Here is a 72,089-nt window from a genome sequence, read left to right as displayed (position 1 = left end):
TACTCCATGTCCCCAGTATCTCTCCTTCGAATTGTCACCCTCCATTCTCTTCCCCCACTGCCCCTCCCTCCACTCACTCACCCTTAATTCCCAATGGGGGGGTGCTCGGAGAGTCTGGTTAGTTAGTGCTGAGGGCGATTAAATCCTGGGTCCAGTGAGTGATAGAGAATATCTCACACTGTCTCATTTTATATTTGATATAACTTCTCACATTCTGTTTTTATTTTCTCAGCTTCTGATATCTCTGGTGCAGCTTCTTCATGATTCAGTAAGTGACATGTCAACTTTTCTCTGACTGAAATTTATTCAGATTTATATTCTCTAGATTTATTTGTAGCATTTTCACATCCCTCCTGACCCTGTCCCACCCTCCCAGACACTGTTAAATCCTGTCAGACTAATTCCCCTCCCCTCCTGACGCTGTCCCACCCTCCCAGACACTGGTAAACCCTATCAGACTAATTTCCCACCCCTTCTGACCCTGTCCCACCCTCCCAGTCGCTGTTAAACCCTGTCAGACTAATTCCCCTCCCCTCCTGACCCTGTCCCACCCTCCCAGACACTGGTAAACCCTATCAGACTAATTTCCCACCCCTTCTGACCCTGTCCCACCCTCCCAGTCACTGTTAAACCCTGTCAGACTAATTCCCCTCCCCTCCTGACCCTGTCCCACCCTCTCAGACACTGTTAAACCCTGTCAGACTGATTTCCCTCCCCTTCTGGCCCTGTCCCACCCTCCCAGACACTGTTAAACCCTCTCAGACTAATTCCCCTCTCGTCCTGACCCTGTCACACCCTCCCAGACACTGTTAAACCCTGTCAGACTAATTCCCCTCCCCTCCTGACCCTGTCCCACCCTCCCAGTCACTGTTAAACCCTGTCAGACGAATTCCCCTCCCCTCCTGACCCTGTCCCACCCTCCCAGACACTGTTAAACCCTGTCAGACTAATTCTCCACCCCTCCTGACCCTGTCCCACCCTTCCAGTCGCTGTTCAACCCTGTCAGACTAATCCCCCTCCCCTCCTGACCCTGTCCCACCCTCCCAGTCACTGTTAAACCCTGTCAGACTAATTCCCCTCCCCTCCTGACCCTGTCCCGCCCTCCCAGACACTGTTAAACCCTGTCAGACTAATTCTCCTCCCCTCCTGACCCTGTCCCACCCTCCCAGTCACTGTTAAACCCTGTCAGACTAATTCTCCACCCCTCCTGACCCTGTCCCACCCTCCCAGTCACTGTTCAACCCTGTCAGACTAATTCCCGTCCCCTCCTGACCCTGTCCCACCCTCCCAGACACTGTTAAACCCTGTCAGACTAATTCTCCTCCCCTCCTGCCCCTGTCCCACCCTCCCAGACACTGTTAAACCCTGTCAGACTAATTCTCCTCCCCTCCTGACCCTGTCCCACCCTTCCAGTCGCTGTTAAACCCTGTCAGACTAATCCCCCTCCCCTCCTGACCCTGTCCCACCCTCCCAGTCACTGTTAAACCCTGTCAGACTAATTCCCCTCCCCTCCTGCCCCTGTCCCACCCTCCCAGACACTGTTAAACCCTGTCAGACTAATTCCCCTCCCCTCCTGACCCTGTCCCACCCTTCCAGTCGCTGTTAAACCCTGTCAGACTAATCCCCCTCCCCTCCTGACCCTGTCTCACCCTCCCAGTCACTGTTAAACCCTGTCAGACGAATTCCCCTCCCCTCCTGACCCTGTCCCACCCTCCCAGACACTGTTAAACCCTGTCAGACTAATTCCCCACCCCTCCTGACCCTGTCCCACCCTTCCAGTCACTGTTAAACCCTGTCAGACTAATTCCCCTCCCCTCCTGACCCTGTCCCACCCTCCCAGTCACTGTTAAACCCTGTCAGACTAATTCCACTCCCGTCCTGACCCTGTCCCACCCTCCCAGACACTGTTAAACCCTGTCAGACTAATTCCCCTCCCCTCCTGACCCTGTCCCACCCTCCCAGTCACTGTTAAACCCTGTCAGACTAATTCTCCACCCCTCCTGACCCTGTCCCACCCTCCCAGTCACTGTTCAACCCTGTCAGACTAATTCCCCTCCCCTCCTGACCCTGTCCCACCCTCCCAGTCACTGTTCAACCCTGTCAGACTAATTCCCCTCCCCTCCTGACCCTGTCCCACCCTCCCAGACACTGTTAAACCCTGTCAGACTAATTCCCCTCCCCTCCTGACCCTGTCCCACCCTCCCAGTCACTGTTAAACCCTGTCAGACTAATTCTCCACCCCTCCTGACCCTGTCCCACCCTCCCAGTCACTGTTAAACCCTGTCAGACTAATTCTCCACCCCTCCTGACCCTGTCCCACCCTCCCAGTCACTGTTAAACCATGTCAGACTAATTCCCCTCCCCTCCTGACCCTGTCCCACCCTCCCAGTCACTGTTCAACCCTGTCAGACTAATTCTCCACCCCTCCTGACCCTGTCCCACCCTCCCAGTCACTGTTAAACCCTGTCAGACTAATTCCCCTCCCCTCCTGACCCTGTCCCACCCTCCCAGTCACTGTTCAACCCTGTCAGACTAATTCTCCATCCCTCCTGACCCTGTCCCACCCTTCCAGTCGCTGTTAAACCCTGTCAGACTAATTCCCCTCCCCTCCTGACCCTGTCCCACCCTCCCAGTCACTGTTAAACCCTGTCAGACTAATTCCCCTCCCCTCCTGACCCTGTCCCACCCTCCCAGTCACTGTTCAACCCTGTCAGACTAATTCTCCACCCCTCCTGACCCTGTCCCACCCTCCCAGTCACTGTTAAACCCTGTCAGACTAATTCCCCTCCCCTCCTCACCCTGTCCCACCCTCCCAGTCACTGTTCAACCCTGTCAGACTAATTCTCCACCCCTCCTGACCCTGTCCCACCCTTCCAGTCGCTGTTAAACCCTGTCAGACTAATTCCACTCCCGTCCTGACCCTGTCCCACCCTCCCAGACACTGTTAAACCCTGTCAGACTAATTCCCCTCCCCTCCTGACCCTGTCCCACCCTCCCAGTCACTGTTAAACCCTGTCAGACTAATTCTCCACCCCTCCTGACCCTGTCCCACCCTCCCAGTCACTGTTCAACCCTGTCAGACTAATTCTCCACCCCTCCTGACCCTGTCCCACCCTCCCAGTCACTATTAAACCCTGTCAGACTAACTCCCCTCCCCTCCTGACCCTGTCCCACCCTCCCAGTCACTGTTCAACCCTGTCAGACTAATTCTCCACCCCTCCTGACCCTGTCCCACCCTCCCAGTCACTGTTAAACCCTGTCAGACTAATTCCCCTCCCCTCCTGACCCTGTCCCACCCTCCCAGTCACTGTTCAACCCTGTCAGACTAATTCTCCACCCCTCCTGACCCTGTCCCACCCTCCCAGTCACTGTTAAACCCTGTCAGACTAATTCCCCTCCCCTCCCCACCCTGAAGTGATTGCCTTGTATCTGTCCATTCCTGACCTTGTGGGTTTCCTGGGCCCCACTGCAGGACATTCCCGGAGCCTCACTGCAGAATAACGGGATTCTCCTGTTCCAGTGTGAACATGGACACCATTATCTATCCTTCCATATCACAGCAGACACACAGAATTACAGCTCATTGTTCACACTCAATTCCTTCAGGACTGAGATCAATTTTTCTGGGAATGTGTTTCCACAGATTGAGCAGTGAATCCCAGATCCCCAGGTTTGGATCCTGATTCTTCAAGTGGGACATTCTCAAGTTGTGTTTCCATCCCGTCTCAGAAATGTGAGCAGTGTCACCGTCAGAGGGATCTTCACAGATGGTTCCTCCCTCACACTTTCTCATCCTCACTGTCTTCAGTGGGTCACTGATTTACCTGAAATGAAGCAACGTCCCGAGGCAAGTCAGAGGCAATTTTTATGTTGAAGGAATTGATTTTGCATCTGACGTTAATAAATTTCAAATGTTATGTAAATCTCTGTACTTAAATATCAGTTTTACATATTCTAATTCTTAAATAAATATATAAATAGTATAAATCTGAGTTATTGGTGAATACTAAAATCTATCACTACTTATCACCATTGTTTAACTACAATCACCAATATGTGTCATTTGTAATCATTAAAAGTTATTTATTGACTTACTAATTTTGATATTTTTATTAATATTTCACAAGAACGATTCTATTCATTTACACAGCAGCAGCTTGTGGCTCTTGGAACCAGCAGATGCTGAGCTTCAATTCAATGTGAACTGGGGGAGTTAAGACCATATCCATCTGCCTCTATTGTAAAATCCAAATCCCAGATGATAACTCCATACCCGTCAACACAATCAGGGAAAGTCCATTCCCAGAGAGTGGGAACACACAAGTGTGAGGGAATGGAGATTGTGTCAGAACCTGATGGAGATTCTGGACATCGCTTCCATTCCATCGATATTCCCTGAGGATGTGAGTGTGTGTGGTGGGTTTGACCAACATCAGACTTGTACTAAAGGACATAGCTGCTAGACTGGGTCTGCAGCAGGTGGTGAGGGAACCAACAAGAGGGAAAAACATACTTGATTCCATCTTTCCAATCTACCAGCTGCAGGTCCAAATGTCCATGACAGTCTCAGTGAGAGTGACCATCGCACTGTCCTTGTGGAGGCAAAGTCCCACTGTCACATTGGGAATAACCTCCATCGTATTGTGTGGTACTATCACTGTGTTAAATGGAACAGACTTGGATCAGATCTAGCAGCTCAAGCCTGGGTATCCATGAGGCACTGTGGGCCACCAACAGCAGCAGAACCATACTCCAGCACAATCTAACCTCATGGCCTGGCATAACCCCCACTGAACCATTAACACCAAGCTAGGGGATCAACCCTGGTTCAATGGGGAGTGTAGGAGGGCATGCCAGGAGCAGTACCAGGCATACCTGAAGATGAGGTGCCAACCTGGTGAAGCCACCAAACAGGACGGGTTGCATGTCACATAACATAAGCAGCAAGTGATAGACAGAGCTAAGCGATCCCACAATCAACCAATTCGATCTCAGCTCTGTAGTCCTGCCACATCCAGCCAACCCACTGGAGGCTCCACAAATATTCCCACTCTCACTGATGAAACAGCTCATTACATCAGTGTGAAAGATAGGCCTGAAGGTTTCACAGCAATCTTCAGTCAGAAGTGTCATCTCAGCCTCCTCCAGTGGTCCCCAGCATTACAGATACCAGTCTTCAGCCAATTCAATTCACTCCACGTGATATCAAGAAACAGTTGAAGACACTGGGTACTACAAAGGCTTCAGGCCCTGACAACATTCAGGCAATAGTACTGAAGGCTTGTGCTCGAGAACTTGCCACTCCCCTATCCAAACTGTTCCAGTCCAGTTACAACACTGGCATCTACCCAACAATGTAGAAAATTGCCCAGGTATATCTTAGACACAAAAAGCAGGACAAACCCAATCTGCCCCATCAGTCTCCTCTCGATCATCAGTAAAGTGATGGAAGGTGTCATTAACAGTGCTATCAAGCAGCACCTGCTCAGCAATAACCTGCTCAGTGACGCCCAGTTTGGGCTCTGCCAGGGTCACTCAGCTCCTGACCTCAATACAGCCTTGGTTCGAACATGGACAAAAGAGCTGAATTCCAGAGGGGAGGTGGGAGTGACAGCCCCTGACATCAAGGCTACATTCGACTGAGTGTGGCATCATGGAACTCGAGCAGAACTGGAACCAATGGGTATTGGGGGAAACTCTCCAGGATAGAGTCATACCTGACACATAGGAAGGTGGTCTTGGTTGTTGGAGGTCAGTCACCTCAGCTCCAGGAAAGCTCTGCAGGTGTCCCTCAGCGTGGTGTCCTAGGCCCAACCGTCTTCAGCTGCTTCATCAATGACCTTCCCTCCATCATAAGGTCAGAAATGGGGATGTTTGCCAGTGATTGCACAATGTTCAGCACTATTTGCAACTCCTCAGACACTGAAGCAGTCCATGTTCAAATGCAACAAGATCTGGACACTATTTAGGCTTGGGCTGACAAGTGGCAAGTAACATTTCCGCCACACAAATGCCAAGTTGTAACCATCACCAACAAGAGACAATCTCACCACCACCCCCGGCATTCAATGGTGTTACCATCACTGAATCCCCCCACTGTCAACAGCCTGAGAGTTATCATTGATCAGGAACTCAACTGGCCTCACCACATAAATGTAGTGTCTACAAGAGCAGGTCAGAGGCTAGAGATACTGCAGCAAGTAACTCGTCTCCTGATTTCCCAAAGCCTGTCCACCAACTACAAGACACAGGTCAGGAGTGTGATGGAATACTCCCTGCTTGCCTGGATGAGTACAGCCATCTCAACACTGAAGAAGCTTGATACCATCCAGGACTTAGCAACCCAACTGATTGGCACTGTATCCACCAACATCCAGTCCCTCCACCACTGACGCTCAGTTACAGCAGTGTTTGCTATCTACAGAAATTCATCAAAGATGAATTAAACAGTGCCTTCCAAACCCACAACCACCTCCATCTGGAAGGTCAAGGTCAGCAGATATATGGGAACACCACCACCTTCATGTTCCCCTCCAAGCCACTCACCATCCTGACTCGGAAATATATCACCATCCCTTCACTGTTGCTGGCCAAAATCCTGGATTTCCCTCCCTAATGGCATTGTGGCTCAACCCACAGGAGGTAGACTGCAGCAGTTCAAGAAGGCAGATCACCACCACCTTCTCAAGGGCAACTAGGGACGGGTAATAAATGCTGGGCAGTCAGAGACCCCCACATCTCACACAAACAGAATCAATACAAAAACTGGGGGAGGTGTGATACATGGTTATTGTCTCTGGAGGAGGAATCCCGTGACCAAAGTATCATTCCAGAATGAGAAACTTCTTTCTCCTCCAGGGAGTTGTTCAATGTTCACACCTGGATGTGACAGGACAGCAGAGCTTCGATCTTATCTATCGGTTGTGGAATCACTAAGTTCTGATTCTACTCCCTCTTCTGTTTACTGTACAATCAGTCCTGATCTGTCACTTCACTGACCAACACCATCACTTACAAGTTCCCCTCCAAGCCATTCACCATCCTGACTTGGAAGTATATTGCACTTCCTTCACTGTCACTGGGTCAAAATCCTGGAATTCCCTCCCACCACCACATGAGCTGCTGCTGTTCAGGAAGGTACCTCATCCCCACCTTCTCAAGGACCGTTAGGGACGGGAAATAAATTCCAGCAGCCAGTGATTTCCACGTCTCTCCAGTGAATAAAAAATACATCATTTTTCAGCTCTGCCTGGTCCTGCTCCTGTGATCCCTCCCACATTCCTCATTGAACCGGGGTTGGTCCCCTGGCTTGGTGGTAATGAGAGACTGGGGGGTTGGGTTGAGCCATGAGGTTACAGTTTGTATTGGATGGCAGTTCTGCTGGTGTTGATGACCCACAGTACCTCATGGACACACAGTCTTCATCTGCTCGATCTGTTCACATCCCACAGGAGGGGAGGGAGGGGGTGTGCCATGAGGTTTAATGGGGAAATGTGTTCCCATATGAATGTTATTGGTACGAGCAGGGTGCAGTGAACGTGCTGTAAACCACTCCCCTCCCCCCACACTGGGTTGTCTATACCTGACTCTCACCATCAATCCCCACTCCCCCCCACACTGGGTTCTCTGTACCTGACTCTCACCATCAATCCCCACTCCCCCCACACTGAGTTCTCTGTAACTGACTCTCACCATCAATCCCCCCCCACCCCTCACACCCACAGTTTGCTCTCTCTAGCCGACTCTTCCCACCAAACCCCATCCCGGATTCTCTGTGATTATATGACGCAAATAACTCTGTTATAACTCCTTTTCACAATAGCCCACAGGCCAACCTGACTCTCTGTAATTAATCCACTCCATGTTCCCTCACATTAAACTATCTGTCAGGTTTAGCTCATTGATCACTGACTGGGTGAAGAATCTCTCTCACTGTAACTGTGTCCTCCTGTTCTGAATCTCTCGGTTTAGTTTAAAACCAATCTCAGATTTCCCTTTCCCAGACTGTTTAATGTTTTATAAATCCCATCAGGTGCTTCCTTTCCTGGTAGAATAGCCCAATTCTCCTTGACACATGACCCAGAACCTTGACCCTGGGGGTGAGCCTGGGTGTTTCTCTCTCTGCACTCCCCCTTCCCCACTCCCCTCCCCCAGGGTCTGAGTGTCTCCCCTGTGACTGTGTCCTGAATTAGACTCAGTACCAGGAAGAACACTAGGGTCCATGGGATGTCCAGCCAGCAGAGGGTTAGCAGTGACTGATACTGACCTGTGACCCATGACCCAGAGTGGCACCATGCCTCAGTGGTAAGCACTTCTGCCTCACAGCACCAGGGACCTGAGTTTGATTCCAGCCTTGGGTGACTATCTGTATGTAGTTTCCCTGAGTCTGCAGGGGGTTCCTCCGGGTGCTCCAGTTTCCTGTCACAGTCGAACAGGTGCACCTTGGGTGGATTGGCCATGCTCAATTGCCCAGTGTCCAGGGATGTGCATGTGGATTAGCTGTGGAAAATGCAGGGTTATGGGATGGAATAGAGTGGTGGGTCTGGATGGGAAAGTCTTGAGAGGGTCGGTGTTAACTCAATGGGCCGAATAGCCTGTTTCCACACTGTAGGGATTCTATAATTCATGAATGGCCTTTAATCTCCCAGTTCTCAGAGAGAGAATGGGAAGCTGAATTTTGTACTCATCGGGAGAGACTCAGGGAAAACACAGGGAGGGAAAGGAAAGGATCACAACATTCTGGGAATGCACTGTCCCTATTCCAATCAGGGACTGGGAATTAAACACTCTGAGGGGAAACAGCTTCTGTTTACAAACTGGAAAAACCAGTAACACAACAATCTTTGGAGACTGCACCCTATTTGTTGAGAAATTTGATCCATTGTTTGATGTGAAGCTGCAGAAGCAGAAAAATGGAACAAGTGCTAAGTGATGACCCGGTCCCAGTGACGGGGAAGCTCCAGCACAGCCAGGCTGAGGTTCAGGCTCTGAGCCAGTAAGGCTGGGGCTGAGAAGAGGCCTCCCCCACCAGCTCAGGAACATCTGGACAGCACTAGGACCCTGGGATCCCCCTCTCACAGTAAACATATGGCTCACTCCTTCCAACTGGGGGAGGTGACGATACATCGGGATTGTCCCTGGAGCTGGAATCCAGCAACCCAAGTGGAGCCTCCTCCTCCTACATTGAGTTGTTGAATGATCATGACTGGATGTGGTAGGACAGCAGATCTGATCTGTTGGTTGTGGAATCACTGAGCTCTGTCTCTGCTGCTCCTGTTGTTTCTGCACACCTCGTCCTGTTCTGTAGCTTCACCGAGGAACACCATCATCTGCAAGTTCCCTCAAAGCCACTCACCAACCTGACCATCCATTCCTTCACTGTCACTGGCTCCAAATCTTGGAATTCCGTTCCTCCCTAATGACATTGTGGGTCTGCCTCCAGCACATGGAATGCTCCATGAGGATCACTGGGGAGATGGGCTCTCCCATGACTGCAGGGAACCAGCTGAATCTCCATGTTGGATTCTCTGTACCAGACTCTCACCATCAACTCCCATACTGGATCCTCTGGAACTAAACGTCCCACACCACTCTCTGTCATTAATCCACTCCATGAAGCCCCCACACCACATTCTTCGTTTCTCTCTCTGCACTCCCCTCCCTCCCCCAGGGTCTGAGTGTCTCCCCTGTGACTGTGTCCTGAATTAGACTCAGTACCAGGAAGAACACCAGGGTCCATGGGATTTCCAGCCAGCCGAGGGTTAGCAGTGACTGATACTGACCTGTGACCCATGAATGGCCTTAACTCTCCCAGGTCGCATTGAACTGAATCTCAACAACTGCTGATACGAGGACCCACAAGCTGCTGAGTGAAAATCTCGTGAAATTATTAGCAATGAATTCAATCAACAACGAACAATTATTTATTGATGACTAACCACAATTATCAGCATTTATAGTCAGCTTAGTGATATAATAGGAAAATATTGTTTTCCAATTTGCATATTTACTTTCTAAAACTTGTGAATAAAATTCCACATTGGATCCAATTTGCATGACACAAAGTGCAAAGGCGGTCACATCCTTTCAGTGCAGTCTGTGGCTCTCTGAGCTGCCTCACTATATTTATAATTGTCGGTTATATTTTACAATATACACATCACGTTAATCAGACAACTCCCTCAAGGGGTTTTATAAGGTCATCAATCTCTTCCTGTCGTGTGGTGGGAGGGCTGCAGACAAAGACCTTGCCTCATTCAGCATCTATGGGACTCTCAGTCCTGATCGGTTTTGTGTGTGATTTCCTTCTGTATCCCTAAAGAGTTTCTGTGGAACTCTGACTCCCACAATCTCTCAAAAAGTTTGGAACTTGAAATCCCCTTACACGAAATGCCCCATTCTGGGTCTCACATATTATTACTGGATGGGGTTCGGTGCTGAATGGGTTAATGATGAGGAGTATATGAAGCACTGCCCAATATGATGATGTCACATGGACTTGGGTGAAGAGATCAGATTTAGATGTTGAAGTGATGGGACCCAGCATCGTCTTTAAAACAATGTCCCCTCCACCCCCCACGCCAGTGTATCCTGGACCGAACTGTTACCATGAAGTAAACTCAGTCCTGTTTAAAACAAGAGTCTGTTCACATTAGCTTCTCATGTGGTTTCCCTCAACGAACCACTTGACCAACCAGGTCCTGGAGATTCCAGCCAGGAAAGAGGATGGTCATATTTAATCTGCCAGATGGAACTAGAGGAGCTGTGGGGAGTATCATACCATACCTGTCTGAAAGGTCAATGGTTCATGGTGTCAATCCCTTCAAACAGCCGTGGAAGTGTTCTTGAAGAGCTCATGGTAAATGAGGTCTGGGTACCACTCTGTGGTAGACTGGAATTTTACCTTCCTAACATCTCCATCATTGCACAATGAAGGACCAATGCCATCCAGATAATGAACCATCACTGGGTATCTTTATCTAACACTGTATCTATATCTGTGTGTGTATGTCTCTCTCTGTCCATCTGTATGTTGTGTGTGGGTACAAACGGATATATGTTGTGGGCGGCACGGTGGCACGGTGGTTAGCATTGCTGCCTCGCAGCGCCAGAGACCCAGGTTCATTTCCCGCCTCAGGCGACTCTCTATGTGGAGTTTGCACATTCTCCCTGTGTCTGCGTGTGTTTCCTCTGGGTGCTCCGGTTTCCTCCCACAATCCAAAAATGTGCAGGTTAGGTGAATTGGCCACGCTAAATTGCCTGTAGTGTTAGGTGAAGGGGTAAATGTAGGAGAATGGGTCTGGGTGGGTTATGCTTCGGCGGGTCGGCGTGGACTTGTTGGGCCGAAGGGCCTGTTTCCACACTGTAGGGAATCTAATCTAATCTAATATCTCTCAATGTATCTATACCCGTATGTATACATCTCCCTACACTCCTGAGTGAGCTCTGTATGAGTGCACACTGACATATGTAACGCCGTATCTATATCTGTCCATCTCCCTTTCATTATCTGCCTTTTCTCTCTCACTCTGTGCAATCCAGCTACTGACAGGATCCTGCTCCATGTCTGTGAAATGTGGATCATGTATTCAAACTACATTATGATCTGGAATCACTTTCCCCTGAGCTACCTGACACTGCCATTGGAGATCAGGCGAATAAACAAGATCCTGACACTAAAATCCAATTAAAAGCTGAGCTGCCAGCTGTCGATGCTCTGACCATGAATCACGGTGACAATGTTCAGCTCATGTAGTTCCAGTGTCTGAGGATCCAATCCTGAAGATGGTCTTTTCTGGGTAATTTCAGAGTGAACAGTAAGATTATAATGTCTGTTTAAAAGTGACTCTGACACAAAGCAACACAGATGTTTGTCATTGGGAACAAGTTGTTGAAGATGAGAAAGGATGAGGGAAACCAGCCCTGAAGATCCCTTCGACAGTGAGAGCCATCACCTTGCTGACACTGGATTGAGTCACTCCTGGGGAAAGTCTCACCTGAAGAATCAGGATTCTGACCTGGTGGATCTGGGATCCACTGTTCAATTTGTGGAAGCACATTCCCAAGAAAAATTTATCTCAATCCTGAAAGAACTGGGTGTGAGCAATGAGCTGTACGTCTGTGTGTCGGCTTTAATATGGAAGGATGGACAATGATGTCCATGTTCAAGCTTCAACAGGAGAATCCTATTATTCCTCAATGAGGCTCCGGTAATGTCCTTCAGTTGGGGCCAGGAAACCCTGAGGTCAGGTACAGACAGACACAAGGCAATCACTTCAGGGTGGGGATGGGAGGGGAATCAGTCTGACAGGGTTTAACGGTGTCTGGGAGGGTGGGACAGGGTCAGGGGGGAGGGGAATGAGTCTGACAGGGTTTAACAGTGACTGGGAGGGTGGGACAGGGTCAGGAGGGGAGGGGAATTAGTCTGACAGGGTGTATCAGTATCTGGGAAGGTGGACAGAGTCAGGAGGGGTGGGGAAATTAGTCTGACAGGGTTTAACAGTGACTGGGAGGGTGAGACAGGGACATGAAGAGAACGAGACGGTTCTCAATGAAAGGAACAGTCAAAATGTCACTTCCTGACTCATGGGCGGCACGGTGAAACAGTGGTTAGCACTGCTGCCTCACAGCGCCAGAGACCTGGGTTCAATTCCCGCCTCAGACGACTGACTGTGTGGAGTTTGCACGTTCTCCCTGCGTCTGCATGGGTTTCCTCCGGGTGCTCCGGTTTCCTCCCACAGTCCAAAGATGTGCAGGTCTGGTGAATTGGCCATGCTGAATTGTCCATAGTGTTAGGTAAGAGGTAAATGTATGGGGTAGGTTGCGCTTCGGCGGGTCGGTGTGGACTTGTTGGGCCGAAGGGCCTGTTTCCACACTGTAAGTAATCTAATCTATGACTCCTGAAGGGAGTTGGAATAGAGAAGTTCGAGTCTGGGAAAATAAAAGCAGCATGTGAGAGTTGAGGTTGTATCACCGGTTGAAACTGGCAGCTACGATATTGTGGGGATCAGAAAGAAGTAGCTGGAAGGGAACCAGGCCTAGGAGCTAAATATCCAAGATCCACATCCGATCAAAAGGACAGGCAGACGGAGCGGGTTTGTCTTGTTTGTGAGAAATGAAATGGAATCAACAGCAGGAAGTGATGTCGAGTCAGAAGGTCGAGAATCCGAGTGGATGGAGTTGAGGAACCACAAAGGGGAAAATCCCCAGAAGGGAGTTGTGTACAGGCCTCTGAGTGAAAGTCAGGATGTTGGGCAGAATGTTATGGACTAGACCTTCTCAAAATACATCAAGGAGAAAGCCTAGTCCCCACCTTGTACTTTATTAAAGGCAAGTGTAAGGTGCAGGGGTCCAAATGTGATTTGATTAGTCCACCACAGGTCTTTAATCTACACAGGAGAATTGGGTTGAGAAACGTATGATTGTCTTCCAGCAGCGAAGTAAATCTCAAACTCAAACATGGCTCCACTCACTCATGATTCTTTTGCCGTAACTTAAAAAATACAAACCAGCTGCTTGGAACAGACAGCTCGGTATCAGAGTAACAATACCCCTCAGACACGAGAATCAGGACAGAATCCATCTTTGAAAGGTACTGTATTGACACACCTATCCCTTTAAAATAAATATACCATCATTGTGCAAAGATGGCTTCATTTTCAAAGCTTTCGGTCTCACTCTGTTAGCACTCTACATTGTACATGCACTGTATTAAATCTAAGCACGTAACCATTCCATGCTCCAATCCATTTCAGTCCGCTCCTTCCACCACAGAACACCATCAGCTTCCTTCAGCAAAGCTGTTACAAAGTGTCAGCAATGACATTCTCTCATCCTGCCAGATGGTTCATTTTTAAATTGAATGGTTGTAACAATAAACTCCATCGAAATAGTCTGGCATTTGTTTCTTTAATTTTTCCCAAAAACACCAAGGGGTTGTTATCAGCGTACATAATCACCTCAGATACATGAGTGGCAACATCAACATGAAATTGTTGCATCACCAACACCAAACTCAAGGTTTCTTTCTCAATGATGGATTCTTTCTTGATGTACTTTCAAATTTCATGAAAAATATCTTGTCGGTCTTTCTATCCTCTCGTTGACTTCTTGTAAGAGTACAATAATGACACCCACATCGCTTACATCAGTAGCCACATCATGTGGTTTTGCATAATTGGGTGCTGTTTCAGGCTTTTAACTGGTTTATGATACATTTTTATCCACTGACATTATCTGCACGTCTTCTACAGCTCAGTCAGTGGAGTAACCATGCTGCTAAAATTCAGTACCAAACTTTGATAAAAAAACAATTCTAGAGTCATGGAGTTATAGAGATGTACAGCATGGAAATAGACACTTTGGTCCACCCAACCAGATATCCCAACCTAATCCAGTCCCACCTGCCAGCACCCGGCCCATATCCCTCCAAACCCTTCGTATTCATATACCCTTGCAGATGCCTTTTAAATGTTGTAATTGTACCAGTCTCCACCACTTCCTCTGGCAGCTCATTCCATACACGTACCACCATCTGTGTGAAAACGTTGGCCTTTAGGTCTCTTTTATATCTTTCCCCTCTCACCCTAAACCTATGCCCTCTAGTTCTGGACTCCTCCACCTCAGGGAAAAGACTTTTTCTCTCTCCATGCTCTTCACGATTTTGTAAACCTCTAAAAGGTCACCCCTCAGCCTCCAATGCTCCAAGGAAAACAGCCCCAGCTTATTCAATCACTCCCTATAGCTCAAATCCTGGCAACATCCTTGTCAATCCTTTCTGAATCCTTTCAGGTTTCACAGCACCTTTCCAAAAGGAAGGAGACCAGAATTGCATGCAATATTCTAAAAGTGGCCAAACCAAGGTCCTGTACAGCCACAACATGATCTCCCAAGTCCGATACTCAATACTCTGACCAATAAAGGAAAACATACCAAATGCCTTCTTTACTATCCTATCTACCTGTGACTCCACTTTCAAGAAGCTATGAACCTGCACTCCAAGGTCTCTTTGTTCAGCAACACTCCCTGGGACCTTACCATTCAGTGTATACGTCCTGCTAAGATTTGCTTTCCCAAAATGCAGTACCTCACATTTATCTGAATTAAACTCCATCTGCTACTCCTCAGCCCTCTTTTGGTCGACTGTGTGGGAACCCCCCCATTACCCTTTCCTTTCACAGCTTATGGGGACATCTGTCCAATGATATGCCGGAAGAACATGACTTGGAATTTTGTGAACTCACTGTTCACCAGGTTTAACACCAAGCACGCCTTCTGAAGTTGATTAAATAATTCTGAGAGAAACTCCAAATGATCCTTCCACATGTGTCTGAAAATGACAAGATCATCCATTACCTGATGAAGGAGCGTTGCTCTGAAAGCGAGTGTGCTTCCAATTAAACCTGTTGGACAATAACCTGGTGTTGTGTGATTTTTAACTTTGTCCACCCCAGTCCAACACCGGCATCTCCAAATCAAGATCATCCACGTTCACCACACAACTGAACAATCCCAAAATGGCCTTCTTTGTTAGTCTTCGAAATATGGCATTTTTCGTGTCAAAAGACATAACTTTGAACTGGTAAAGGCTGCTCGCTGTCATATAAGCCACAATTGCCTTCAACCTTTCAGTTAAAGTTCACCTGCCCGTATCCTCTGAGTAGTTCAAGCTGTCCCACCTTCTCAATGTAATCTTTCAATGTTGGCATAGGGTACAAAGCAGGTTCCATCACTGCGTTGTATTTTCGATAGTCCACACAAAATTGTTGGGGACCATCTGGTTTTGGTACCATCACTATGCGTGAGCTCCATTCACTGCAACTCATTCAATTATGTCATCGCTGAGCATGTTTTCAAACTCTTTTGGAACTTTTACCAATTTGAGAATATTAAGTCTACAAGAATGTTTCTTCATTGGAAAAGCATTTCCTATATCTCCATCATGAGCAATTACTTAACTACTTCCCAGCTTATTCCCACATACAGCTATATCTTTATGTGATTGCAATCAGACTTTCAGGTCAGTTTGATTTTCCTCTGGATGGGAACTCAGTAATTTAGTGCAAATTTCCTCATTGTCCAATTTAATTTGAGGAAAATCAAATTCAGACTCATTTGGATTTGGGTCTTCCCTCTGAGTTGTAACAAGTATCCATTCTCATCTCACTTTTCTTCCTTCTCAAACACCTTCTGAGCAAATTCACACCCTGTTTCCTTTCTACCTGACGTTCTTATCAAATAATTCCCCTCACTCAATTTCCTTTTGATTCTATAAAGCCAACTAACCCTTACCTTTTAATGTTCACCTCCCACTGTCAGTAACACTATCACCTTATCCCCATTAGCAAAACTACACATGTCTGAGCACCTGTTTGCTTCCTGAATCACCACGTGGTGTGCTGGTTTTACACACTGTCCAGCCAACTCACCCACTCTATATAATTTCTCCCTAATATTTATCATGTAGTCCAAATATTTCGTCTCTGAACTCTTGACTCTTCAATATTTCCTGAATTAATTTAAATGGTTCCCCCCACCTCATGTCCGAATACAAATTCAAATTTAGCTGATTTATTAGGTACATCCCAAATTGAAAAAAATATACAACTACAATTTTGTTCTCCCAGTTGTGATGCTACTGTGGCATTAAATCATGGATTTTTCCCTAGTTTTTATTGAAGAGCGATTTTAAGGCAGAGGTACTGAGCAGTCTAGCTGAACCATGGGTGTAAACAGCTTGTGAGGCCTTGGGGTTTTTATAAGTTGGAATAATAGAAGCAGCCTGAATGACCCTGTGGGGTCAAGCTCCCACAGAACCAGGATATTTTATATACGTTTCAACAGTTGCTGTTGGGTCTTGATGACGTGGAATCTATTTATCCCTCTCTCAGTTACAGCCAAAAGCTGGGGGTTCTCTTCCTGTTATTGCAGTTGGATGTGAGACAGTCTGTTTTCCGAATTTACATTTTGCCAAGGGTGTATTTATGGGATATTACTCTATTGGAACAGTTAATTAGAAATAGTTACTGCTTCAATTATTCTGTTATGTTTTCCAATAGAATTAAGTTAATTTGTTGTATTTTAACGAAAGTTGATGAATATCATGTCTTGAAATGGTTAAAGGTGGATAACTCCCCAGGACCTGATCAGGTGTACCCAACAACTCTGTGGGAAGCTAGAGAAGTGATTGCTGGGCCTTATTTGTATCATCGATAGTCATAGGTGAGGTGTCGGAAGCCTGGAGGTTGGCAAACGTGCTGCCACTGTTTAAGAAGGGCGGTAAAGACAAACCAGGAAACTATAGGCCGATGAGCCTGATCTCGGTGGTGGGCAAGTTGTTGGAGGGAATCCTGAGGGACAGGATGTACATGTATTTGGAAAGGCAAGGACTGATTCGGGAGAGTCAACATGGCTTTGTGCGTGGGAAATCATGTCTCATAAACTTGATTGAGTTTTTTGAAGAAGTAACAAAGAAGATTGATGAGGGCAGAGCAGTAGATGCGATCTATGTGGACTTCAATAAGGCATTCAACAAGGTTCCCCATGGAAGACTGATTAGCAAGGTTAGATCTCATGGAATACAGGGAGAACTAGCCATTTGGATACAGAACTGGCTCAAAGGTAGAAGACAGAGAGTGGTGGTGGAGAGTTGTTTTTCAGACTGGAGGCCCGTGACCAGTGGAGTGCCACAAAGATCCGTGCTGGGCCCTCTACTATTTACATAAATGATTTGGTTGCGAGTGTAAGAGGTACAGTTAGTAAGTTTGCAGATGACACCAAAAGTGGAGACGTAGTGGACAGCGAAGAGGGTTACCTCAGATTACAACAGGATCTTGAGCAAATGGGCCAATGGGCTGAGAAGTGGCAGATGGAGTTTAATTCAGATAAATGTGAGGTGCTGCATTTTGGGAAAGCAAATCTTAGCAGGACTTATACATTTAATGGTAAGGTCCTAGGGAGTGTTGCTGAACAAAGAGACCTTGGAGTGCAGGTTCATACCTCCTTGAAAGTGGAGTTGCACGTAGATAAGATATTGAAGAAGGTGTTTGGTATGTTTTCCTCTATTGGTCAGAGTATTGAGTACAGGAGTTGGGAGGTCATGTTGCGGCTGTACAGGATATACCATTGTTAGGCCACTGTTGGGATATTGTGTGCAACTCTGGTCTCCTTCCTATCGGAAAGATGTTGTGAAACTTGAAAGGGTTCAGAAAAGATTTACAAGGATGTTGCCAGGGTTGGAGGATCTGAGCTACAGGGAGTGGCTTAATAGGCTGGGGCTGTTTTCCATGGAGTGTCAGAGGTTGAGGGGTGACTTTATAGAGATTTACAAAATTATGAGGGGCATGGATAGGATAAATAGACAAAGTCTTTTCCCTGGGGTCGGGGAGCCCAGAACTAGAGTGCATAGGTTTAGGGTGAGAGGGGAAACACATACAGGGTGGTATGTGCATGGAATGAGCTGCCAGAGGATGTGGTGGAGGCTGGTACAATTGCAACATTTAAGAGGCATTTGGATGGGTATATGAATAGGAAGGGTTTGGAGGGATAGGGGCCGGGTGCTGGCAGGTGGGGCTAGATTGGGTTGAGATATGTGGTCGGATGGACGGGTTGAACTGAAGGGTCTGTTTCCATGCTGTACATCTATGACTCTAAAGTGTGTTCTGCTTTAAATCCGGTAGTTTGACCAATCAAATTGCATCTGGAATGCAGCACCTCATGTTGAGCTTTAAAATAATAAAAAGTTAGGGTCGAGACTATCTTCTGAATATTTTGAGGGGATTTGGTTGGGTTCTGAACACAATCCTCTGGATAGTCTTGACTGTAGGCCCTCAATATAGTTTTTACAGTTTGATGTCACTGCTCTAATGCTTCCCGTGATTCTGGATGTTATACAATTGATTTAAACTGTTTTGACTCCTCAGCTGTTCATAATTTCCTTGAATAACTTTGATATAAAGTTTGAGCCTTATTCCAGTTGCATTTCTCCTGGTTGTCTGTATCTCGGGGAAAAACAAATCATAGAATCCCTGCAGTGTGGAAACAGGCCCTTCGGCCTAACAAGTCCACACTGACCCTGCAAAGAGTTACCACCCAGACTCACTCCCCCTGCCTGATATTTGCCCTGAGTTAATGCACCTAACCTACACATCTCTGGACACAATGGGCAATTTAGCATGGCCAATTCACCTAACCAGCCCATCTTTAGATTGTGGGAGGAAACCAGAGCACCTGGAGGAAACCCACACAGGTACGGGGAGAATATGCAAACTCCACACAGACAGTCTCCCAAGGTTGGAATCGAACCCAGGTCCCTGAGCTGTGAGGCAACACTGCTAACCACTGAGCCACCGTGCTGCCTAAAAATTGAATAATTCTTCAACACTCCTTTTAGCCATAATATTGCAGATGGGATGGCATCTGTAGAAATCTCATAGACACATCCATTATGGTCAACAAATACTGACTCTCACTTTTTGTTTTAGGGTTGGGTCCAATGCAATTAATTAAGACTTTTGTTAAAGATTTATCAAATGCTGATTTTATTACTGCCTGACGTTTTCCAATTATCTGACGTGTCTGACATGTCTGGCAAAATGCAACAACATCTTTCTGCAGTCCAGGCCAATAAAGGTAAACTTATTTTTTGGCTTGAGTTTAGCTTATTCCCAAATGACCTCCTACTGGTAACTCTCATGGTGCTACCCACAACACCTCCTTTATATCACTCACCAGTTATACAACTTGATGAGCTTCTGCCCATTTTTCACCCACTTGGAACGTGATGGTCTCCATTTCCTCATCAACACTTCATTATAAGATACTGACATTCTGGGATAGCAGAATCATCTTTTTGATACAACTGCTTTATCTTTTCATCTTTCTATTGTAATTTAGCTAATGTCCCTGAACTAGAAAACATCCAGTTTGTTCTCAAACTGTTCTTGCTTTTTCTCAACAACGTTACTGATAATTGAATTTAAACTTCCTTATCTTTTCTCTTTGATTTCTCCTTCTGTTCAACCTGTGGCTTTGTGACCTTGTTATCACACATTCAGGAATAATTCCAGGATAAACAGTTTCTGGAACCAAGAATTTCTCTATTACTCCAACCACTGCGTTTCATCAGACCCTCTAACTTAGCCTGACATGATGGAACACTATGTTTCTCACTATGGACTCCATGGTTACCATATTACCATGTATTCTGGCAATACTCCTTCCAATTACATATCTCTTTATCTCTCACTATCAAAGATTGACTTGCTCCCGTATTTCTTCAAAACTTAATTTCTTTTCCTGCTCCTCTTGGTAAACATGAGGAAACTTTACTCACACAAGTGTTGCAAAGTTGGGAAGATTACTTGTGGATTTGAAGGCAGGAAGTTAGAATTTAGTGTTTGTAAAATGCTAGGAGCGGAAGGTGGAAGCATTGTGTGGTCCCTTTAAAAGATCATGTGCTTTTTCTGTGGTTAGACATTTAAAATGGATGCCTGTGAACAACAGCTTGAATGTTTGCAGGTACACAGAGAGCACCCAAACTGAAACATTATATCAAAAGGCCATACAGCTAGCAGACATTTTTTCAATACAATAGGCTTTTGAATTTAGCTAATTAATTTGAACCAGGTACTTAGATACCAAAAATCTATTAAATTTAAGTCTAATGATTTTGACAACATGGGACCAATCCTATTGTGTGAAGTTTTGATGTGTCATCAAGGGGATAAAGCTAGGGGCCAGTTGGATAAAGACCTCAGAGGTAACTGCCCTCCAGCAGAGCCAACAGCCCTCAGTTCTCGAGAGAGAAAATCATTGGCTCTCACAGCCTCATCTATGTCTTAGAGAAAGTGCCATCAACATAAAAATGATACTAACGGCACAACTAGTTAATATTCCTGACTGAAGAATTGACAGAGAAGGCACACAATATTCCAGAAGACACAGAACCTGGCAGTAATTTCAAGAGACTAAATTCTTTTTTTATGTACGTGGGATTGGCATTTATTGGACCAGCATACCATTAGAATCTTGGTGTATTTGGGAATAGTGAGCAGTTAGTAGGAATTTATTCTGCTTGTACATAGTTAAGTTAATTTGTTCACTGTTAGAGTTAGATAAATAAATGGTGACTTGTTGATTTTAAAGTGAGTGTTAGGGATTTATTTTATTTCACCACTTGAAGTTGCTGAGTTCCACCACTCTGCACACCCCCTTTTACAGATTATGAGGCCAGGGGCTCCTCTATGGGGATTCCGGTTTAGTCCTTGGAGGGTGGGGTCAACCTCCACATTATAACACATGGAAACTCCTGGCATTTTTAACTCTCTGCTCCTCCACATGAATCCTCATTACTTCACAAAGGGAATTGTTGAACTCCAGCGCAGTAGTCCCTCCAAGACTGTGATATGTGTCTGATTTATTTTCATGCCCTTATCCACGAAGCAAAGTTACTTTGTTTGATCTTTTCAAACTCGCTGTATTTTTGACCAGGTTCTTTCCTTAGATTTTGAAATTGTTTTCTGTTGGCTTCTGGTACAAGTTTATATGCACTGAGAACATAAAACATAACAGCGCAGTTCATACACATTTGAGATGGCTGTTTTTAGAAACATAGATTTATAGAATCCCTACAGTATGGGGACAGGCCTTTGGAGCTGAAAATATGTTGCTGGAAAAGCGCAGTAGGTCAGGCAGCATCCAGGGAACAGGAGAATCAACGTTTCGGGCAGGAGCCCTTCTTCAGGAATGAGGAAAGTTTGTCCAGCAGGCTAGATCCTGAAGAAGGGCTTATGTCCGAAACGTCGATTCTCCTGATCCCTGAATGCTGCCTGACCTGCTGCGCTATTCCAGCAACACATTTTCAGCTAAGATAAAAGGTAGGGAGGAGGGACTTGGGGAAGGGGCGTTGGAAATGCGATAGGTGGAAGGAGGTCAAGGTGAGGGTGATAGGCCAGAGTGGGGATGAACTCAGATTTCTCCAGTTTCCTCATTTCCCCTCCCCCCATCTTGTCTCAGTCAAATCCCTCAAACTCAGCACCGGCTTCCTAACCTGCAATCTTCTTCCTGACCTCTCCGCACCCACCCCCACTCCAGCCTATCACCCTCACCCTGACCTCCTTCCACCTATCGCATTTCCAACGCCCCTCCCCCAAGTCCCTCCTCCCTACCTTTTATCGTAGCCTGCTGGACACACTTTCCTCATTCCTGAAGAAGGGCTCATGCCAGAAACGTCGATTCTCCTGCTCCTTAGATGCTCCCTGACCTGCTGCGCTTTTCCAGCAACACATTTTCAGCTCTGATCTCCAGCATCTGCAGTCCTCACTTTCTTCCCGGACAGGCCATTGGGCCCAACAAGTCCACACCAACCCACTGAAGAGTAACCCACCCAGACTCATTCCCTTACCGTATTCCTCTACATTCCCCCTGACTAATGTATCTAGCCTACACATCCCTGAACACTATGGGCAATTCAGCATGGCCAATTCCCCCAACCTGCACATCTTTGGACTGTGGGAGGAAACCGGAGCTCCCAGAGGAAACCCACACAGACATGGGGAGAATATGCAAACTCCACACAGACAGTCGCCCGTGGTTGGAATCGAACCCGGGTCCCTGGCGCTGTGAGGCAGCAGTGCTAACCACCCATCTTGTCATACTCCCCAGATACCTCCACTGTTTGTGATGCAAACACTTCACTTGCCCTACCTACCAATTTTGTTTGAATCAACAATACCCACATGGTCACAAGCCATTTCATTTGTTTAGCCACTTTTTAAAATGAAACAAAGAAGTCTTTTATGGCTTTCTTGTCTAACTTTGGTAACACTTGGACATATTTAAACAGATTCCTACCAGGCCTTTGGCTATGATGGTTGCTGTTCACCATTGTCCTCATCACTACTCCCCCCTTTTACCTTTGCCTCCGTCACTTGGAATCAACTTGCCTTTTTTCCAAACTCTGAAGTTCAAAATCTCCCTCGTTATCCATTTCATCGGCTTTTAATTGTTATGCAAATGCTTTCATTTCCTTTTCATAGTCAAGCTGTTTGAATTCGTTTGCTCTTTGTTCCACTGCAATTCCCTCTCTCCTTTCCTCACAGGCACAGGAAACCTCAACTTCAGCTTGTCTGCCAATTCTGAACGCTGGGCCTTATTCGCCTTCAATGAACCACCCCAAGTGACTTCATCCACACCCAGGAAATTCCCAGCCACTGAAAGTGCCATTGTTACACAAGACACACTTTATTTAAACCAACTGAATGCAAACAGAGAACTCAACCCTCACCACTCACTGTCTTTGAGTCCAGGTACAGTCTCACTAATGCCTTGCATAATTCCAGCAATATATCCCTACCTTTCTACACTATTTCTTCAGCAATAAATGCTGACATTCTATTTGTCTCTTCCTCCCTTTTTAAACCATGATGTTATATTTGACACCCTCCAATCCACAGAGTACAGAATTTTGGAAGATGAACCAACACATCCAACACTGCCAGGGCCATTTTCTTTCGTACTCTCGGATGTAGATTATCAAGCTCTGGTGATTTGTCAACTTTTAGCAACATTATTTTGCCAGTACAGTCAGTTCTGCTACAACGTGATAGTTAAATTCCTGTGCAATCCCGTGTCAGAAAAAAATTGCGTAATAGCAGCACCATTTAATCTAATGGGACTGAAATCACATGAGAACCAATATAGGCTTTAAAGGTTTGTGCTTTCAAATCAGTGTCTGCAATCCATCAATTGCTTTATAGTGAATTTGCATTAACAAAACGTGCATTAAAGCAGAATGACCTGCACCATTTTCTGACTGCTTTTGAACACAAACTTCGGTTCTGTCAAAGCAGAGCAGAAATAATCCCTGTTTAGTTGAGACAGGACCAAAGTTTGTGTTAAATTCTTTTGCCATTTCTTTGTTCCCCATTATAATTCCCCTGGCTTTTTTATTCTCTTCACTCATTGATATAAGTTTTTATAGTCAGTTTCCATGCTGTTGACTATTTTAACCTTGTACTCTGCTTTTCCCCTCTTGAATAAAGTTTTTGTTTTCTTTTGTTAAATTAAATGCTCCTAACCCTCAGGCTGCATTTTCTGGCAGTTTGCCATGTCTCCTCTTTGTATCTGACACTATCCCTAATTCCTTGTGTTGAGCCTGTTTCCTCTATTACTGCTGGACAAGATGGGAATGAATAATTGTTGTAACTCATGTACACGACTTTAGATGTGAATCATTGCTGATCCACCATTAACCCTCTGAGCAAGGTACCCTCATCCACCCTTTGCAATTCACGTCTCCCACCCTCATCATTCCATTATTTTGATTCAGAGCAGTGGAGGGAGTCCAAAAGCAGGAGACAAGGCTGATGCCCACAATCCTGGCTGTTACTGCAGTAACACTCATGTGAGGAACAAGAGCATGGCCAGAGTGAGGGTACAGCTGATCGGGGAAAGTGGAGTGAATTTGTGGCTGGAGTTGGAGAATACAGGGGATGTCCTGAATTGATACTTTGCTTCAGTCTTTACGAGTTGAGAGGGAGAATGTGAGGTCTGCCGATGCTGGAGATCAGAGTCAAAAGGTGTGGTGCTGGAAAAGCACAGCCAGTCAGGCAGCATCCGAGGAGCAGGAGAGTCAATGTTTCGAGCATAAGCTCTTCATCAGGAATGTTGATGAGGTATTCCACATCCATAGATCCCTTGAAATTGCCAACCAAGTTGTTAGGATTGTAAAGAAGGCACATGGTGTGTTCGCTTTCATTATTAGAGATTATGTTTAAGAGTCACGAGGTTATGCTGCAGCTCCATAAAGCCCTGGTTAGACCATACTTGGAATATTGTGTTCAGTTCTGATCGCCTCAGTCTGAGAAGGATATGGACGCTCTGGAGAGGGTACAGAGGAGATTTACCAGGATGCTGTCTGGACTGGAGGGCATGTCTTATGAAGAAAGGTTGAGGGAGCTAGGGCTTTACTCATTGGAACAAAGAAGGATGAGAGGTGATTTGATAGATGTGTACAAGATGGTGAGAGACATAGAGTGAATAGCCAGAGACATTTTACCAGGGTGGAAATGGCTATCATGGAGGGTCATAATTTTAAGGGGATTGGAGGAGGTTTAGGAGAGATGTGAGAGGTGGGGTCTTTACTCAGAGAGTGATGGGTGCATCACTGCCAGCAGTGGGAGTAGAGTCAGATACATTAGGGATATTTAAGCACCTCTTGGATAGGCACATGGATGATAGTAAAATGTAGGGTATGTGGGTTAGTTTGATGTTAACAGTAGGATAAAAGTTTGGAACAAAATCGAGGGCCGAAGGGCCTGTACTGTACAGTTCAATGTTCTTGGCCTGGGACAGTGAGGAGTTCACGGAGGGTGGGTCACTGCCGGGTGGGCAATGTTGTGGGTGACAGTGGGAATGTAGTCACTGGTTTTCACTGAATATCCTCTCCCCCATTCCCGAGACTGGGATCCCCAGACCCTGTGTGAACCACTTCATGACCATTCTCCCTGAGCCCACTGGGATTTAATGGGGGCTCAGGGACTCGCCCCAGGGTTGTGTGGGTCCCCGGAGCCTCCTGAACACCTCCCCGGGTAGAGGTTACTGGGAGAGGCCACCCACCCACCCGCTAACCCCCTCCGGGTGGGGTGGGGAGGGGGCTCCATTCAACTCCGACCTGAGAGGCTTCCCCATGGGAGAGGGGCTCCCGAAATGCAGACAGCCCACACCCTGTGTCCTGCCAACGGGAGAAAGGTCAGTTTTCCCTGTGTCTGTTTCGCAGCGGGTAACTCATCCTGTCTGTGTCTGATCTCCCTTGGGAATAGGGAGAGTGGATTCCCAGAATGTTGCTGATCCTTTTCTCCATCTCCCTGTGTTTTTCCCAGGTCTCTCCCAGTAAGTACAGAATTCAGCTTTCCATTCTCTCTCTCTCTCTCTCTCTCTCTCTCTGTGTCTGGAGTGAATGTGAATCTCTTGGGGAGAGTTTGAAATGGGGGATGTTTGACCAGCCGCCTGTTATACAGCCAGCCTGATCTTTTACACATTGAAGGCAGCACAGTCTGGGAGACTCTGATGGGATTTGTGTCCAGGTCTCCTGACAGCAGGATGTAGAAACCTTGAGATCAGAGACGCTCCGAGCAAATGGGAAATGGTTCCAATGGAGAATTTTACTTTTTACATGAGGATTGGGAGAAGCTCCGTTGTTCCTAATTTCAAAACTTCTTCTGTTCCTGTTCTTGTAAGGCAGTAATGGAATGTGGTTCGAGACAGAAAAAACTACAGATGCTGGAATCCAAAGTACGCAGCCAGGAGACTGGAAGAACACTGCAACCCAGGCAGCATCAGGAGGTGGAGAGGGCAATGTTTTGGGTGTAACCCTTCTTCAGGATTGTGGGTGGGTGTGGGGGGAGCTGCAGATAAAGGGGGAGGTAGGGTGGTGAAGTGGGGATGGGTGAAGACAGGTGGAGGGTATGACCTGGCTGGTCAATGGGAGGAATGAATCCAGGCAGCAGAGGGCAGTGGAAGATAGGGGAGGGGCTGGAAAGATAGTCGGAGGATGGAGAGGGAGGTTATTTGAATCTGGAGAACTCAATGCTGAGTCCTCCGGGCTGGTGTCTGTCCAGGTGGAAGATGAGGTGTTGTTCCTCCAATTTGCGCTGTGGCTCATTTTGGCAATGGAGGAGGCCAAGGATGGTCATGTTGGAAAGGGAGTGGTTGGGGGAATTGAAATGGGCGGTGAACTGGGTGGATGGTCATGTTGGAAAGGGAGCGGTTGGGGGAATTGAAATGGGCGGTGATTGGGAGGATGGTCATGTTGGAAAGGGAGCGGTTGGGGGAATTGAAATGGGCGGTGACTGGGAGGGTGGTCATGTTGGAAAGGGAGCGGTTGGGGGAATTGAAATGGGCGGTGACTGGGAGGATGGTCATGTTGGACAGGGAGTGATCTCATCTTTCCAGGAAGATTCAACCCCCAGCAGAAAGGACCTTCCAGAATGGAGAGTTGGAATGTTGAAATGGAGCTGATTTTCTAAATGGTCTGAAGTGTTAGTCTGATTATCTAAGTATTAAAATGGATTTTATTTAATTGCTGTTCTTAACAAAATTGAATTGACATTTCCAGTATTCTGAAATCAACATGACTTTTAATCACGTTTCTTTTGACATGACGCGAAAGGAATTTAAATCAGTTTGAGCTGGATAAGACTTTTAAACACAAATTGGATTTTCCACCAAGTGACCCGCCTTGCAAATTTTAAGGTAAAAGACTCTCCAACATGGTGACGCGGGCGATCAGTTGATGTGTAACATGGTGAAGGAGATGACTGAATTGTTCAAATTCCATTTCCCAGAGTGTGGACAAGTCAGAGATCATATTACAATTCTGTCTTGTTAACGTCTCAAGGATTGTACGGGTCATTCAGCTGGTGGGCCTGCCCTTTCCTCCCTCCAATAGCTGCTGGGTCACCAGTCAGTGAAGTATTCCTGATTCCCAGCAGCTGCCTGGCCCCCTCTTCACATTCATTCAGATCCTTCCGAAAGGGTGTTCCCCCCCCACCCCCACACCTCCCCCGCCCCAGGGAATGAAGACTCCCAGACATTATCAACCATCCAACTCTGAACACACATTCAATAAACACTTTGAGCTTCCTGGTTAGTTTGGGGAAGGCTTGTTGGGGAGTTGGATGGTCTTCACTCCCCCAGTTCACATTGAACTGAAGCTCAACACCTGCTGGTTCCAAGAGCCACAAGCTGCTGAGTGAATGAACTAAACCTTTCCTGTGAAATTCATTCATGAAGAATGTGGACAAATCGATCAGAAACAATGATTTATTTTTACACACCACAATTATCAGTATTTGCAGCTAAAAATCTGTTCCTACTTATCATCAATATTTATAACCATAAATACGTCATTGTGATAAGAAAATAAAGGGACAATATAGAAGAGATCAAGTTTGCTCAGACTGGTTAAAGTACAAAATAGATCAGTTCAGCTTCATATTGGTTAGAATAAAAACTGAACAGCAAGAGGGAAATGGTGAGATTCTTTGTCCACACAAAAAAGACAGTTGCAAAGTTGATACAGATATTATCACTAACAATTGTTGACAAAAAGTGCAGAATTGATCCACTTCCTGCATTACAGAAACTCGCTCAGAGGGAGTTCAGGACATTGCTTCATTTCAGGTCAATCACTGACCCACTGAAGACAGTGAGGATGAGAAAGTGTGAGGGAGGAACCATCTGTGAAGATCCCTCTGACGGTGACACTGCTCACATTTCTGAGACGGGATGGAAACACGACTTGAGAAGGTCTCTCTTGAAGAATCAGGATCCAAACCTGGGGATCTGGGATCCATTGCTCAATCTGTGGAAACAGAATTACAGGAAAATATCGATCTCAGGCCTGAACGAACTGGGTGTGAGCAATGAGCTGTAATTCTGTGTGTCCATGTTCACACTGGAACAGGAGAATCCTGTTATCCCGCAATGAGGCTCCAGGAATGTCCTGCAGTGGGGCCCAGGAAACCCACAAGGTCAGGAATGGACAGACACAAGGCAATCACTTCAGGGTGGGGAGGGGAGAGAATTAGTCTGACAGGGTTTAACAGTGACTGGGAGGGTGGGACAGGGTCAGCAGGGGAGGGGAATTAGTCTGACAGGGTTTAACAGTGACTGGGAGGGTCTGACAGGGTCAGGAGGGGAGGGGAATTAGTCTGACAGGGTTTAACAGTGACTGGGAGGGTGGGACATGGTCAGGAGGGGAGTGGAAATAGTCTGACAGGGTTTAACAGTGACTGGGAGGGTGGGACAGGGTCAGGAGGGGAGGGGGATTAGTCTGACAGGGTTTAACAATGTCTGAGAGGGTGGGACAGGGTCAGGAGGGGAGGGGGATTAGTCTGACAGGGTTTAACAGTGACTGGGAGGGTGGGACATGGTCAGGAGGGGAGTGGAAATAGTCTGACAGGGTTTAACAGTGACTGGGAGGGTGGGACATGGTCAGCAGGAGAGGGGAATTAGTCTGACAGGGTTTAACTGTGTCTGGGAGGGTGGGACAGGGTCAGGAGGGGAAGGGAATTAGACTGACAGGATACTAATGAGAGAGGGTCATGTCGTTTTGTGGTTAGTTGGTGTTCATGTATCCTGGTGACTAGTTTTCTGCCTGTTTGTCCGATGTTGTGTTTGTTACAGTTCTTGCACGGTATTTTGTAAATGACATTCGTTTTGCTAGTTGTCTGTACAGGGTTTTCAAGTTCAATAGCTGCTGTTTTAGTGTGTTGGTGGGTTTGTTGACTACCATGATGTCAAGGGGTCTGAGTAATCTGGCAGTCATTTCCCAGATGTCTTTGATGTCGGGGTGAGTGGCTACGATTTCTGGATGTGTTTTGTCTGCTTGTTTGGGTTTGTTGCTGAGAAATCAGCGGACTGTGTTCATTGGATACCCATTCCTTTTGAATACACGCTTATGGGATACAGGTAAAGCAGTGTTACTTCTGCAATCATAATTTCTTATGCAAGGTAAATGAACTCACACCAGTGTATAATTGTTTCAGCCAAGAGCTGAGTTAACAAGAATGAAAACTGTGAAGTAAATATATAATTGTTTTTGTATTGGCTAAAATGTGCATACAAGAATGAAATGTGCCTGCAAACAATGGTAGATGTTACAGACAAATAGAGAAGGTGCTGTGTGGGGAGCAGGTGTAGGTTAAGCTAGATATGCCTGTCCAAAAGGTTACAAGCATCTGTTTGCCGTTTCTGCAAAAACAAAAAAAGGACCACAATCAGGCGGTCATAACGCTCAGTGTGAATAAAGAATGGAAGGAAATATTGCTTTAGCAAGCAAGGAAGCAGATGGCAGTGGACGAGGATATATAACAATAGACCGCAGAGGGATGTGGTGAAACAGCCAAGCAGGACATACATTTTGTCATGCACAAGGCCGGATGAGGCCAGAGATAAACAGCCGGGTTTAGAGTAGTGGGAGATGTAAACAGGGAAGGAGCAATGGGAGGAGGGAAAGAGAAATGAATTGTATTTAAGATATGTACTTGCTAAACTCTGTGTGTCTATTTTAGACACCACGCTTGCAAGCGTATAATAAACGATACTGCTGCTTCAGATCTTGTCTCGGACTGAAATTATTGATGTGAGTGAGCTTCGTTTCTCACAACGGTCCGGGTGATTTTCCTCTGCTCTGTGTAGTTCTTCTGGGCTGCAGTGTTGGCTCATTGAAATAATGTTCTAATGCAGCTTCGTTTGTGGGTGTTGGGATGATTGCTTCTGTTGTTCAATATTTGGTCCACAAACCCACCAATACACTAAAACAGCAGCTAATAAACTTGAGAAACCCGATACAGACAACAAGCAAAACTAATGTCATTTACAAAATACCATACAAGGACTGTAACAAACACTACATTGGACAAACAAGCCGAAAACTAGCCACCAGGATACATGACCACCAACTAGCCACAAAAAGAATGACGTTCTCTCACTAGTGTCCTGACATATGACTGATAAAACTCTGGAAATGAACCATCCAGCTCAGCGAGCAAATCTACATTCAAAACCTCAACCTGAGCCGCAAATCTTCTCAAAACATGCTAATCTCTCTCATTCACTCGATATTCAGTCAGTGAGGATGTGAGTGTGTGCGGCGGGTTTACTGATTGATATTAGACCTGGCCTGGGTCAATCAATCAAAGGAAGATCAGACAGGGAACAAGATGTGTCTTTAAGTGCGTATGTGTGTGTGGGGATTCAATCAGTTCCATTCCCCACAGTGCCCTGTACTCCCAGTACTGGAGATCCCCCCATACTCACTCTGTCCCCTCAGTTCTACGTTCCCCTCTCTCTGATTCTTACCTCTCCACGGCCTTTTCCAGATGATTATTCCAAATATTGCAGCCATTGCAGAGACTAATCCAATCAAAAAACATGATGGATACGTTCCACACTGTTTTGTCGGATTTCTGAAACATAATGTAATTAATCAGTATTGCCTCTGTTCCCATTTCCAGTCCCAGTTTTGTATTAATTGGGACAATTGTAACAGATCCCACCCATTGGGAACTGATGGGATTAGTTGACACATTGTATTGACCTCGCCCAAATTCACTCTCCAAATGCCTGTTCCTTCATCAATTACGCACACACACACATTCCAGTCCCTTACCCCACTGATAGAGTTGGGCTTCTGCCAGACTGCTGTGTTCAATGTGACAGGAGTATTGATCCTCATCCCCACATTGACCTCAATCTCTTTCTGGATCTGATGGGTCCCATCATGGTTCGGTCGAACCCCCTAGGATTGGGTCTCAGACATGACCTCTCCATTCCTTAGCCAGGTCACCTCGATGTCTACAGGATAAAACCCAGTGACCAGCCAGGAGAGAGAGTGAGCGGCTTGTCCTGACCATTAGGCTCCCTCCTGGGGATGAACACTTCAGGCTGAACTGTGATGGGAAAGGGTGAAATCACAAACAACAGACAGACACTGAATGGAATGGGAGAACGGTTTTATAGATCAGTGAGGTTAGATCAGAACATGGGATCAAAACTGAAACACATACCTTTTCTTCTGAAATATTCCTTTCCAACTTCCAGATATCTCTTTAAATATTCAACACATTCTTCTTCCAGGTGTCTTTTCCAGTAATTGTTCCAGGAATCATCAGAATCCCATTTCTCTTTAGTCATCGCTGCAGTGGGATTGGATGCGATCCATCTCATTCTGTCTGGCTCTAAACTAATAAAGTCCTTTCCATCAAATCCAAATCTCATCGATCTCTTAATGCTGCCATCATCACTGACCTCAACAGTAGTTATCTGTTGAAAAATGTGAATTCCTGTTGGTGATCAAACAATCATAGATAATTAATCATTAATTTTACCAGAGAAACAATCTGATCAAAGGTGAATGGGGATCCTGTATCAGGCACAGGGGGAGGGGGGTTACACACGGTGCTAATCCCCAGGGCCTGTGCTGTCAGAGGGGCCCAGACTCAGGCAGTACTGCCCCTTTCTCTCGTGGCTGCCTCGCACCTCAACCTGGAGCAGGTAAGGACGGGTTCTCCGATCCAGGTCAGAATTCTGGCGCTCACATTCCCACTGTCTGGGAATGACAGGCCCGTTCCATGTGGTCATGTGTTTCGTTCACAGGCTGCATTCTGGGGGATATAGTCTGTGACTGTCCGTGACCTTTCCAAAGTTTCCACATCCTTCCTATAATGCGGTGACCAGAACTGTACACAATCCTCCAACTGCAGCCACACCAGAGTTTTGTACAGCTGCAGCATGACTTCACGGTTCCAAAACTCAATCCCACTACTAATAAAAGCTAGCACACCATATGCCTTCTTAACAACCTTATCCAACCTGGGTGGCAACTTTCAGGGGTCTATGCATATGGATACCGAGATCTGGCTGCTTGTCTTTATTACCAAGAATCCTTCCATTTGCCCAGTACTCTACATTCCTGCTGCTCCTTCCAAAGTGAATCACCTCACACATTTCCACATTAAACTCCATTTGCCACTTCTCAGCCCAGCCCTGCATCTTATCTATGTCCCTCTGTAACCTGCAACATCCTTCTGCACTATCCACAACTCTACCGATGATCGTAATCCACATATTTACTAACCCTCATCCAGGTCATTTATTAAAATGACAAACAGTAGTGGACCCAAAACAGATCCTTGCTGTTTACCACTAGTAACTGAACTCTAGGATGAATGTTTCCCATCAACCACCACCCTCTGTCTTCTTTAGCTGGCCAATCTGTTCCAAATTGCTAAATCACCCTCAATTCTATGCCACCAGATTTGTGCAATAACATACTGAGGAATAGGGAGAGAGAACAGTTAAATGCGTGGCTACAGGGATGGTGCAGGAGGGAGGGATTCCGGTATTTGGATAACTGGGGTTCTTTCTGGGGAAGGTGGGATCTCTATAAACAGGATGGTCTACACCTGAATCTGAGGGGCACCAGTATCCTGGGGGGAGGTTTGCTAGTGCTCTTGGGGGGGGTTTAAACTAACTCTGCAGGGGCATGGGAACCTAGACTGTAGCTTTAGGGTGCAGGACCTGGAGTGTAGGGAGGTTAGGAACATGGCATCAATCTCAAAGGAGGGTGCCTGTAAACAGGAAAGTGGCTTGAAGTGTGTATACTTCAATGCAAGAAGTATACGAAATAAGGTAGGTGAACTTGCAGCGTGGGTTAGTACCTGGGACTTCGATGTTGTGGCTATTACGGAGACATGGGTAGAACAGGGACAGGATTGGCTGTTGCAAGCCCCAGAGTTTAAATGTTTTAGTAGGGTCAGAGGTGGGGGTAAAAGAGGGGGAGGTGTGACATTGCTTGTCAAAGATCATATTACAGCGGTGGAAAGGACGATGGATGAAGACTCGCCATCTGAGGTAGTTTGGGCTGAGGTTAGGAATAGGAAAGGTGAGCTGAAAATGTGTTGCTGGAAAAGCTTATGCCCGAAGCGTCGATTCTCCTGTTCCCTGGATGCTGCCTGACCTGCTTCGCTCCACCCCAGTCTGACCTATCACCCTCACCTTGACCTCTTTCCACCTATCACATTTCCGACGCCCCTCCCCCAAGTCCCTCCTCCCTACCTTTTATCTTAGCCTGCTGGACAAACTTTCCTCATTCCTGAAGAAGGGCTTATGCCCGAAACGTCGATTCTCCTGTTCCCTGGATGCTGCCTGACCTGCTGCGCTTTTCCAGCAACACATTTTCAGCTCTGATCTCCAGCATCTGCAGACCTCACTTTCTTCCCAATAGGAAAGGTGAGGTCACCCTGTTAGGAGTTTTTTACAGGCCTCCTAATAGTCCTAGAAATGTAGAAGAAAGGATTGCGAGGATGATTCAGGAGAAGAGTGAAAGTAAGAGGGTGGTTGTTATGGGGCCTTTAACTTTCCTGATATTGATTGGGAAAGCTATAGCTCTAGTTCGTTAGATGGGTCGGTGTTTGTCCAATGTGTGCAGGAGGGATTCCTGACACAATATGTAGATAGGCCAACAAGAGGTGAGGCCATACTGGATTTGGTTCTGGGTAACGAACCAGGCCAGATGTTAGAATTAGAGGTAGGTGAGCACTTTGGGGACAGTGACCACAATTCGGTGACTTTTACTCTAGTGATGGAGAGGGATAAGTGTGCACTGCAGGGCAAGAGTTATAACTGGGGGCAGGGAAATTATGATGCAGTGAGGCATGACTTAGGATGTGTGGCTTGGAAAAGTAGGCTTCAAGGCAAGGGCGTAATTGATATGTGGAGCTTGTTCAAGGAGCAACTACTGAGTGTCCTTGATAAGTATGTACCTGTCAGGCAGGGAGGAAAGGGTCGTGTGAGGGAGCCGTGGTTTAATAAGGAATTGGAATCCCTTGTTAAATGGAAGAGGGCGGCCTATGTAAAGATGAGGCGTGAAGGTTCAATTGGGGCGATTGAGAGTTATAAGGTAGCCAGGAAGGACCTGAAGAGAGAGAGCTAAGAGCAGCAAGGAGGGTACATGAAAGATCCTTAGTTGGTAGGATTAGGGAAAACCCTAAGGCTTTCTATAGGTATGTCAGGAATAAAAGAATGACTAGGGTAGGAATAGGTCCAGTCAAGGATAGTAGTGGGATAGTAGTGCATGTGGAGGCTCAAGAGATTGGGGAGACACTGAATGAATACTTTTCGTCAGTATTCACTCAGGAACAGGACATTGTTGCCGATGTGAATACTGAGTCACAATTAAGTAGAATGAATGGCTTTGAGGTATGTAGGGAAGAGGTGTTGGAAATTCTGGAAAGGGTGAAAATAGATAAGTCCCCTGGGCCTGATGGCATTTATCCTTGGATTCTCTGGGAAGCAAGGGAGGAGATTGCAGAGCCATTGGCCTTGATTTTTATGTCATCGTTGTCTACAGGAGTAGTGCCAGAAGACTGGAGGCTAGCAAATGTGGTTCCCTTGTTCAAGAAGGGGAGTAGGGATAACCCTAGTAACTATAGGCCGGAAGTCTCACTTCTGTTGTGGGCAAAGTCTTAAAGAGAATTGTAAGGGATAGGATTTATGAACATCTGGATAGGAATAATGTGATCAAGGATAGTCAGCATGGTTTTCTGAAGGGCAGGTCATGCCTCACAAACCTTATTGAATTCTTTGAGAAGGTGACTAAGGAGGTGGACGAGGGGAAAGCAGTAGATATGGTGTATATGGATTTTAGTAAGGCGTTTGATAAGGTTCCCCATGGTAGGCTACTTCAAAAAATACGGAGGTATGGCATTGAGGGTGAGTTGGAGGTTTGGATTAGGAATTGGCTGGCTGCAAGAAGACAGAGGGTAGTAGTTGATGGTAAAGGTTCATCTTGGAGTGCTGTTACTAGCGGTGTTCCGCAAGGATCTGTTTTGGGACCATTGCTGTTTGTCATTTTTATAAATGACCTGGAGGAGGGGCTAGAAGGTTGGGTGAGCAAGTTTGTGGATGATACGAAAGTCGGAGGAGTTGTTGACAGTGAGGAAGGATGTGGCAGGTTACAGCTGGATATAGATAAGCTGCAGAACTGGGCAGAAAGGTGGCAAATGGAGTTCAATGTAGCTAAGTGTGAGGTGATTCACTTTGGTAAGAGTAACAAAAAGATGGGGTACTGGGCTAATGGTCTGATACTTGGTCGTGTGGATGAGCAGAGGGATCTTGGTGTCCATGTACACAGATCTTTGAAAGTTGCCACCCAGGTAAATAGTGCGGTGAAGAAGGCATATGGCGTACTGGCTTTTATTGGTAGAGGAATTGAGTTCCGGAGTCCTGAGATCATGTTGCAGTTATATAAGACTCTGGTGCGGCCGCATCTGGAGTATTGTGTGCAGTTTTGGTCGCCATACTATAGGAAGGATGTGAAGGCACTGGAACGGGTGCAGAGGAGGTTTACCAGGATGTTGCCTGGTATGGTAGGGAGATCGTATGAGGAAAGACTGAGGCACTTGGGGCTGTTTTCATTGGAGAAAAGAAGGTTTAGGGGTGACTTGATAGAGGTGTACAAGATGATTAAGGGTTTAGATAGGATTGACCATGAGAACCTTTTCCACGTATGGAGTCAGCTATTACGAGGGGGCATAGTTTTAAATTAAGGGGTGGTAGGTATAGGGCAGATGTTAGGGGTAGGTTCTTTACTCAGTGAGTCGTGAGTTCATGGAATGCCCTGCCAGTGGCAGTGGTGGACTCTCCCTCTTTATGGGCATTTAAGCGGGCATTGGATAGGCATATGGAGGATAGTGGGCTAGTGTAGATTAGGTGGGCTTGGATCGGTGCAACATCGAGGGCCAAAGGGCCTGTACTGCGCTATATTCTTCTATGTTCTATGTTCTATCAAGATTGGATAATCCATTTACAGAACAAGTCTCAATGGTCTTTACCCTGTCAAGGTGTTGTGTGCCAGTTTGATTTCAATTGTGCTATGGGCGACACTGGTGAACTTTGTCCCCCTTCAAGTAGATCACGCTGCAAAAGAGGAAATGTTATCGTCCACTAATAATTTGTTTCCCTAAAGTCACAATAGAATATTTGGTAGGGATGAAGTGGTTTGTTATGCCCTAACTTCAGTAAAAGACTCCTTAACCTGTTTTTCCCCCTTCTGAATCCCAATGGAGGAGTATGGGACACTTCTAAAGTGTTTACTGGACATAATATTTCTTTTGAATATTATTTATCTCCACCTGCCAGTTGCTTATGGACTTCCTTCAATAAATCCGGAGAAGCCGATCCAAATTGCTACAATGGTAAGGGATGGGGGTGCACTTACATAAATGTGACTAAGGCTATCCCCTGTGCAATGATCAAATGTACCAGACACTTCTGTTCCCCTGAAGGACCTCGCATCTCATGCATATCCCTTGAGGAGGAGTGTGTCTCTGTTATCACTGGTATTCAGGCCCTTTGTGGAATGGGTAATAGCATCCACCTTTATTATGAGACCCCTAGTGGCAGTCCCATCTTCCCAATTGTGGGATGGAAGGAACCATTCTGGGACATTAACCGCATCTCTTACTGAAAGACCCACCTTTTTCTATTGAACAGCGTTCACCCCAAGCGCTCAGGACAGCCGTACTTTGTAGCTGTGGACTACCCATATGTTCCAGGAAGTGACAAAACCAGGCCTGCTTCTTACTGGGAAGCTCCTTCCATTATCGATACTAAACCCACTTATTGTTTTCTCAGTCACATTAAGGCAACTAGCTTCCTTGGCCTTAATGAAATCGGTCCTCCCCATGCTGGAGCTGTAGGGACACGTGTTCCGACTACAGTTCCCTGTCCGATTACTTGGGAATGGGATCGGGATTTCCCTGTTAAATGTTCAGTCTCACCTGAGTTGTGCGCACATTGGAGGAATGCTCAGACTTTGAGCTCCAACTGAGACTGACTGTCTAGGGTGTGCATTCCTTAGTACCTTTACCTTAGGAGGGTCTGCAGGCATCATCAGCCATCAAAATCGAAATGATCTCATTTGCGGTCTCACCCTCTTGGGTAACGAGACAGCCGCTGCCCTGGCAGGAATTAGGCACATGCTTTCAGAATTGCGCCTATTTTCCCAACAAAACCGGTACCGCCCTTGATTACACACTGGCAAAGGAAGGTGGAGTTTCTGCCGTAGTCAAAGGCAAATGCATTATGGGGGTCACTGACCTCATCGAAAATATTACCAACCATGTAGATAACATCCACACTTTGTCAGCCAAATGACTGAAGGTGCGGGATGGAGAGATTGGGGTTTCGGCTCATGGTACAACTGGCTGATCAATATGGCTATGTGTGTTGTTATTGTTTTAGTTGGTCTTTTTGTTGGTATTGCTATTGTCAATTGTATTATTGCTAAAATGCTTCTGCTCCATTCATGGGGAACATGAGGAGGTGCTATTGCCTGCCCCTATTTCCTCCCTGGAGGATGAGGAAGTAGGGCAGTCATAGAGTCATAGAGATGTACAGCATTGGAACAGACCCTTTGGTCCAACCCGTCCATGCCAACCAGATAGCCCAACCCAATATAGTCCCACCTGCCAGCACCCGGCCCATATCCCTCCAAACCCTTCCTATTCATATACCCATCCAAATCCTCTTCAATGTTGCAATTGTACCAGCCTCCACCACATCCTCTGGCAGTTCATTCCAGACACATACCACCCTCTGTGTGAAAACATTGCCCCTTAGGTCTCTTTTATATCTTTCCCCTCTCACCCTAAACCTATACCCTCTAGTTCTGGACTCCCAGACCCCAGGGAAAAGACTTTATCTATTTATCCTATCCATGCCCCTCATAATTTTGTAAACCTCTATAAGGTCACCCTTCAGCCTCCAACTCCAGGGAAAACAGCCCCAGCCTGTTCAACCCCTCCCTATAACTCAAATCCTTGTAAATCTTTTCTGAACCCTTTCAAGTTTCACAACATCTTTCCGATAGGAAGGAGACCAGAATTGCATGCAATATTCCAAAAGTGACCTAACCAATGTCCTGTACAGCCACAACATGACCTCCCAACTCCTGTACTCAATACTCTGACCAATAAAGGAAAGCATACCAAACACCTTCTTCACTATCTACCTGTGACTCCACTTTCAAGGAGCTATGAACCTGCACTCCAAGGTCTCTTTGTTCAACAAAACTCCCTAGGACCTTACCATTAAGTGTATAAGTCCTGCTAAGATTTACTTTCTCAAAATGCAACACTTCGCATTTATCTGAATGAAACTCCATCTGCCACTTCTCAGCCCAGTAGCCCATCTGGTCCAGATCCTGTTGTAATCTGAGGTAACCCTCTTTGCTGTCCACTACATCTCCAATTTTGGTGTCATCTGCAAACTTACTAACTGTACCTCTTATGCTTGCATCCAAATCATTTATGGAGAAAGTGAGTACTGCAGATGCTGGGGATCAGAGCTGAAAATGTGTTGCTGGAAAAGCGCAGCAGGTCAGGCAGCATCCATGGAACAGGAGAATTGACGTTTCGGGCATATGCCCGAAACGTCGATTCTCCTGTTCCCTGGATGCTGCCTGACCTGCTGCGCTTTTCCAGCAACACATTTTCAGCTCCAAATCATTTATGTAAATGACAAAAAGTAGAGGACCCAGCACCGATCCTTGTGGCACTCCACTGGTCACAGGCCTCCAGTCTGAAAAATAACCCTCCACCAACACCCTCTGTCTTCTACCTTTGAGCCAGTTCTGTATCCAAATGGCTAGTTCTCCCTGTATTCCATGAGATCTAACCTTGCTAATCAGTCTCCCATGGGGAACCTTGTCGAAGGCCTTTCTGAAGTCCATATAGATCACATCTACTGCTCTGCCCTCATCAATCTTCTTTGTTACGACTTCAAAACAGTCAATCAGGTGTGTGAGACATGATTTCCCACGCACAAAGCCATGTTGACTATGCTTAGCAGTCCTTGCCTTTCCAAATACATGTACATCCTGTCCCTCAGTATTCCCTCCAACAACTTGCCCACCACTGAGGTCAGGCTCACCGGTCTATAGTTCTCTGGCTTGTCTTTACCACCCTTCTTAAACAGTGGCACCACGTTTGCCAGCCTCCAGTCTTCCGGCACCTCACCCGTGACTATCGATGATACAAATATCTCAGCAAGAGGCCCAACAATCACTTCTCTAGCTTCCCACAGAGTTCTCGGGTACACCTGATCAGGTCCTGCTTCCATTCAATTGGACTAATCTAACCCATGTCCTCACATCCTATGATGTGGTCATGAAATGACCAAAGTGGGGAGATGAGGATCTAAAATCTGGATTTAGGCTGTTATCAAGAGTAACCATTTTATGCGTGCTTTTATTAACCACAAATGGCTTCTTATGCAAAGTAACATAACAAAATGGCTTCAGGCTGTAAATTAACACTATGTTTGAAATGGCTTCTCACCCGGCTATAGGCTACATTCCTGCCTTGCTGAGCTAACCAGTCAAAGATAAAGCAGAACAATGGATCCCTAACTGTATGGAATTAACTAAGCGAGATAGGACATTACTAACCATCTACGCTAACCTTGAAATGTAGGTGGGAAGAGAATGGGTGGTAAATAACTTTGTTTCCCATGAAATATCATTGGGTTAGCCTGCTGTCCATTATGTCATTTTATTACTGGATTTATTCATTGGATTCATTCTGCGATTAAGGCTGTACTATTTCTTAAGAACATGTAAAACTTGCCTTTGTTCCAAGTGAAATTGCGCAGGTTCTCCAAGGAACACAGAAGTCTTTAACCTCTGTATTGCTGGACAAACCTGTGCCTGGCGTCATAATAAACTGTGAAATCTTGCTGAAGCAGACTGTATTCCTGTAGATTATTTAACTGATTGCGGAACCAAGAGACCCCTCCTGGGGAGGGGGTTGAGATCCTCAGGCCAATGTGGTCAAGCTTGTGGATCTTGAGTTGGAGGTAGAACCAGTCAGTGTGGCATTCCTTAACAGCTTCCAATCTCATAGTTTGGGAACGCCACACTGGCCTGTTTTACCCCCTCCCCAAGATATACAAGCCTGACTTCACCGGCCGACCCGTTATCTCAGCCTGCTCCTGTCCCTCGGATGCTGCCTGACATGCTGTGTTTTTCCAACTGTATTCTTTGCTCCTGAGACAGTTAGCTCACCAACCTATCCCACTCCTCTAGGACTTTCTCATTATTTAATGTAGTTTGAGCCATATCAAGCTGCATGACATTTGGATTTGGTTCCTCACTCTGCGGGGCAGTAACTAATCTCTGTTTCTCCAGTTCCCAATCTCTATTTTAGTAAGGTTTCAATATATTCATGTGACATACCTGATACAGTTTTTTTTCTATACAGATGGTTTACTTGACTCCACTTTGTCTCAGTTTGATAGTGACCACTAAACCTGGCTTTGAAGGGATTCCTATCACTGGTAACAATAGTAATAAGTCATCCCCACAGGAACATGTCTGAATAGTAGAGTTTTTTTCTATCTGCTGTTTTGGAAAATGTAGCGGGTGGTGGATTCTCAGGGGAATGTAGCACAAACAGTCAAGACTGGCTCTAATGCCACGAGGGGTTCATCTGGTTCCAAGAGATCAATTGTATTAGGGAACTCCCTAGTCCGAGGTACAGACAGATGTTTCTGTGGCCAGCAGTGAAAATCCCAATAGTGTGTTGCTTCCCTGGAGCCAGGATCAAGGATGTCTCAGAGAGGGTGCAGAATGTTCTCAAGAGGGAGTGGGACCAGCAGGAGGTCATTGTACACATTGGAACCAATGGCATATGAAGGGAAAAGGCTATAATTTTGAAGGTAGATTACAGAGAGTTAGGCAGGAATTTGAAAAGGAGGTCCTCAAGATAGTAAAATCTGGATTATTCCCAGTGCTACGAGCTAGTGAGGGCAGGAATAGGAGGATAGAGCAGATGAATGCATGGCTGAGGAGCTGGTGTATGGGAGAAGGATTTGAATTTTTGGATCATTGGAATCTCTTTTGGGGTAGAAGTAACCTGTACAAGGAGGACAGATTGCCCTAATTAGAAGGGGACTGATATACTGGCAGGGAAATTTGCTGGAGCTGCTCGGGAGGATTTAAAATAGTAAGGTGGGGGAGCGGGGTGGGACCCAGGGAGATAGTGAGGAAAGAGATCGATCTGAGACTGGTACAGTTGAGAACAGAAGTGAGTCAAACAGTCAGGGCAGACAGGGACAAAGCAGAGAACAAGGTAGGACTGATAAATTAAACTGCATTTATTTCAATGCAAGGGCCTAACAGGGAAGGCAGATGAACTCAGGGTATGTATAAGAACATGGGACTGGGATATCATAGTAGTTACAGAAACATGGCTCAGGGATGGACAGGACTGGCAGCTTAATGTTCCAGGATACAAATGCTACAGGAAGGATAGGAAGGGAGGCAAGGGAGGAAGGGGGAGTAGATAAGGGATAACATCACAGCTGTACTGAGGGAGGATATTCCCAGAAATATCCAGCGACATTATTTGGGTTGAACTGAGAAATAAGGAAGAGATGATCACTTTATTGGGATTATATTATAGACCCCCTATAGTCAAAGGAAAATTGAGAAACAAATTTGTAAGGAGATCTCAGTTATCTGTAAGATTGGTTACGATAGGGGATTTTCACTTTCCAAACATAAACTGGGACTGCCATAGTGTTCAGGGTTTAGATGAAGAGGAATTTAAGTGTGTACAAGAAAACTTTCTGATTCGGTATGTGGATCAGAGAAGGTGCAAAACTTGACCTACTCTTGGGAAATAAGGCAGGGCAGGTGACTGAGGTGTTAGTGGGGGAGCACTTTGGGGGCAAAAACCATAATTGTATTAGTTTTAAAATAGGGATGGAAAAAGATTGACCAGATCTAAAAGTTGAAGTTCTAAATTGAAGGAAGGCTAGTTTTGATGATATTAGGCAAGAACTTTCAAAAGTTGATTGGGGGCAGATGTTTGCAAGGAAAGGGATGGCTGGAAAATGGGAAGCTTTCAGAAATGACATAATGAGAGTCCAGAGACAGTATATTCCTGTTAGGGTGAAAAGAAAGGCTGGCAGATATAGGGAATTCTGGATGACTAAAGAAATTGAGATTTGGCAAAGAAAAAGAAGGAAGCACATGTCAGGTATAGACAGGATAGATCGAGTGAATCTTTAGAAGAGTATAAAGGAAGTAGGAATATACTTAAGAGGGAAAAGGGGACATGAGACAGCTTTTGCAAATAGAGTTAAGAAGAAGACAAAGGGTTTTTCCAAGTACATTAAGGGCAAAAGGGTAACTAGGGAGAGAATAGGACACCTCAAAGAGTAGCAAGGCAGAGTTTGTGTGGAGCCACATGAGTTGGGGGAGATACTAAATGAGTATTTTGTGTCAGTGTTTACTGTGGAAAAGGACATGGAAGATATAGAATGTAGGAAAATAAATAGTGACATCTTGAAAAATGTCCATATTACAGAGGAGTAAGTGCTGAATGTATTGAAATGCATAAAAGTGGATAAATCCCCAGGATCTGATCAGGTGTACTGTAGAACTCTGTGGGAAGCTAGGAAAGTGTTTGCTGGGCCCCTTGCTGAGATATTTGTATCACTGATAGCTGCAGGTGATGTGCCAGAAGACTGGAGGTTGGCGAATGTAGTGCCACTGTTTAAGAAAGGTGGTAAGGATAAGCCAGGGAACTATAGAGCAGTTGGTGGTGGTCAGGTTGTTGGAAGGAATCCTGAGGGACAGGATGTACACGTATTTGGAAAGGCAAGGACTGATTAGGGATAGTCAACACGGCTTTGTGTGTGGGAAATCATATCTCACAAACTTGATTGAGCTTTTTGAAGCTGTACCAAAGAGGATCGATGAGGGCAGAGCGGTAGATGTGATCTATAGGAACTTCAGTAAGTCTTTTGACACGTTCCCCATGGGTGACTCGTTAGCAAGGTTAGATCTCATGGAATACAGGGAGAACTAGCCATTTGGATACAGAACTGGCTCAAAGATAGAAGACAGAGGGTGATGATCGTGGGTGTTTTTCAGATTGGAGGACTGTGACCAGTGAAGTGCCACAAGGATCGGTGCTGGGCCCACTACTTTTCATCATTTATATAAATGATTTGGATGTGAGCATAAGAGCTATGGTTAGTAAGTTTGCAGATGACACCAAAATTGGAGGTGCAGTGGACAGTGAAGAAGGTTATCTCGGATTACAATGGGATCTTGATCAGATGGGCCAATGGGCTAAAAACTGGCAGATGGAGTAATGTACCAGCCTCCACTACTTCCTCTGGTAGCTCATTCCATGCACACACCACCCTCTGCATGAAAGAGATGCCCCTTTGGTCTGAGGGGTGTAATTGTGGCCGTGACATTGATAAGGAGCAGAGACTATTGGCGGGGTGTCTGTGATAGACTATAGCGAGGCTGGAACCACCCTCCAAACGTGTCTATCCTGTATCCCACCGATTGCCACCAGAGGGGGGTGTTGTCCCCGTAAGCGGAGGGGGCCCCAATCAGATTCAGGAAGGTCGGAGGGATGTGAAAGGTCATGACAGCAGCAGAACAACATTGATGCAACCACCATTCAGCAGCGTCTGAGTCATTAAAAGGTACGGCCCTCCAGGGAATCCCACCTTTAGAATGGAAAGGAACGTGTGCACAAACCCAGCAGCCAGAGTGGCTGACCTACCGTGTGTAAAGATATGTATATAATTAAACCTGTTGGACTATAACCTGGTGTTGTGTGATTTTTAACTTTATATAAAGAAAGGCATTAAAATGCAATTCTTTCTTAGTTGAGGCCACCAGGTTATACTGAGGACCCCAGTCAGATAAGATCGACATCAGAAAATCAAGCAAAACCAATGTAATAACTGCAAAATCAATCAGTTGGGGACATCTGCGGCTGTGGGTTTTCCAGGTAATGCAGCAGGAATCAGTAGATGTTCTCCTTGGGGTGGCCCTCCCTTGCACTGCGACCCCTGTGTCCATACGGCCTCCCCTTGACCTTGACTTCTGAATGGGTGACCAGCAGGACTAGGAACGGGCCTTTCCACCCAGGCTCCAATTTGCCCCGGGCCTAATTCCCAGGCCTGGTGTACCTGTGAATGTAAACTTTGAAGAGTTTTGGTTAACTGATGCAAATATTTCCCACTTGTCCAACACTGTCGTGGCAGCTGTATCAGTCATTGGGATAGTTTGATTCATCTCCTAAATACATCCACTGTTATTAGACAATATTCAGAACAATGTGCACGAGGCGATTCTATAAAAGCAAGTTGTGGACAAGTAAAAAGGCCCACCAGACAAGGAAGGGGTTAACAACCGCAGGGCATCCCTCTTACAGCGTGCGTCTCGTTTGTTTACAAATTAAACAACGCGTCAGCTCTTTTCCTGGCTGCTTTCTGGAAATCTGGGTGCCACCGTGTTTGTAACAGAGTATTAACCATTCCCTCCTTGCCCAAGTGTGTACAAATATGCACATAATCAACTACAATAGGCAGCAGCAACACAAACTTGTCCAGCAGGAGTCACCCACATTTTGGTTTGAGTATTGAGGGAGTACTCTATTTGAGTCCACAGTTTGTGATGTTCAGCAGAGGGCTTCCCCTGTGATTTCTGTACCTTACCCAGGTCTGGCATACCTGTCCCCATATTGTCTCTATCTGGGTGTTGCTGGGGACCCAATGGGACCAGAGGTTTGGGGTGTAAGGCTGCATGCTGGGCAGCAGCATCTATCTGCTGATTGCTTTGGAAACTGTATCAGTTGCCTCAGTGTGATTCGAACATCTTAATAACTGCCAGACTGATTGGACAAAACAGCATTACTATAACACCATCCCGTGGGTGTTAACAATCCTTTATGTTCCCACAAGGCTCTGTAATCATGGGTCACCCCAAAAGCACAATGAGGAGTCAGTATATATTCACAGATTTTCCTTTTGCCAGGATGCAAGCGTGTTGATCCCTGCAATTGCTCCAAGGTAACATTAAGGACACATCATCCCCTCGTGGCCATATTTCCACAGTAAAGCAAGAGCCTGCCATTTGTCCCTGGGTGATTTCACTGTCTTGTTCCCAGCCTCAAAGGTGTAGCATTGGGGCCTGTCTGTCCCCATTTGCAGGGTCCCCTCGGGAACGTGTTGATCAGCTGTGGTCGTTGGGTGGGCATCTGAGGTAGATTCCTCTCCCAGTGAGTATCCTGGCACCAATTAACCCTGTCAGGGCTGGGCACACAGCACTTGGAATCGCGAGGTTGCTGGATATAATCAGTTTTACCTGTAACTTGCACCATGGTTCAGTCTGGTTTTGGCCATCCCAATAGAAAACCACCATTTGTCTCATTGGCGACTGGAAAATCCTGGACTAGTTCATATAGTGTGTTTGGATCATGTCAGTGACACCAGGAGGAAAACATTGTAAAAGCATAGGGTTAAACAAAGGTGCATCAGCTCCTTGATTATTTTTTCAATTGTGGGCTGTATACCACTTCCATCAAACAGATGGCCACTTATTTCAGTCCTATAACACAAGCCATTCGTATTCAGGCTGCTCCCAGAATCTCACTGTGTTTATATCTGTATCACCCTTGGACATACTGAGCAAAGTGGGCTGGTTTGTTCTTGTGGTCAGGGGCATGTCTCATTAACATTACTCTGATTCCCAGGAAGGCCCCTGGTTTAGGATGGCACAGGCCACTCATCCCCATGATATCAGCAATGAAGGCTGGATGCTTCATTTTCAAAAGAGGGAAAGGTTTGTAATAAGGGTGGGGGGTGGGATCTATCAGGAGATGTTAGGGGCTCAGTAGGTATCCAGGAATAAAATCCCCATCCTCATCCCTATCAGCGTCATCCCCATCCTCAAATAGGGTCTGTATGCCAGACATAGGCTGGGGATTCCGAGTAGAATCTAAGTTCTGAATTTCACAGCATTGTTGCTTTAACCCTGTTTGTGTATTCCTCAGCCTTAGTCGCCTTACACTGTTTCACATGGCCCTTTTATTTTTTTCATCTACCCATTCACAGTCAGCTATGACCACCTCCCACCTTTTGGAAGTTCCATCTACTATACATACCTCTGTTCCTCAATCACAAGCAGAATTCCTTCAACTGGCCAGTAAGGGATCTTTCCATTCTTTAGTTCGCAACGAATCAATGCGGCCACGCTTCAAATTACCCATGAGGCAATGAGGCAGGTCACTGACAATGTGTCAAGGAATAAAACCAAGCGATCCTGCCAATTCATTCTGATTTTGTGATTCAGGGCTCATACAATTATCAACTGGAAATTCATTTATTCAGTATTCAATATTTCAAATGAAAAATGTACACAGTTTCCAACTCTGAAATCCATTATCATTACCTGGTTCTAGTCCCTTAAATTAAATCCCAGATTAGGTTCTGTAAGCAGTCCTGACCAGTCATTGCTCATTGACAATGCTATAGGCCATGAAATGTCTACAGCTGCTGTAAAGGGTCTTGCCTACTCACATGGTAACAAAAAACATCTCATGCACAAATAATGGCCGAATCCAAAGACACAGATATTAACAATAGGATGTTAATTTTGTAACATGATTTATCACAACCTAATGTTGAACTGAAATTACAGTTGCCAGTGAGGGAGAGGAAATTGCTCTGGAATAAAGCTACGACTGGCACACCATAATGACCAATGAGACACGGCAGTCTTAAAATTAAATGGAAACAAACAAGTCTGAAATAAAAATTAAATCTGTTGGCATCATTTTCTGAAACCAATGCTGTTAGTTTGAGATATTTTGGATCTATCTTTATACTTCCAGTTTTCCAAATTAAAGTAAATTAAATAAGGTTCATGCAATTCCTCCACTCACTGAGCAAATATTAAAGTCTCAGGTGATTTTCCTCAATGCCAGGCTTAGATTATAACTAAAACTGTGCAGAAATGTGCTGTCATCCTGGTACAGAATGATTCTGCACCTCAGGCCCAGATTTAGTGCTACTGCTTCACTTCCTTTAATCAATTCTATGACAACGTTCTGTGTTGAATCTGCACATATCTCTGTGCAGATCTGGACTTGGATCTCTGCTGATTCACTATTTGATCAGTAACGTAGTTGGCAATGAGGCAGCACCAAACGGTAATGAATATATATCCAGGAGCTATCTGACTGTACTGTCACACCACCCACTTCTGCACTTTGAGTTCCATTTTCCAATTGAGCAGAAACCTGCGCTCATCCCGGAACAGAATGATTCTGCAGCTGAGGCCCAGGTTTAGTGTTACTGCTTTACTTCCTTTAGTCAATTCTTTCATTCGTCCAACAGGTAGGGGTGAGACGGGTGAAAATGAACTTTGGCAGTAGTATGAAAGTATGGGGAATTTGAGAGAAGGTTTATACTGATGTCAAATGGTGCAGAATCAAAGGAGAAGATTTTTTAAAAAGATTGTAATGTCGTCTTTCTCCATATTAAACTGATTTGAAATTAACTAAGATTGGCTTTCATGTAAGCATAAAAGAGATTAGTTAGAAATTGACAGTAGCGCAGTCATGGCCTGTGACAAGAACAGGGGTTAATATTTCATTTCATAATCACGGATGGATCCTTAACCTTAAAAGAAATCATCTTAAATTCCCAAAGGACAAATCAAATTCAAAACAGTCCTAGATCTGAAGCTCTAGGAACAAAACACAAACATTCAATCACCAACAAACAAATGTGCATTCAAACTGAATCACAAAGGGTTAAACTTGCTGCAAGCTGCAGGAAATCAGCACTGATTCTCTCTCTCTCTCTCTCTCTCTCTCTTTGTCTCTCTCTCACACACACATATGAACATTTTAAGGGTAATGAGGCACTCACATTCCAAAACAGTTAAAGTTAAGGCGTTTAGTCTCATAAATCCTGGCTGTGGCACATAGATGCTTAACCAAGTGTGTGAGAGTTGTATCACTGGCCAGCTTTCTTTTCTTTAACACGATAAAGGCAGGAACTACCCTCTCTATTCCATAAACAAAGGACAAACACCAAAACACACAGAACAAAACTATAGCAGACAAACAAGACAAAGCAGCAAAGCAAGACAAGCCAAGCCGAGTAGATACAACAGAGAAGATAATCTCGACCTAAAGCTTTCACGAAACAACAATCTGACAATGAACATCTCGACTAATGGTTTCTGCAAAACACTCTCGACATTCTCTAACCCTGACAGTCTCCTTATAATATATCATGATCTTTCTTTGTTTTGTCTTTCACAGAATAATTTGGGAATTAATTTAGACAACACCAATTTGACTGAAGTTGAGTCCCCGACTCATTTGAAGTATTTCCTTACGCAGGTCCATGACCTGTTCGTGGGACTCTCCGACTCCCTTGAAGTCCCTGACACCTTTTTATAAGGGTCCCCGACTCTATTTGGGCCCTGATCCGCAGGTCCCTGACCTGTCAGTGGGAGTCCCTGACTGGAAACAAAACAAATCAAACTTGTGATTTTTCAAGGTAGGTCTCCATCTGGAATCTGGCTTTTCTGGTATTTCACTCAGCATATCCCAGATCCAACCTTCCATTTCCCCTCCCCCCACCTTATCCCATATCCAACCATCCATTTCCCCTCCCCCCACCTTATCCCCGATCCAACCTTCCAATTCCCCTCCCCCCACCTTATCCCAGATCCAACCATCCATTTCCCCTCCCCCCACCTTATCCCAGATCCAACCTTCCATTTCCCCTCCCCCCACCTTATCCCCGATCCAACCTTCCATTTCCCCTCCCCCCACCTTATCCCAGATCCAACCATCCATTTCCCCTCCCCCCACCTTATCCCAGATCCAACCTTCCATTTCCCCTCCCCCCCACCTTATCCCAGATCCAACCTTCCATTTCACCTCCCCCCACCTTATCCCAGATCCAACCTTCCATTTCCCCTCCCCCCACCTTATCCCAAGTCCAACCTTCCATTTCCCCTCCCCCCACCTTATTCCAGATCCAACCTTCCATTTCCCCTCCCCCCCACCTTATCCCAGGTCCAACCTTCCATTTCCCCTCCCCCCACCTTATCCCAGATCCAACCTTCCATTTCCCCTCCCCCCACCTTATCCCAGATCCAACCGTCCATTTCCCCTCCCCACACCTTATCCCAGATCCAATCTTCCATTTCCCCTCCCCACACCTTATCCCAGATCCAACCTTCCATTTCCCCTCCCCACACCTTATCCCAGATCCAACCTTCCATTTCCCCTCCCCCCACCTTGTCCCAGATCCAACCCTCCAACTGGACACCGCCTTCTTCACCTGTCGACCCTGTCCATCTCCCTTCCCACCAATCCACTCCATCCTCCCCACTGTCCTATCACCTTCACCCCCAACTTCATCGAACTATCGCATTCTCAGGTACCCTGCTCCCCGACCCCGCTCCCCGACCCCATTCCCCTCCCATTTATCTCTCAGCCCCTTGAGCTGCCTTGGGCCATAAACCTCATTCCTGATGAAGGACTGATGCTCCGAACATCGATTCTCCTGATCCTCAGATGCTGCCTGACCTGCTGTGTTTTTCCAGCACCACACTCTTTGACTCAGATCTCCAGCATCTGCAGTCCTCACTTTCACCCTGTGATCACAATACGGCAACATTCTGTGTTAAATCTGCACATATCACTGCACAGATGTGGACTTGGATTTCTGCTGATTCACTATTTGATCAATAACGTAGTCAGCAATGAGGCAGCACCAAACGGTAATGAATATATATCCAGGAGCTATCTGATTGTATTGTCACGCCACCAACTATGAGTTCCATTTTCTAATAATGACATTGCATTCATTGGATATAGAGCACATTTATTAGATATTTAATCATCACATCCATGATTAACTTTATTAGATATTTAGATTAATCTGACAGAGTTTGCAGCTCCCTGAGGATTTGTATGTGATTGGGTAGGAGACTGACTAACGTAAGGTGGTCTCCCTAATTCAGAATCAGTGAAACGTGCTGGTTATTGTTAAAGAACAAGGCTTAACCATTCGGTAGTTGCAATGTATCCATTTGAAAGCATTTCGTTAACCCGATTAAGTCAATGCTCCGTCTGTAAAGTTTTCTCAAACTGAACAAGTTGGATGGTTGAGTGGTCAGTGGACTCACGCCTCTCGATGGGATTCTAGCTTCTTTATACAAGTGGAGAAAATGTTCCTTGGAATTGTTATCATTCATGGGAGAGTATTTCGGAGACAAGCTGATTCACTATTTGTGAATTACGATTTGTGCAAAAAGTAAACGATTGTGTCGCAGCTAGCATAGAGATAGGATAATCAAGTCCCACCTTTATAAAGCCAGCAGTGAAAAACCGACTGGGCCTGTCGCTGGGTCCCATCAGCGAGACACAGCACAAACCCAGTGGGGTTTCGGGTTGGACACGAAGCCGATTCTCGGGCTGGTGTCCAGGTCTGTCACGCCTGGTGGGGCCTGGAAGTGGAACTTCTGCAGCAGGGTGGTGAAGAACAGGAAAAGCTCCACTTTAGCCAGTGCCTCACCAGCGCACACCCTCCGACCTGAAAAAGAACAGGGGACGGTCAGTACCTCACCCACACACACAGACACAGACACACACACATACACACACATACACATACACACAGGCACACACAGACACACACACACACAGATACACACACACACGGTTCGTTCATAAACAGGTGGAGTCCATTCGGTCACTCGACCCCCCTGCCCCTTTCAGTAAGATCCTTGCTGATCCTTTCCCTCCACTCTGCTCTCCCACACAAACTATTATGATCCCAGCTCATGGTATTATTCCATTAGGAAAGAAGACAGGGAAAGTGACTGAGGTGGGGGAGCACTTTGGGCTGTGTGATCGGCATTTCTATTAGTGTTAAAACAGTTATGGAAAAGGATAGAACTGATCAAAAAGTGAGAGTTCTAAACTGGAGTAAGGCCGAGTTTGACGGTATTAGACAGGAACTTTCAAACATTGATTGAAGGAGGTTATTCACAGGTAAAGGGTTAGTTGGATAGTGGGAGGCCTTTAGGAATGAGAGTTCAGAGACAGTATGTTCCTGTTAGTGTGAAGGGCAAGGCTGTACAGAATGCTGGATGACCAGAGAAATTGAGGCTTTGCTCAAGACAAAGAAAGAGGCATTTTATCAGGTATAGCCAGTTGGGATCGAGTGAATCCCCAGCAGAGTATAAAGGCAGTAGGAGTATACTTAAGAGGGAAATCAGGAGAGCAAAAAGGAGACATGAGATAGCTTTGGCAAATTGAGTTAAAGAGAATCCATAAAGGCTTGATAAGTACATTAAGTGCAAAGGAGTAACTGGGGAGAGAATAGGGCCCCCTTAAAGATCAGCAAGGCTGCCTATGTGTAGAACCATAGGAGATGGGTGAGGTATTAAATGGAGACTTTGTGTCAGTATTTACTGTGGAAAACAACATAGAAGTGGGGGAACTCGGGGGAATAAGTAATGAAGGCTTGAAAAAAGTTCATATAACAGAAGAGGAGGTGCTGGAGGTCTTAAAACACATAAAGGGAGATAAATCCCTGGGAACTGAGCAGATGTTTCCCAGAACTTTGAGGAAAGCTTGGGAAGAGCCACTTGCTGAGATATTTGTATCATTGATAACCATGGGTGGGATGCCGTAAAACTGGAAGTTGGCTAATGTGGTGTCATTGTATCAGAAAGGCTGTAAGAAAAAGTGAATTACAGACAGGGTGAGCCTGATGACAGTGGTGGGTAAGTTGTTGGAGGGGGTTTTGAGGAATAGGATTTATATGCATTTGGAAAGGCAAGGATTGATTAGAGATAGTCAACATGGCTTTGTGCATGGGGAATCATGTCTCACTAACTTGGACACTGAGGGTCTTTTTCCATGCTGTATGACTCCAAGACTCTAAGTGAAATCCCAGGCTGAAATCATAGGAACAGCAGTGTGCCATTCAGCCCAACCAGTCTGTTCCACCATTTAATGACTGATCTATTGTCTAGCTCCATATCCCTTAGGCCCATATCCCTTCAAATCTTTGCTTAACAAAAATGTAAATATCTCAGATTTAAAACTAAAAACTGATCCAGCATCAACTGCAGTTTGTGGAAGAGAGTTCCAACCATCTCCCACCCTTTGTGTGTGGATGTGCTTCCTAATGTCTCTCCTTCAGACAATTAAGATAATAGAGAATTAACCAAGTAATTTACAAACAGCAAAAATGTAAAGGTTTTGTAAAAATCAATCCCATTTATTCCACTAACATGCCTCGACAGTACTCCCATCTGAGACAATTCCTTGTCCTGTCTGGAACTTTTAAACTAAACTCCTTAAACTGAGGTAACGTTTTTCTTAAAATTAGTACCTCCTTTCTGGGGAGCAACTGCTTTATGCATCCAACTTCAGCCAAGGCTTCAAGTGAATTGATTTTCCCAGCATCGTTAAGACCCTGATGATCTTTGCAATTGTATCTTTCTGACTTGCCGTTTCGGTCTCCTGATTTATTTTCTTCCTCACATCCTGACTCTTGCTCAGAGGCTTGTACATAACACCCATCAGGGTCTTTTAGCCTTTGCTGTTCCTTGATTCTACCCACACAGATTCTGTGCTTCTGACTCTGTATCACTACTTGCTATCGTTGTAATTTAATTTCTTATTGAGAAGGCAACCCAACCCCCTCTGCCAATCTGTCTGTCCATTCAATAGAACGTGTCTCCTTGGAGATGTAGCTCCCAGACCTGATCCCCTTACAGTTACATCTCTGTGGCACTGGCAACATCATACGGTGGCACAGTGTTTAGCACTGCTGCCTCATAGCGCCAGAGACCTGGGTTCAATTCCCACCTCAGGCAGCTATCTGTGCGGAGTTTGCACATTCTCCCCATGTCTGTGTGGGTTTCCTCCCACAATCCAAAGATGTGCAGGTTAGGTGAATTGGCCATACTAAATAGCCTGTGGTGTTAGCTGAAGAGGTAAATGTAGGGGAATGGGTCTGGGTGGGTTCCTCTACGGAGGGTTGGTGTGGGCTTGTTGGGCCGAAGGGCCTGTTTCCACACTGTAAGTAATCTAAAAAAAAACCCCAAGTTCAATCTGTACTACTAGCTCATTTACCTTGTTTTGTACACTGCACACATTTAACTGCAACACCTTCAGTCCTGGGTGGACCATCCCCCTTCTGACAGTTGTCCACTTACCTGCTGTGCCTGAAGTTAGATTCCCAACCCCTTTCCATACCCTCTGTCCTACTACTTGTTCAGGAAACTTTAATAACCTCTGATGAGCCCTTCTCCACCTTTAGCTAGTTGAACATTCTTGTGACCACTCTATTTAGCCTTTCCACTGGGATCCTGGTCTTATCCCAGTTCGGGTGGAGTCTGTCCCAACAGTGCAGTTCCTTCCTGTTCGAATACTGATGCCAGTGCCCCACAAGATGGAACCCCTTTTACCCCATACCACTCCTTTAACTTGCGTTTTCTTCCCGAATGTTTTTAACATCCATCTCAATTTGGGCTCGGGTCATAATCCAGAAATTATAACCCTCGAGGTCCCTTTTCTTTAACTGAGTTCCAAATTCCTGATATATCCAAACAGGACTTCTTGCCGATGTTACTGGTGCCAACATGGACCACAGCGATTGGATCCTCCCTCTCCCACTCCATTATCCTCTCAAACTGATTTGAGATGTCCTTTACCATGGCACTGGGCAGGTAACAAACAATGCATGACTCTCGATCCTGCTCACGAAGGATGCCATCTGTATCTCTACCGTTTTTCTCCTTTGCTCTCCCCACTTGAATGGCCTCCTATGTCCCGGTGCAGTGCCCAGTTTGTTCCTGGTAGCTGTGGAAGCACATGACAGGACTGTATCAGAGAGGAGGGAACTCCATCCCCATGAGACAGAGGGCAGTGAGATCTTTCACCCTCTCCATCGGACAGATGCCCAGCTTGCCCTTGGCAACTTCCTGGCAATTTGGCGCCTTGGTGGTTTCGAGAGCCACCTCCTGCTCCAAGGTCATCAGTACGGTGACACCCACCACACCACCATTGCCCCCTTCTCATGCCCTGTGTGTGGGGGGGGCTCTTGGTTCCCCCGACGTTAAGAGTGAGTTTGTTCAGACCACAATGCCCTCTGTCACTGCACCCCGGGGCTCTCTGTCTGTCCCACTTCCAGCCTCCAAAGCTCTACGGGCTCCTCCCTTCCTTCAAATGCTTCATGTGAGTGTTTCCATTCTTCAGGAGTACAGCCAGCTCTGCAATGGGGGGGTGGTGGGCACCACCATCAGCTACCAACCTGCACCTTATCCATACAGTAGTGCCCCAGGCGACCAATGCCAGCCTTACATTAATGGTTCTATGGTGGTCAAAGACGTGGAGCACGGGCCATGGTCTCCTCTGTCACACAGATATACACCTTAGAAGCTGCCTGACCTAGTCACAGGGATGATAACCCCTGAGAAGGTTCGTTTGTCGGTGATGCCTCATTGGTATCGTTTTGAAGATGTGCGATCTGAAGCAGGAATTCATAACCTCAAAGGCTGGCCAAGAACAAAGGGCATTGGCTACGACAGCAAGAAAATTACACAGGACACAACCTGCTCGATTGGAGTCATTGGGCTCACCGCACTTTCAGAGAGAGGCCTCATAACCCAGTTTCCGCACATGGGTCAAATATATGTACAATATATAGTGATCAGTAAAATCAACACAGATGGTCAGAGAGAGAGAGAGAGAGAGGGAGAGAAAGAGAGAGGGAGAGAGAGAGAGAGAGGGAGAGAGCCACAAAGGCAGCAGTCCTTGTCTGCTCTGTCTTTCTCTAAAACCCATCAACGTTTGTGAATTGAAAGGGCACCTGCCTCCAGAAAAACAGTCTTCAACCAGCCATAGCTGATCCAGGAAGAAGCCACGTGCTAACTGTTGTGGTGTTGGCCCCAGACCAGTTTTTGGATGAATATGTGATTAATTATTGTACTGTTATTTGACTGAAGTGCTTCTAAGGCAACACTCTGCAGAACCTTCTTTTTATGTTTTCTCCAATGGCTGGACCATGACATCATGAGAGTAAAAACATAGGCCATTCAGCCCATTGAGTCTGCTCTGACGGCTGGTCTGATAACCCACTCTGCTGCCTTTTCACCACCAGCTTTGATTCTCTCACTTACCTCAGCCTTGAATAGACTTAATGACCCAACCTCTGCCACCCTCTGCAATGAAAAACTCCATAGACTCGCCACCCTCTTAACAGCAACAAAATTCCTCATCATCTCTTTGCTAAATGGGCTCCCCGTTATTCCAGATTCTGCCCTCTGGTCCAGGACTCTCCTATGCCGTCAAACAGCCTCTTTGCATCTACTGCGTCTTGTGGCCTGGTGTATAAAGCAGTTCAGACCTGAAAGGGTTAATTGACATCATGGGATGTGCTCCTCCCATCTAGTTCTAAAGTGTCAGCGTTTGTACATTCAGTCACGTTGACCCCCCTGCAGTTGCTGTACTCTTAGATTGGACCCGATATCTCACAAGAGGAAATCGTAGTATCTCAGATATGATGCAACTAGTCATTCAGTAAGATGTAATAAACCTAGTTACTGTACATCAAACTAAGGCTACCTTCTGCTCAAGACGTTGTGTCAGTCTCCTTCCCCATTGGATGTCAGTAACGCAGATGGATACCAATTAGAAGGATTGGTGGTAGTGAATCAACCCAAGATATCTCTCGTGGTCCCAGCAGGAACTGGAATGTCCCAGATGGGACCAGCAACAGTAGCAGCAAGATACAAGACCACGTTCACCCTGTACAGTTTACACCCGCGGTAAATGCTAAAGCATGTCTAATTGTGACATTGTGGAGTTCCTGCCTGTTCAAAATAAAGATTGTTCTCAACAGTTCCTCATCTCACTTCAGAAATGGAAATATTTAACAACAGGAATACATGTCCCTCTCGTCCAGTTACCTGCAGAGAAAGGCATGAAGGCATCCTCTTCACAAAATTCCCATCAGCATCCAGGAAGTGAGCTGGGTTAAACTCCTTTGGAGTTTTCCATTGAGTTTTGTCACGCAGCACCGAGGTCAGGACAGGAATCACGTACATTTCCTGCAAACAAGAACAATAATTCGGACTGCGTTTCTGAGCCTGACTTCAATGGAGAGTGAATGAAGTGGGGTGTGTGAACCCAGTGTTGTACCTGATCCTGTTAGTTTCCAGTGGTCAAGGCAGGGCCCATACTTATTTTAAATGTCATTGGGATTCCTCCACTATGAAAATTGCCACCCCCGATTCACGAATTTCCAAATCAGTCCCATTTAATTTTTTTTTCTTTCTCTGTCATGTTTTATTTTAGTTTGAAGGTCCTTCCAATTTCTCACAGACACAGATTGTGAAACCCGAGCCTGGTTTATATCATTCAGAACTACCTTTGGAATGAAATGTCCTTTCACATGTGTGTCCTCGGTTGTTGAATGAGGAAGGTTCATGGGGACGATGTTGGCAAATCTCTGGATTTCGTGAATCACAGCCTCAGTGTAAGGCATTCACTTTCAGTCTTCGGTTACAGGGGCTCATCCGGCTCCTATCACCTGATTGATTTCTTCCTGAACTTTCCCTGAAATAGAGAAAGCTTGGATTGGGGAAACTGCCGTCAAACAACGGGATAGAAATTCATCAGTGACAGAAATTAGGTGCGATCAATGTGTCTTATGTTCCCCATTGGATATTCATCAACTTCAATAAACACAAAAGCCAAATACATACAACAAGCGATTGGTTGTATTTGGGTCACTGTGTGCTAACCTTCAAGATCAATTTTATCATTTTATTTTTCACTCATGCGATGGACATGTTGCTGGCTTGGCAACATGTTGGAGTGAGACCTGCAATGCTGCTAAAGATGGAGTTCCAGGATTTTGACCCAGTGACGCTGAAGGAACGGGGATATATTTCCCAGTCAGGATGGCGAGTGGCTTGGAGGGGAACTTGCAAGTGATGGCGTTGCCATGTATCCGCTGCCCCTGTCCTTTTAGATGGACTTGGAAGGCTGTTTACAGATTTTTGGTGAATTGCGGCAGTGCATCTTATCGATGGTACACACTACTGCTACTAAGTGCCGGTGGTGGATGGAGTTGATGCTTGTGGATGTGGTGCCAATCAAGTGGGCTGCTTTGTCCCTGGGTGGTGTGAAGCTTCATGAGTGCTGTCAGAGTTGAACTCATCCATTTTCTTGTGAAGACAATTGGACAACACTTCTAAAATAATTCCATGCCAATTTTGGAGTGACAGATATTTATTACCATTGAGAAGAATTCCATTGCAAGTGGATATTTACTGAGCCTAAATTTCTATGAAAATACCTGCTAGGCTCAGAACTCACCCAAGACAAGAGGACCCCGGGTGGAAACGCTTTCGGGGTTTCCTCAAAAGCAGCCCAGAAGGGGTCAAAGGTTTCAGGCCCCTGGACTGTGACCAAGTAAATAGGAGACAGTTTGTTCAGGAAGCAAACAAACGATTCAAGAGAGGAGCAAATTCCTGCAGAGGCTGGAGTCTGGACTGAAACAACAAACGCTGGGGATCACAGCGGGTCAGACAGCAGCCGTGGAGAAAGAGGAAGCTGACTTTTCAAGTCCACATGACTCTTTGTCAGAACTGGACTGAGCAGCTCTCGACTTGAAACATTAGCTTCCTCTCTCTCCATGGATGCTGTCTGACCCGCTGTGATCCTCAGCGTTTGTTGTTCCCAGAATAATTCGAGAGAGTTCATCGGGAACACATGGAGGTGACGTTCAAGTATCAAAGAGAACGTACAAAGAACTAAACTCTCTGACCCCTGACCCATGTGTGGCCAAGTCATCAGGTCACACATGAGACTTACTGCTGAGCTATTGAACTGGATTGACAACAAGCCATTCCAAGGGACTGCCTGTGTAAAGTGACCTATATCAACCAATGGCTTAAGGTGCTGTACCGACAGTATGCATTGTATTGCAGGAAATACCTTGCCAGGTTGAATGTGAGAGAGATTGTTCTGCTCTGAATTACAATGAGAGACCTTGGTGATGTCCAGGAGGCCTGCCATTGCTTTGTTCTCTCGTGCAGCATGCTTGTCTACAACCAGTTACATTGAGATCGAGATGAAGGAAATCATTTTGACATTTTCTGAAAGGTTGCCTTGCCCTTGCTTCTGAAACATGTTTATCGGTATCATTGGCCATTCTCATCTCCGCAAACCCTTCTCGCCATCAGTCCATGTGAATCTGGCTGAAAGAAGCTCAGCCAGTTCTTGTTGGGTTCCTGATATTTCTGTAGAAACCCTCAGAATATTTAAGAAGTGCACATGCGATCCCCAGTGTTATGGACCACACCAAACCCGCTCAAAATATTTTAAGAAGATAGCTTCAATCCCCAATATTTTCTTATTTTTAAAGGCAAGTGCGTTCTGGATACAATTTGATTGGTCAAACTACCAGGCTTGAAAGCAAACACAGTTTAGGGCAGCATGGTGGCTCAGTGGTTAGCATGCTGCCTCATCGCACCAGGATCCCAGGTTCAATTACCGCATTGGGTGACTGTCTGTGTGGCGTTTGTGCATTCTCCCTCTGTCTGCGTGGGTTTCCTCCCATAGTCCAAAGATGTACAAGTCAGGTGAATTGGCCATGCTAAATTGTCCATAGTGTTAGGTGCATTAGTCAGAGGGAATTGGGTCTGGGTGGGTTACTCTTTGGAGGGTTGGTGTACTGATTGGACCAAAGGGCCTGTTTCCACACTGTGGGGAATCTAATCTTTATTCTTAAAACCCTGTTCAAGTACAGACAAATAAGAAATTCTAAAAATTAATTTAACTGTGACTCTATTGAATTGCTTAATGAGATAATATATATGCTAACTACTACTGATTAGCTATTCCAAGATAGTAACATCCCATAAACACACACTTGGCAAAGGCAAATTCAGTGAAACAGATTGTCTCATGCGCAACTCTCTAGTTCAGTTCATCCAGGGATAACTCTGAGAGAGAACTCGAGCGTTTTGCTTTAACAGGGAGAGATGTGTAGCAGCTTCCAAACCCCAACACGACTGAAAGTTAAACTAAAATCCTGGTTCTGTGGGAGCTTGACACCACCCCTTCTATTGTTCCAACATTAAAAAAAACAAAGCTCGCTGGGCTCAGAGCAGACCGCTGGGCTTCTAGTTTGCAACACTTGCTTTCAAAAGGACAAATCCTTCTTAAAGCAGCACCTCATAACATCAGGTAAACATGGCTCTGGTAATTGAGATTAGAATAATTTGGTTGCTGATTCTAACCAGCACGGACCCAAAGGACCTTTTATTGTGCTGTAGAGCTCCATGACTCTTAACTCCAATCATCTGTGCATGAAGTAAGGTGTGTGATACAGTGTATTTGGATTTTTGAATTTTGAACCAGTGGCATTTGGATTTTCCTTGTGTCTGAAGGGGTTTAATGATTAACTTGTAAGTATTTCTGTCACTGTGGTGAGTTTTCTTAAAGTACAGTATTAGAGAAAGAGAGAGACCTCTTGGAGAGTTTTATTTACCTTTGTAGAGGTTATGAGCGAACAGAATAAACAGAGTAGTATATTAGGCTTTCAGACAGAAGATTCCAGAATTTGGGGGGAGGCTTAGACGAGACATCCATAGCATGAGCTTTATGGCGGTTTTGACATTGATATCACGTTGTTATGAGTGTCACACTGGGTATAATCTCTGAATCTGCAGTGCACGTCATGCCTGGGGGAGTTACCTTGGGTTCAACTCAATTTCAGAAAGACTCCACTTGCTGACTCACTCACCATCAGCTCTTCCTGAGACCAACCAGTTGAGGTGTTACTGATTAAAATGACCAATTTCACACTGACCATGGGCCTAGTTCACTACTGACCTCGATAGTCCTATCCATATGCTCAAGTAACAGTTTGGACACCAACAACAACTAACAAACACAAGTTAATGATTCCCTTACTCTGGATATCCGGATATTTCATCATGAGAAGGAGTCCCCAGCACACGGTGGTGGAAGTGGTTTCTGTGCCGGCACCAAACAGGTCAATGATTGTAATCAGCATGTCCTTTTCCTGAATTTCCAAGGCTTGGCCTTTTGATTCCTTCAAGACAAAATAGAATAAAGGAGAAGCTGCCACATTCTTAACAGAAATATTTTAGTGCAACTGGACGCAGCAGGAACAGAACCAAATAAATCCCAGATGACACAGTACAACAGCACTTCCCAGGAGGCTCCAAGGCACTGAAGGTGTCACCGAGACAGGGAACGACACGTCAGCAAATCAACTTCCCAGCTCGGGGCGAACATACCCACAACTATGGCAGAATAAAGGAGAAGGTACCACGTTCTTGGGGGAAATATTTGAGTGTGTATATTGCTGGACGGGTGTGTCATTGGGGGCAGTGGCTGTCTTGCTCAGAGTCAGGATTTCATGAATTCAGGCCACACTTCACAAATCTGAGTGCACTACCTCAGCTGAAATTTCAGCTCAGTTCTGAGAGGGTGCTGCACTATCAGAGGGGCTGCCTTTCAGATGAACTATTTAACTGATTAAACACAGGTGTAATTCTGGTCTCCCTGCTCAGGGAAGGATGTGGTGAAACTTGAAAGGATTCAGAAAAGATTTACAAGGATGTTGCCAGGGTGGAGGGTTTGAGCTATTGGGAGAGGCTGAATGGGCTGGGGCTGTTTTCTCTGGAGCGTCGGAGGTTGAGAGGTGAACTCATCAAGGTTTATAACATCATGAGGGGTATGGATATGGTGAAAAGCCACGGTCCTTTTCCAAGCAAGGGGTGTCCAAAAGGAGAGGGCACAGGTTTAAGGAGAGAGAGGCAAGATTTAAAAGGGACTGAAGGGGCAACTTCTTCACACAGAGAGTGGTGCGTGTGTGGAATGAGCTGCCAGACAAAGTGGTGGAGGCTGGTACAATTACAGCATTTAAAAGGCATCTGGATGGGCATATGAATAGGAAGGGTTTAGGGGGATATGGGCCAAGTGCTGGCAAATGGGAGTTGATTAATTCAGGGTATCTGATCAGCATGGACGAGTTGGAGCGAAGGATCTGTTTCGATGCTGTACATCTCCAAGACTCTGGGTACATGTAAAACATCATGTTATTAATTTAACAAGGACAGAGATGCTCTTCATTGGTATCTTAGCCAATGTTTACACTTGTACCAAAAGAGTGATCTGGTCATTATCACTGTTATTAGTGTGGGGCCTTGATGCACACAAATTCATTAACTCATTCCCCTGTGTCACATTTTAAAAATCAGTCCTTCTCCATAGAATGCTTTGGGACATCGCAATGACATGAAAGGTAATATATTGAGGAGCAAGACTTGGGTACGCAGGCTATATTCATTACTACTTTTGTACACTTGATAGAAGTCAGCAATATATTCAGCAATGAACAAGATATTAACAAACTTTAGGACGTCAAAGGCGGATTGGTAAAATGGACAGACGAAAGTGACCAGAAAGAATGGTGAAGTGATACACTTTTCTATGAAGAATGAGGGAAAGACAATATGGAGTCAACCATTTGATTCTAAAGTCAATGCAGAAGGAGACAGAGCAGATGGGAATCGACATTGACCACAGATTTCGAGTGAAAAACCGATGGGAAACCTGAGTGGTTTTCCATCAGGAGCTATTCCATTGCAGTCAGGAGCTAACTTGGGAAGCCTCAGGCCGATGGCCCATTTCAGCCCAGGGTGGGAATGATGAACCTGCCAGCCAATCAAAGTGGTGGGCACTGCCAGTGTTACACTCAGGCCTTCACCATCGATAGTCACTGGATTACCACAGACAGACAGTGGTGCAAGGGGTAAAGTCACTGGCCTGGTAATCCAGTTCAATGTTCTGTGAGCATGGGTTCAAATCCCACCTGTGGCTGATGGTTAAATTTTAATTCAATAAAATCTGGAATAAAGAGCTGGCCTTGCTGTGAAAGCCCACCTGGTTCCTATGTGGAAGGGAATATCTGGATTCTTACCTAGTCTCGCCTATACACAAAGGCAGAGCCACTGAAAGGTAACAAAAAAGAGAAAATGCTGGAAAATCTCAGCAGGTCTGGCAGCATCTGTAAGGAGAGAAAAGAGCTGATGTTTCGAGTCTAACTGACCCTTTGTCAAAGCTTTGTCAAAGCTTTGACAAAGGGTCAGTTAGACTCGAAACATCAGCTCTTTTCTCTCCTTACAGATGCTGCCAGACCTGATAAGATTTTCCAGCATTTTCTCTTTTGGTTTCAGATTCCAGCATCTGCAGTAATTTGCTTTTAGTGACTGAAAGATGGTTGCCCCTCTGGACAATTTGGGAGGGGCAATAACTAGGCAGTACAGTGGTTACCACTGCCTCCCCACAGCACCAGGGATCTGGGTTCCTTGGGTGACTGCGTGGAGTTTGCACGTTCTGCCCGTGTCTATGTGGGTTTTCGCTGGTAATTCCGGTTCCCTCCCACAGTCCAAACATGTGCAGGTTCAGTGGATTGGCCACAGGAAATGCAGGGTTACAGGGAAGGGTAGGATGCTGTTCGGAGGGATAGCACAGACCCAATGGGCCAAATGGCCTCCATCTGCACTGTCCAGATTTGATGATTCTATCCCCCTGTGATGCCCACTGCGATTTGAAAGAGTTGGTTTAGGATTGTGGGAATGGGAGAATGGAAGGGGCTGAGTGTAAGCTGATTGTTCTCAAAGCCCGATTGTGAAGTTGTGATGTTGTGGGAATGTCACAGGGATTACTGATTCAGAACCCCAGGCTCGTATTCTGGGGGTATAACTGTGGATGCTGTAAATCTGAGAGAAGACCAGAAAGTGCTGGAGAAACTCAGCAGGTCAGGCAGCATCTGTGAAGGGTGAAACAGTGTTAACGTTTCATGTCTGGCCTGGTCCTTCTTCCGAACTAATTCGCTGGGGGAGTCCTGCCATGGCAAACTGCAAAAATTGAATTGAATGAAAATCTGGAATTAAAAGCTAATCAAATGGCAATTGTAAACCTCCTGTCATTGAAGCCAATCTGGTTCAATAATGTCCCTCCGGGAAGAAAATTGGCCATCCTTACCTGGTCTGGTCTACATATAACTCCAAACACATAGCTATGTGGTTGACTCTTAACTGCCAATTAAATGAGCAAAAAAGCTGGCCCCATCCCATGAAGATCGAAATCACTGTAAGGATATTGTCAGCTTCTTCACAGAGAACAGGCTTCGGGAGTTATTGAAAGAAGAGTTATTGAAAGGGTGGCACGGTGGCTCAGTGGTTAGCACCGCTTGCCTCACAGCGCCAGGGACCCGGGTTCGATTCCACCTTCAGACAACTGTCCATGTGGAGTTTGTGCATTCATCCCCGTGTCTGAACGGGTTTCCTCCGGGTGTTCTGGTTTCCTCCCACAGTCCAAAGTTGTGCAGGTTAGGGTGGGTTGGCAGTGCTAAATTGCCACGTCGTGTCCATGGATGTGCAGGCTAGGTGGATTAGCCATGGGAAGTGCAGGGATAGGGGGATGGGTCTGGGTTGGATGCTCTTTGGAGGGTTGATGTCGACTCGATGGGCCAAACGGCCTGATCTATGATTTGAACTCAAACACAAAATGAAGTGCTAGCAGACAATGGATTGGGAAGTTGAAAGCAGAGATGGGACACCTTCCTTCTCCCTATCGCTCAGAGTAAAGTCCTTTGCTTGGTCACGATTTGTCTGAGCATAAAGAATATCCCTTTCTGATAGTTGTCACCCATGAGTCCCAAGGTGTAGGGTAAGGACAGACTTGGAGTTCCTGGCCTCCCAGGAGTACGATACCTGAGGTGGTGGGATGAGGCCTTCAGCTAGGCCTTGGCTTCAGAAAGGCTCCTGTGGACAGGAACGCTGCCCTCCTCACCTTGAAATAAGGGGAGCCCAACTCAGCTGCATGCCCTACCATGGTGTCAAAATGTCCCACGGCCTCCAAAGGCACTTCCTGGGGTTTGGGGGGTTGGGGGAGGGGCACGGGGAGAGAGGTTGGTGTTGATTAAATCCCACTCACCCTGGGGTCAGACTTTGGGAGGCAGCTGTTGGTCTGCACAATACCCGAAGTTGGCACAGCCAATCCAGAGGCCCCTTAGAAAAGAATCAGACAAAGTCTTTGGCTCTTTATTGTCAGGGAGTACAAGGGTGAGGAAGTGACCTTAAACCTCTATACCAGGGAAAATAAAATCTGGCATAGCTTCAGCTGGTGCACTGTATCCATTGTGACATTCCACTTTGAGAAGGATCTTGGAGCTGTGCGGTGGGGGCAGAATATTCCGTGAAGAGTAAATGTATTCCTGAGTGTTGTACCAATTGCCGGGATGGCAGAGAGACTGTGGGAGCTGGGGGGGTATGAGCATGGTGGGGTTTGTTTATTCCCCTCAGAATGAAGAAGGCTGAGGGGAAACTGAATGGAACCGTTCAAAGGCATGAATGGTTTTATTTGGAAGAGTAAAGTCAAACTGGTATTGGGGGGAGGGTGGGAGGTCAGTGGACTCGGGATTTCAGGTGATTTCCAAGAGACCCCGCAGAGCTGACAGGAAGGAATGTCTGTTTTACCTGCACCGTCTATTAAGTGATGGGGCTTCCACTCTGAAGACAGCGGTGGAGACAGACTCAGAGTAACATCTCGATAATGAGTGGACAGGAAGGGTCAGGGGGCTGTTGAGGCTGGATCGTTAAGCGTATGCAAGACTGAGATAGGAAGGTTTTGAATCAGTGAGAGAATCAAGGGTTATGGGGTAAAGAGTCAAAGAAACTTGGTGCTGGAAAAGCACAGCCAGTCAGGCAGCATCCCAGGAGCAGGAGGGTTAATGTTCGAGCATAAACTCTTCATCAGGAATGTGTGCCCTCATGCTCGAAACGTCGATTACCCTGCTCCTCAGATGCTGCCTGACCTGCTGTGCTTTCCCAGTGTCACACTCTTTGACTCCGATCTCCGGTATCTGCAGGCCTCACTTTCTCCGAGTTGATTGCGGGGTAAAGGCAGGCAAGTGGAGTTGAGGCTATCATGATCTCACCGGATGACAGAACAGATTTGATGGGCTGAAAGGCCCATTTCTGCTCCTATGTCTTACGGTCTGTGGTCTTATTTGTAAGAGGTGGATAAATACTTGAAGGGAAATGAGTGATAGGGCAGTGGGGAAAGAATAGGGGAGTGGGATAGCTCTACTTGGGAGCAGCCATCGATTTGATGGGCCAAATGATCTCCTTCTGTCCTGTAACACCCTACAATTCTCTGAAGGAAAGCTGTCTCTCCTGTCTAAGTTCACCATTAGACTTCAATCCACTCTGGCAGCACAGCAGAGATGAAGGGCTGGTCTTAATGGATGTGAGGTTTAAATTCATTTGTCTCAAAGAGGTTGACATCCCAGACAACATGAGCAGAGGACGGCTCCAAAGCACTCGACAACACATCCAGGTGTAATTTGAGGGACGTTATTCAGGGAAAATAACGTGTAAAGTAAGTAGAAGCTCCTCACCAATTATATTCTGAGAAGACATCTCTCTCACATTGTAAATTGCGAGATTAAAACTCATACATCCTTCAGGGATGTGTAATCGTAATGTCACTGGAACCATCATCCAGATGACAGGCTAATGTACCCATACCCCTACATGTGTTCAAAACCCACCATGGCACATGGTGAAACTTGAATAAAAATCTGCAGTTTATAGCTGGTCTAATGGTGACCATGTATCAAACTGTCATTTGTTGTAAAAAATCCATCTGGTTCACTGATAACCCTTAGGGAATGAAATCTGCGAGTCTTACCTGGTCTGGCCTACATGTGACTCCAGACCCACAGCAATGTGGGTGACTCCACTGCCTTCTGTGTAATAAATGTTGGTCCAGCCCCTGTCACTCACATCCCATGTCTGAAACCAATGCTACACCCTGGACACAAACATCCACATGATGTCATGAGCACTACGATGAGATAAATAATCAGATACAGTGAGCGCTTGAAGCTACACATTTGTAGTTCCATCCAGAAACTAGGGGCAGCACTGAGCGACATATTAACAGATGTTTAACACAGAATCTTCCTCCATCAAAACCCACAAAGTCCTGGTGTGGAGTCTGAAATCTGGGGAGATTCCCCTTACTGCTGAAAAGGTGTGTCACTGTACCTGCTGATGCCTCAGAATTAAGGCTTCGTTTAGGGTCTGAATGCTGTTCTCACTCAAGGTTTCTTCAGCTGCTTTGAAGAAACTGTCGAAGATTTCCATCATCTTATCTCGATTTTCAATCAACTTCCTGCGAGCTGGAATCAGAAATTCCAGAGATGGGTAAGAATTGTACAGCTGGATTGGAACAAGAACATAACCAATAAGTTCAGGCGTTGAGTTGATAAGTGACTGTCCGTCTGTAGTCGATGCGTTGGCCAAGTAACTTACGGTGACATAAAACAAAGAGCTGCTGGATATCGGAAACAAAAGCAGGAATTTCTGGAGAAACTCAGTGCGTCTGGCCACATCAGTGAGAAGAAAGCAGAGTTAACATTGTGAGTCCGGTGAGGCCTTGGGATTTTTTTCAAAAATTGGAACAGGAAGGGCAAGTTACGTGAACCTTGCATGACCTTGGTCAAAAAGAAAAAGGAGAAATATGTAAAGTCTGGGAGGATGGAATTAACTGATTAGCGATGAAGAAAGGTTGGATAGATTGGGTTTGTTTTCACCGGAACGCAGGAGGTTGAGGGGTTAGAATAGAGGGGTGACTTAATAGAAAATAATAAGGGGCTTGGATGGAGTGGATAGGGAGGACCCGGGTTACCTCACAGAGAGGCCAAAAATTGGGCACACAACTTTATGGTGATTGGTGGAAAGATTAAAGAGGAATAAAGGAAAAAATTTTTTCCCAGCCACAGGGTGTTGGGAGTCTGGAATCTGCTGCCCAGTTTGGTTGCTGAGGTGGGAAATCGCTGGAAAGGAGCCTGCATCCGCACTGGACGCACTGTAACCTGCAAGGAAATGGACTGGATCACGGAAAGTGGAATTTGACCGGGTGGTGACATTATTCATTCAAGGGCTGAATGGCATCGTTCTGATGTGTAACTGTTCCGAGGGGCTCCCACCTCTCACCTCGTTATTGACCTTCTGATTTATCAGTGAGGCAAGGCCGCTCTCTCGTTATCCCCACAGACTTTAAACGCCTGGCTGACCTGAGGCCTTTTCTGAAATACTGTCAAAGTGATCTGATCCCATCTTGTCACTGTCCATGGTATTGTTGGTCCTGGCTTCACAGCAATGTCTTCTGTTGTCTTTTCCCCCTTGCTTTTGGGTTTTCTATCTTTTGTTTTCAAAGTCTTGGTCTGCACCATTTGGAGTCTTCCCATTGTTTTCTCAGCTTCGCCTTTGAATCTTGCAAGGGCCTGTTCCGCTATCGAAGTCATAGAGTCATCGAGCTGTACAGCACGGAAACTCGAGCTGTACAGCCCCTTCTCCCCTTTAAACAACCACCAAACCTCAAACAGATCATTGTTCGTAGCAAATTGCCCAGCTCTCAGGACAACACCATACAACCCTGTCACGGTAGGTGCTGCAAGACGTGTCAGAGTGTGGACATGGATTCCACCATTACGGGTGGGGACACCTCCCACCATGTACGTGGCAGGTACTAATGTGACTCAGGTAAAAACAAGGACTGCAGATGCTGGAAACTAGATTCGAGATTAGAGTGGTGCTGGAAAAGCACAGCAAGTCAGGCAGCATCCGAGGAGCGGGAAAATCGACATTTCAGGCAAAAGCACTTCATTAGGAAAAGAGGCAGGGTGTCTGCAGAGTGGAGAGATAAATGAGAGGGGGGTGGGGGTGGGGAGAAAGTAGCATAGAGTACAATAGGTGAATGGGGGTGGGGATGGAGGTGATAGGTCAGAAAGGAGGGTGGAGTGGATAGATGGGAAGGAAGATAGGCACGTAGGACAGATCATGAGGGTGGTGCTGAGCTGGAAGGTTGGAGCTGGGGTGAGGTGTGGGAAGGGGAAAGGAGGAAACTGATGAAATCCACATTGATGCCCTGGGGTTGAAGTGTTCTGAGGCGGAAGACGAGGCATTCTTCCTCCAGGCGTCGGGTGGTGTGGGAGCAGCGGTGGAGGAGGCCCAGGTCCTCCATGCCCCAGAGTGGGAGGGGGAGTTGAAATGTTGGGCCACAGGGTGGTGGGCTTGATTGGTGCGGGTGTCCCAGAGATGTTCCCTAAAGTGCTCTGCGAAGAGGTGTCAGTCTCCTCAATATAGAGGAGACCGCATTGGGAGCATCGGATACAATAAATGCTTTTGGTGGATGTGCAGGTGAAACTTTGATGGATGTGGAAGGCTCCTTTGGGGCCTTGGATGAAGGTGAGGGAGGAGGTGTGGGCGCAGGTTTTGCAATTCATGCGGTGGCAGGGGAAGGTGCCAGGACGGGAGGGTGGGTTTTTGGGGGGCGTGGACCTGACCAGGTAGTCACAGAGGGAACGGTCTTTGCGGAAAGCGGAAATGGGTGGGGAGGGAATTATATCCCTGGTGGTGGGGTCCGTTTGGAGGTGGCGGAAATATCATCGGATGATGTGGTTTATGCAAAGGTTGGTAGGGTGGAAGGTGAGCACCGGCGGGGGGTTCTGTCCTTGTCATGGTTGCAGGGATGGGGTTTGAGGGCAGAGGTGCGGAATGTGAATGAGATGCATTGGAGGGCATCTTCAATCACGTGGGAAGGGAAATTGCGGTCTCTAAAGAAGGAGGCCATCTGGTGTGTTCTGTGATGGAACTGGTCCTCCTGGGAGCAGATATGGCGGAGGCAGAAGAATTGGGAATAAAGGATGGCATTTTTGCAAGAGGTCGGGTGGGAAAAGGTGTAATCCGGGTAGCTGTGGGAGTCGGTGGGTTTGTAAAAAATGTCAGTGTCAAGTCGGTCGTCATTAATGGAGATGGAGAGGTCCAGGAAGGGGAGGGAGATATCAGAGACGGCCCGGGAGAATTTAAGGTCGGGTTGGTGAAGTTGATGAATTGCTCAAACTCCTTACGGGAGCTCCCATTCACCCATTGTACTCTTTGCTACCTTTCCCCAGCCTCCTCCCTGACCTATCACCTCCATCCCCACCCCCATTCTCCTATTGTACTCTATGCTACTTTCTCCCCACCCTCACCCCCCTTCTTATTTATCTCTCCACTCTGCAGGCACACTGTCTCTATTCCTGATGAAGGGCTTTTGCCCGAAATATCGATTTTCCCGCTCCTCGGATGCTGCCTGACTTTTCCAGCACCACTCTAATCTAGACTTATGCGACTCAACGTTGTCTATCTCATACGCTGCTGGTAAGGATGCCCTGAGGCATGGTACGTTGGTGAGACCAAGCAGAAGCCACAGTAACGGATGAATGGACACCGCACAACAATCAACAGACAGGAGTGTTCCCTCCCAGTCAGAGAACATTTCAGCGATCCGGGACATTCGACCTCAGAACTTCGGAAGACCATCCTCCAAGGCGGACTTCAGAACAGGCAACAATGAAAAGTAGCCAAGCAGAGGCTGATAGCTAAGTTTGGTACCCATGGGGAGGGCCTCAACTGGGACCTGGGGTTCATGTCACACTACAGGTGACCCCATTGCACTATACACTCACACGCACACACGCACACACACAAACACACACTCACACACACACAAACAAACACTCTGACACACACACAAACACACACAGACACTTCTACACACACACACTCACACATATACTCCTACACACACGCACACACTCCTACACACACGCACACACTCCTACACACACACACACATACATACTCTCTTACAGACACACACTCATGCAGACCCTATCTCATACACTCACACGTACATTCCCACACTCACAGACGCACCCTCTCACAGACTTATACCCCTTTACACTCACACTCACACACATACACACACTCTCTCACAGACCCCCATAACATCCCCCCAATACCCACACACCCACATACACACATACACATATAAGTTTGTCGGGTGAATCTGTACTTGCAGAACTCCATTTTAATTTACTCAAAAACTGCCTGAATCCATGTAAGATTCTGTAAATCTGTTTTCCAGATTAGAATCAGCCCGACCATTGTGGCACAGACAGTCTCACAGAAGGAAGCTCACACCTTCCGTACATTATCTGGGCTAACGTGACACCAATTGTTAAAGTTCACTTGAGAATGTAATTTTTAAAAATGTTTTGCGATTTACATGTGTAAGAACTGAACCAACATGGTCATTCTAATTGATGAGAGACTTAACAAACAATCCATGTCTTTATCAATATATAATTTCAGTCACATCACACTGTAAACTTTGCTATAAATTCTGTGTGTCTTACAATCTTCTACTCCACAACCACCTGATGAAGGAGCAGCATTCCGGAAGCTAGTGTGCTTCCAAATAAACTTGTTGGACTATAACCTGGTGTTGTGTGATTTTTAACTTTGTCCACCCCAGTCCAACACTGGCACCTCCAAATTAAAAATAGTCAACTAAATCAAATATCTACTTTTCCTCTTGTGCTGCATGATTCGTTGTGAGGTGATAAAACTCTGCAATTTATTTTTTCTTTTTAATCAAAGTCTGAGCAAAGTTCAGAGACCATAGGCCCAGAGGTAACAGATTCCCCGATCACGGATTCCAGATTAGCTTCGAGCTCTCTCCTTCTGTGGCTCTCTCGGTCTCTGTGAGCTTTACTTTGGGAGCTGTTCCCTCACACCGCCCCATCCCTCAGACAGTCCCCCAGTGAAGGATTCTCACTTACCCCCATGAGAGACCAGTCCAGCTTCTTGAGGTCCAGTTAGTACAGGTTTCCGATCAGAGGAAGCGGGGTCGGTCCAGGAGGGAAATTCCTGGGAACTCTCCACCGAATAAAGGACACGGCCAGGAAGAGAAAGAGGGCCAGCAGCGATAGGGCCAAGGTATAGTCTGTGGGGTAGAGCTTGAGGAGAGCCATTGTGCCCAAGTGCTCACACACTAAGTGGAGTCACTGGTGTTCCTGATGTTATAATGTGGGCTGTCCTTCACTCCAACCCTCCACCTAACAGTTCCCAAAGAACCGCCTCATTTTGCTTCATTGCCTGTGACTCTTTCACCCCTACCTTGCTGAGTGCTGGGCTATTAAATTAAACAGGTCGGTGTACATTCCCGGAGCTTCAGTTTGAAGTACAGGACAGTTTCTGATAAAGGGCACAGAAAATGGTGGTGCCCTCACCTGGAGTCCCTGGGGGGAGTGATGTTCAGGCACAGCAAGATCCCACTCAGAGGAAGTGCTGCAAACATTCACAGCTGACTCTGGCTGAGCTTGTCTGGACAGGTTAACCTGACGTGGTTTTATGGTAAGATTCTCATTCCCAGGATACAGGTTTCAATGAGAAGTAAGGATATCCAGTCACCTTCCACACATGTAGCAAAGCAGAGAATTATATCTCTGCAGGTTTGCTGTTCCAAATCACACCTTAAAGGTTATTGACATCCATGTGGTGAATCATTGCTTGGTAGTACAGTCTTGAGCATTCCTAATAAAAGAGACATTCTACTGAGGACTTGCATCTGGTACAGGTCATAGAGTCATACAACATGGAAACAGACCCTTCGGTCCGACCAGACCATGATGAACATAATCCCAAACTAAAT

The 72,089-nt window shown here is 46.1% G+C and overlaps 1 protein-coding gene and 1 pseudogene across 2 annotated transcripts in view; one reads left to right on the top strand and one right to left on the bottom strand.

Moving 5' to 3' along the window:
- Positions 1–264, top strand: part of LOC148140919 (class I histocompatibility antigen, F10 alpha chain-like) — a 4,561-nt gene extending 4,297 nt beyond the window's left edge. The window contains exon 5 of the mRNA XM_087979046.1: positions 233–264. Coding sequence (XP_087835172.1) covers positions 233–264 — 32 coding nt within the window. The remainder of the gene's footprint in view (positions 1–232) is intronic.
- Positions 265–50,592: 50,328 nt separating this feature from the next.
- Positions 50,593–71,539, bottom strand: LOC148140918 (cytochrome P450 2K6-like; annotated as a pseudogene). The gene is made up of 6 exons (XR_015753103.1): positions 71,218–71,539; positions 66,593–66,766; positions 60,417–60,558; positions 56,860–57,047; positions 56,399–56,539; positions 50,593–51,003 (listed from the first exon to the last, which is right to left on the bottom strand). The product of XR_015753103.1 is annotated as a cytochrome P450 2K6-like (transcript).
- Positions 71,540–72,089: the final 550 nt, after the last annotated feature.

The sequence above is a fragment of the Chiloscyllium plagiosum genome, unplaced genomic scaffold (genome assembly GCF_037043375.1).
Source record: "Chiloscyllium plagiosum isolate Xiang-an unplaced genomic scaffold, Cpla_swu_hap1 HiC_scaffold_35, whole genome shotgun sequence".
Lineage (NCBI taxonomy): Eukaryota > Metazoa > Chordata > Chondrichthyes > Orectolobiformes > Hemiscylliidae > Chiloscyllium > Chiloscyllium plagiosum.
The sequence above is the reverse complement of the archived record's forward strand: the minus strand, read 5'-3'. Positions and strand labels throughout refer to the sequence as shown.